This window comes from Harpegnathos saltator, unplaced genomic scaffold (assembly GCF_003227715.2).
Source record: "Harpegnathos saltator strain DR-91 unplaced genomic scaffold, Hsal_v8.6 scaffold594, whole genome shotgun sequence".
Lineage (NCBI taxonomy): Eukaryota > Metazoa > Arthropoda > Insecta > Hymenoptera > Formicidae > Harpegnathos > Harpegnathos saltator.
Window position 1 is genome coordinate 1,318,758 of NW_020230420.1, and position 69,255 is coordinate 1,388,012.

At 47.2% G+C, this 69,255-nt stretch overlaps 7 protein-coding genes across 8 annotated transcripts in view; 3 read left to right on the forward strand and 4 right to left on the reverse strand.

Annotated features, from left to right (window-relative positions):
- Positions 1-348: 348 nt before the first annotated feature.
- Vps28 (vacuolar protein sorting 28) lies at positions 349-4,632 on the reverse strand. Its single transcript, XM_019842851.2, has 6 exons — positions 3,180-4,632; positions 2,523-3,102; positions 2,279-2,316; positions 1,699-1,753; positions 980-1,201; positions 349-882 (listed from the first exon to the last, which is right to left on the reverse strand). The coding sequence occupies exons 1-6, from the start codon at positions 4,589-4,591 to the stop codon at positions 463-465; spliced, it is 2,727 nt and encodes a 908-aa protein (XP_019698410.1). The 5' UTR covers positions 4,592-4,632; the 3' UTR covers positions 349-462.
- A 2,656-nt stretch (positions 4,633-7,288) lies between these two features.
- LOC105186319 (organic cation transporter 1) lies at positions 7,289-28,027 on the forward strand. Its single transcript, XM_011146419.3, has 10 exons — positions 7,289-7,566; positions 14,095-14,701; positions 15,233-15,601; positions 23,801-24,059; positions 24,379-24,470; positions 25,196-25,399; positions 25,647-25,887; positions 26,015-26,146; positions 26,882-27,236; positions 27,512-28,027. Exons 2-10 carry the CDS (start codon positions 14,576-14,578, stop codon positions 27,846-27,848), a joined length of 2,115 nt encoding a protein of 704 aa, XP_011144721.2. The 5' UTR covers positions 7,289-7,566; positions 14,095-14,575; the 3' UTR covers positions 27,849-28,027.
- Positions 28,028-28,648: 621 nt separating this feature from the next.
- Positions 28,649-30,904, forward strand: LOC105186318 (tubulin beta chain). Its single transcript, XM_011146417.2, has 3 exons — positions 28,649-28,787; positions 29,236-29,900; positions 30,101-30,904. Exons 1-3 carry the CDS (start codon positions 28,731-28,733, stop codon positions 30,708-30,710), a joined length of 1,332 nt encoding a protein of 443 aa, XP_011144719.1. The 5' UTR covers positions 28,649-28,730; the 3' UTR covers positions 30,711-30,904.
- A 234-nt stretch (positions 30,905-31,138) lies between these two features.
- On the forward strand, positions 31,139-34,574 carry LOC105186321 (tubulin beta chain). Of its 2 annotated transcripts, none has more exons than XM_025304170.1 (6): positions 31,139-31,973; positions 32,229-32,337; positions 32,578-32,805; positions 33,198-33,567; positions 33,736-33,985; positions 34,147-34,574. In XM_025304170.1, the coding sequence occupies exons 1-6, from the start codon at positions 31,917-31,919 to the stop codon at positions 34,486-34,488; spliced, it is 1,356 nt and encodes a 451-aa protein (XP_025159955.1). In that variant the 5' UTR covers positions 31,139-31,916; the 3' UTR covers positions 34,489-34,574. The 2 variants fall into 2 exon arrangements, with proteins under 2 accessions (XP_025159955.1, XP_011144723.1); XM_011146421.3 differs by having other exon boundaries at positions 31,141-31,973; positions 33,240-33,567.
- A 287-nt stretch (positions 34,575-34,861) lies between these two features.
- On the reverse strand, positions 34,862-43,218 carry LOC105186320 (tubulin beta chain). Its single transcript, XM_011146420.3, has 5 exons — positions 42,941-43,218; positions 42,775-42,840; positions 38,473-38,581; positions 36,218-36,791; positions 34,862-35,919 (listed from the first exon to the last, which is right to left on the reverse strand). The coding sequence occupies exons 2-5, from the start codon at positions 42,829-42,831 to the stop codon at positions 35,292-35,294; spliced, it is 1,368 nt and encodes a 455-aa protein (XP_011144722.1). The 5' UTR covers positions 42,832-42,840; positions 42,941-43,218; the 3' UTR covers positions 34,862-35,291.
- A 4,199-nt stretch (positions 43,219-47,417) lies between these two features.
- LOC105186322 (tubulin beta-1 chain) lies at positions 47,418-55,518 on the reverse strand. Its single transcript, XM_011146424.3, has 2 exons — positions 55,308-55,518; positions 47,418-49,069 (listed from the first exon to the last, which is right to left on the reverse strand). Exons 1-2 carry the CDS (start codon positions 55,362-55,364, stop codon positions 47,783-47,785), a joined length of 1,344 nt encoding a protein of 447 aa, XP_011144726.2. The 5' UTR covers positions 55,365-55,518; the 3' UTR covers positions 47,418-47,782.
- A 13,052-nt stretch (positions 55,519-68,570) lies between these two features.
- LOC105186323 (valacyclovir hydrolase) overlaps positions 68,571-69,255 on the reverse strand; it is a 2,630-nt gene continuing 1,945 nt past the window's right edge. Inside the window, exons 4-5 of the mRNA XM_011146425.3 lie at positions 68,910-69,165; positions 68,571-68,831 (exon numbers count right to left, since the gene is read on the reverse strand). Coding sequence (XP_011144727.1) covers positions 68,729-68,831; positions 68,910-69,165 — 359 coding nt within the window. The 3' untranslated portion in view covers positions 68,571-68,728. The remainder of the gene's footprint in view (positions 68,832-68,909; positions 69,166-69,255) is intronic.

The window sequence follows — 69,255 nt, forward strand, 5'->3', positions numbered from 1 at the left end:
TATATATTAATATGTATATATATATATATTTTTTATACATATCTCTCTTTCTTTATAACATAGTCCGATTCTTTAACGTAGTAGGATTCTTATGCCGTGAGCCTCACGTATAATTAAAGTATAAAATAGGTAACATAATGTTACTTGAATGTCACAAGAACAATTTAGATGAAAACATCATGAATATATTCATAATTGATTTAATTAATATTATCTATAATAAAAACTCCAATATCCTTATCGTGACGGTATGTACAGTAAATAAGAATGACTGAAAGTTCTTTGCACTGGTTAAGTTGTCGAGATAAAAGTAACAAACTAGTAATGAATGAATACAATGCGTGCAAATAATAAGAGTTGAATTTATCTGTTGAATTATTCTGTTCAAACGTATAATATTACAGCCCATATATATATCGCGGTCTATATTATAGATAATGCAGAAAGATTAGGTACAAAAGATTAGGAGTTATGGAGAATTTTGTTGAAAGCATTGTAGGATGTTTCTAGATCAAATATCAGTTGTCTAACTTGAGTGTCGGACAATTCGTCTGAGGCGGACATGTTGTCGAGGATCTGGAGCCATTCTGCAACTTTTTCTTTACCATCAAAATCGCTCGGTAGTATGCTGAGGCGATTCATGGTATCCATGAGATCCCTTAGATCTGGATGCAACTGATCCATGGCTCGAATTTCCAGACGTAACTTATCCATAAGTGTAATAAATAAGGAAACAATGTCTGCGATGCATTTGGAAGTATTGCCTTTGTCATCCTTTATTGTGATTGGTCTGTCTTCCTTGATTCTCTCCAGAGCAGCTGGACAGTCCAAGCGGAATGCTCTAGTGAAGGAATCAATTGTTGGAAATTGATCGCTCTGTACCTATAGTGATATATAGTTGATTGTTAGAATAATATATCTATAAATATATTTTCAAATGTATTGGAAGGCAGTATTACCTCATACTCTTAATTCCTACCTGCTTAAATGCTGCTCTATATTGCACTAACAGTTTGCTGCATGCAGCTGTGTATTCCTTTGGCGTGACACAATCTCTGATATAAGCTTTCTCCAAATGTTGCAATGTATTTACCACAGCATACAAATCTGCTTGATTGTCATGCTTTTCTCTCTCACGAGCATTTTTGTAGAGCTTTACTTCTTCGTATAATTCTGGTCGATCCTGAGCTACTGACATTATCTATCAGAACTGTAAAAGAAGCAAGTCCTCAAAAACGTCTTAGGTTATGGACACATAACAATGATAATTACAGCCATTTATTGTAAAAATTAAACAAAACAATATATTGTTAACATAACGCTACGCAAATTTGAGTTAAATTATATATCTAATTGATATCACATCTACTGTCAAATGGGACACGTCACACGTCAACGGTAAAATGATTTTGAAATAGCACTGCAGATTGCTTACTTCTGTGCAATATAGACTGTTAATTTTAGTCGTTTATCTACGATAATGTGATTATCAAACGTGATTACAATGTAAAAAATACGTTCAAGTCAACTCGAAACTGAATCACCTTTCACAATACACGGGAGAGAACACTGAATAATAAATTGTATAAGATACAGAGACATCTTTTGATGTGAAACTACACTTTGGAATAACAGCTAGACCTGTAAGATACGACTCAATGGACTGCCTAGCGCCATTTAGCGGTGAGGAGGAAAAACCTCGTGATGCCTACGGGTGTGAATCTTGGCTAAACAATAATCCACTTGGAGTAGACTGAAACAGACCCGTTATTTTCCCGTTATTAATATTAAAATATCCGTTATATAAATAGCTGTTTTCAACGAAAATTCGAAATCGAAGTAATGTTCAACGACAGATTAAACGCTTATTTTATTTATTGTTTATTTCTAGATTACATAGAAATCTAGAACTTCACTTTCTGCGAAAATTAACTTATATTTATTTGTTTCAAAAAATTTTACAATTCGTTTTCAAATATAATTTTATTTCATTTTATTTACATCTCAAAAACAAAACTCTTTCGTTTATTTTAAAAATATAATTTGTGAATGATATCAATGACTTTTATCAATGATATAAAATGTTAAATTGTTTTATAACAATAATGCATTGTTCCCTTATAAAAGTAATATCACATATTATAAACGAACTTTAATTTGTACTTGAATAGTAACAACTGTACTTGATTGTGGTCATTCTTTTAACATTTATTGTTTTCAGTAACGTTAAACTAAAAATAATATTAACTCATATATAAACATAAACTAATCAATTTACATAATCAGATTATCACAGTTATATGTCCCTAAATAAAACTGTAAATCAGAACATTTGAACATTAAGAGACATAAGATAAAAGCATTCTCATTATAAGAGTATAGTTGCAGAAATAGTTTAGAAAAAAAGTGAAACACATATAATATGTAAATCATTTGTGAATCGGTAGTGCTGTGGAATTACAATGTAGAGCCTGGATGTGCGCGAATAAAACGCAATAATATAATAATATCAAAATATATCAGAAATCAAATATTCGTTGCATCACATCAGGTTTATCAGCGTTAGGTCTTCTCGCACAAAACGGTAATTCTCTCTCTTCTTCTATACAGGGACAGTTAAACTCTTTGACAATTCGTTTATCATGTGTACACGAATTGTCCTTACCAGGATCCAAGTCAGATATATCATGATTGTGATTAATGCTTATATATATTGCTTCTAAAGTAAGATTGTCTTTATCTAAAATGTCCCAGGGTGGATGAACATTTATTACAACTTCCGACAACATTTTCAACGTACCGACTATATCACAGACTAGCATAATAGTCAAATCTCTGCGTGAGGCTTTCCTCGATAGAGTTTTAAGATTACAAGACTCCGTTTCCTCGATTTCTATGTCGTTTTGTAAAAGATTGAAACGATCCTCGACTAGAATACCCTTTAGAAATTGATTACCGAACCGCTTGAAACAATCGCGCACGAATACGCTAATAAATCGCGCTGAGACAGCATCATGCTTCTTATTCATCCGATGACGCCAAATACGAATGCTGGATATTTGCGTGTTGATCAGAGACTGTAGTTTTGCAACCATGCTTCCCCTGTAACAACAACATAACATTAGACAATGCAAATTGCGTTATTGTGAAACTGTATCACGGTTGTTAGATTTGCTTACTTCTTAGGCTTGGGGCGTTTCTTTCCAGAATCTAATAGGCGCGCATACATGATTTTGTCCGAGGACACTTTCGAGGGAGTGCTTATCGTACTAATAATGGGAGTCTGTGTTGACTTACTCCCTGTAGCTTCTCTAGTCAAAGATGGTACTAGAGAGATCTTCGCAGATAAATGCACACTCTGATCCTGTATTATTTCTGCCTCGGAACAATAAGTTGCATTTAAATCATTGGCGGTCAGTTGCGAGGGCTTAGATTGAGACACAGAGGTGAACAAAGATTTGGATGAGATAAGCTGAGATGTTCCCACGACAGGTAACGTATCCTGTGTATCGACTTCTTCAATAATATTACTCACACTATTGTTGGTACTGTTATTTGTACTTGAAAATTTATTATGTTCTTCTTCATTACTTTCATCACTGGTATCTATTTCTATTCTTAGGTTAGCCTTGTTGTTGTTATGACTTGAGCCATCCTCAGAGCTCAATATCTGTGGTATTGATGATAAAAGCATCTTTGTACATATCTGTAATCTTTCTGGACTTTCCTCTGTTTCAATTTGGAAAACAGTTTCTTCAGCATCACTATCTGAATCTTCTTCTGACTCATTGTGATCTACAGACTTCTTATTCAGAGTGTCATAATTATTATCAGACTCCACCGTGTGTCTGTTTGTGATTTTATCATTATATAATTTCAAACGTTTTGACAGAGCACAGCCTTCTGTTCCATGCAATAATTTTCTCCGTTTTTTCTTATAAGAATACAAACGTGTGCCAAGGACAGGAGATCCATCAGCAATCATCTCTGCAGAAGGCGGTGTGCACTGAATCCTATGTAAGTATTCCTGTTTGCTCCGGTCTTCTCCTTCCCTTCCATCATCCCGTTGTATCATACAGTTTGCAGAGTACTGTGCATTCTGTTCCTGGCTTCCACGCTCTTCGGTCTTATCCACGCTTCTCGTTGCAGCGTGCCTACTTGTACAGGTTCCTTTTCTATGTCGTTTTCCACTGTTACCGAGTACCGGCGACCCCTCGCGAGTTTCAGTCGTCGAGGTTCCGAGAACCGGAGATAATTGGGACAAATCATCGTTCAAATCGGGCTGACCGTTCTCATGAGTCTCGATCCATTTGCGCACGTAGTCTTTCTTCTCAGTGCGCGGTATGCGAGCTACTTTCTGGTCGATCACGAGAACATCATTCGACATCGCGAAGCAGCCAAGTTGGTCTGCGACGTCGAGCTCGAGGATCGATTGCCCAAAATTCAGGCATTTCACGTGATTCGGCTTGCTATCCCTACGTGATGTACCCCTACGAGAGTGATTACAGCTCGGTCCGATGCAATCTGACATTGAAAAGAAATCGAAACTACATATAGTCCATATGTTGCAAAATTGCACGACCGTGCACATAACTGACAGCGTTCAACGTCGCACGTGCACTAGGCGCTGCCATGCTGCCGTTGCTAAGGCGACCAGTACGTATCTATGAACTGTTGCACCCTGCGTTAAAGCCACCAGACTCCCGGTAGAGGAATTTTCACGAAATTGTATTGGATTAAAGTCCTGTGTTGTAAATATTTTTTTTAAGATCCTGGATTTCCAAACTTGGAATTTTAAAATCGATACTCCACATAGAGCTTTATATTAACAAAATTATTAATCAAAATCGTGAAAGTTGAGAAAGGTAGGAAAGGTTATATTTTATATTTAATGAAATTTAATGAAAAGCAATTCTGAATCTTGATATTTATTTCACGGTCAATATCAAGATCAAAATCTGCAAGATCAAAATCTGCAGGTTTCTGTCTCTGATGCTTGATCAATATATTCTGAGATACATTTTATAATTTTATGAAATATGCATTTATCGAAGAAGTTAACATCGTTTGCGGGAGAAATCGAGTTGTGAGAGATGATATGTATACGAAACGTGTTTCGCTTTTTTTCGAAATTATATCCATGCTTTCTATTTTGATTTCGCGCACTTTCATCGCGATAACGTGCTTAAATGCACAAATGCAAAATTTAGTATGACAATATCCTGTGCTGCGCGGACCTGCTTCAATAACATCCGCTGTAGCTCCGGTTTGAGTATGCGGATGTGATACTTGGACGACGGTATCTTACCCCGATACCGAGTGCTCTTATTCAAATGAAGCGACAAGGTGTTCCTTCCGATCCCATTCGGCCATGATTGATGCACACACCCTTGCACTCTTGAAACTTTGATAAACAGGAAGAATCATTTCCCAAAGACCAACAGATCCTAGTTTCTCTTCAATTATACCATAAAATAAAAACTACAAGAGGAAAAAAAAAGGATAGAAAGTCAAAGAGGAGAGCGAAGGGGAGATGTGTGTGTGTGTGTGTGTGTGTGTGTGGTCGCTTACACCGAAGGAAACGTTAGAAAAGTTGCTCGCCAATTTTGAGGGAATTGCTCCAATATTAATAACAATTGATCGAGATTGAAGCAACGAATTATTCGGTCGAGTTGTACTCCAACATTCGTCCGAATGGAGCTCGTCTCCTCGTCTTTTTCCAAAAACCAAGAGCCACACATTCTCGTGATGGCGTTCCTTCGGCTATGTTCGATCATAGCGCACAGCTATCGGCGAGTTGCTCTCGCGATTGTTGGAATCGGACCGATGGAGACCGTCGAGAGAAAGAGTGAGAGACACAGAGAGACAGCAGGCGAGAAAGGGTTCAGGCCGGTGTGTGGAAATCTAAATCGGCGAGAGAGCACCGCGTTGTGCTCGCCGCCGCGCGGGCACAATTACCGGGCGGCGAGTGCGAGGAACCCTCTTCTATATATTAATAGTCGAGATAGCCGCCTATGTCGCGTTACCGAGAGGGCCACCTCGCTTGTGACGGGGGGACCCAGGGGACAGGGGTCCCGGAGGATTGTTGAGGGAAGTGGAAGGGGTGGGAAGGGGGAGCGAGAGGGCCCGAGAGAGGCTCGTACGCTCGATCGAGGAAGATCGAGCGATCGGATCCGCGGGACGGCTGAGAGAGGAGTCCGAGGGGGACGGGAAGGGGGGCCTCGAAATGATAGATACGAGGACGGGATAACGCGCGGACCCCTTGCATCCACACTGTAGCCTCAGTTCCAGTTCGCGATGGAGGCTACTTGCTCCTTTTGGTAATAGGTAGTGTAATAGGCGCACACTCCTCGCTTTCCTGGAGTCAGGTAGACAGAAAGAAAGAAAGAAGGAGATTAAGAGCAGGAAGAGAAGAAACGAGACACGGGGAGAGAGAGAGAGAGAGAGAGAGAGGAAGTGCGCGCGGACGAGGTAAAATATAGCCGGGGGAGAGAAGAAAAGCGAAGAGAGAAGAGTTCGCGCAACAGAGGGTGAGTTGGAGGAGGACGCGGCGAAGAGAGCGCAGTAAGGGTAAGATAGGGCAGGAGGAGGCGAGAGGGTGTGACTGAGAGGGGGAGGAGGACAGAGCGAGTGTGTGTATGTGTGTGGCGAGTAGGTGGCCGTCGAAGCAACGACGAGAAGGAGACATTGGTGGTAGAAGACAGCGGGGGGATAGATAATAAATCGAAACAGGGACATCGTGCGGATCAGTGTCCCGAAGAGGCACCGGGCAACCTCCGATCCCGTCCTCCGTATCTCGAATCGAGAGAGCGTGTTCCTTGCTCTCAGCCCTTCGGCCTCGCGAGCGCGCTTCCGGCAAACTGGTGGTGCTCACGTGCGGGGGATGATGACGATGACGCGCGGTGGTAAGCGACGACCTAGAGGAGCGTTATTTGCAACGAAGCGCGCGTAATACGTACACGTCGTCATGGCAGAACGGAGGTGACCGGATGCCGGGCGGTGCAGTGATTCGATTGATTCGCTGAAGAGTGTTCGTGGCTTCCACCGAACTTCCGAGTGCCGCGTTAAGTGCGCGTAAGTGTGCGTGCGTGTCTCACTGCGTGTATATGTGGGTGCTTTCGTGCTCGCGAGCGAGCTGCTGTACGGTTAAATTTGTTAGACTGTACACCGTCATAATATAAAGTAACGCGCGTTTGTGTGCGTGCGACTGGCGAAAGGAGAAAGGAGAAAGGAGTGAAGGAAGGAAGGAAGGAAGGAAGGAAGGAAGGAAGGAAGGAAGGAAGGAAGGAAGGAAAGAAGGAAGGAAGGAAGGAAGGAAGGAAGGAAGGAAGGAAGCAAGGCGGCGAAGTCTCGGCTGGCTCACCGGCGGTGGTGGTCCATCGAAGTGAGAGCATCGTCGTCATCATCGTCATCATCCTCGTCATCAGCCCCATCTACGCGCTGTCGCATTTCAATCAGCGCAACGCAGAGGAAGCGGCGGCCGGACGCGCGCGCGCGCTTCATCGGGGCTTTCTTAGATTCCCGTGGTGGGCAGGAAATCGCAGGGTCGCAGGGTGATCGATATCGGTAAGATCGAAGGGTTAGTCTATATAATCGAAACAATGGAGAGAGTTGTCTTTTTGTCTGATTTACGTAGCCAAGATAAGCCGAGTAAGAATTTTACGAAGTTCCTTCCGATTCAGTGGTTGGGGAGAGTTTATTTTCCGTTTATCAGTTTATAAGAAAGGAAAAAGAACGTGCAAACAGTCTTGCTAGCTGAGGGAAACTCTTCCAGGTAGAGGCAAAGTTTCCTTGTGTTTGCATTTCCTTCCTTGTATTATGCGGCGCGTCCAATCAGTTGATCACGTCAAAGAATCGACGTCATAGTGAAGCACGTCATCCGCTACCATTTCTCTTATCTAGGCAGGGCTATTATACTATTGCCGGGATAGAGATGACCACATCCTTAATTTCACCCAGATTAAAATTTTGCCAGGTGCGAAGACGCGTGCACGGCTGATTGATTCTCGGAATCAATTCTGACGATTGATACGTATTATCCCCGAGATTCCACAGAGCGCGATGTCATCGACGCATTTGTCGGGAAAAAAATTGATGAGATTCATTGGCAATAGCAAAAAACAAATTAGCAAATTACAACCGTTTGCTGTTTCTCAATATATTTTCAAAGCACGTGCAACATTGCAACGGATCGATACATGTATCCTCATTTAAAATGTATCACTTGGCGCACATTACTTTCGTCGTGATAAAATAGGAAGTTTGGTAAACCCGATTACAGGGCCGATTATGCGTTTCCTGTTTTGCGTGTTTTGCGCGTCTTATGATTAAAACATCACGCGAAATGCATCGTTTATAATACATGAGTGAATGTAAAAGTTTAGTTGCCTTCGCCTTATCGGGGAAAACATTTGATCAAAGTTTCATAGACTAAATGTGTATCTACGGGATATGTCGCATCTGCGTCTATAAACAAATATTATTGAGATCATCGCACATGTCCGTCGTTCTCGTCGTCATCATAACGCTCTTGAGCACTTTTAAGAGTTTTCGCCCGTTCATCGAATGCCATCAAAGAGCAATCGTGATTTTCCTCGATGTTTCATAACATTCGTCGAGAGTAAATCTCAGTTTACTTAACCCCACAGATTTCTTCTTTCTCGAAGCAATATATATATATATATATATAAGTCGCGAGATTATCTATCCAAATCACACGACTATCGTGCTACTACGAAAAGTGAAACTGAGCGCAAAGAAATGCGTAGCGAGCTCCGCAGAATAAAGAAAAGAAGAAAAGAAATAAATATCAGATATCAGAGAAATATAAAAGAAAACAGATACTAAAGATCTAGAAGAAGGAAGAGAGAGAGAGAGAGAGAGGGAGAGAAAGAGAGAGAGAGAGAGAGAGAGAGAGAGAGAGCGCGCGACCTCAGCGAAGTCGCGAAATGTCCTACGCTACGAGAATGTCCAGAAGGAAAAGCGACAAATGTCGGATAACACGAGAGTGCGAAAGATAAAGCATAGAGCGCGAAAGAACGAGGAGAGCGCGCGCGACTTTCGTGAAATCGCGGGACGTCCTACGCTACGTGAGAACTACATCTAAGGAACGCGACGACGCGAGTCTAAGAGGAATCGCGTAGGCGCGCGGATTCGCGTGCATCGCGCGAGGCGCGCAGACAGAACACGGCCGAGTCGCGCGCGTTTAAGGAAGGAAGGAGAGGGATGGCCAGAGAGAATGCGAAGGCGTGCGAAGCGGAATGACATTGTTTGCACCCGTGACGTCACTCGTAATTGTAACGAACAATGAGAGGCGCAAGTGTGCACGCGTTGCGTGCGCTCGCGCGAACGGCGTGCCCCGGGGTCTAGGATTACCCGACGTCAGCGGCTAGGCTGGTAAATAGAAAAAGCGCCATGGCGAGCGACCTCGGCGGTTGCAGGTTGAAGGAACCACGCGTGTGTCTCATTAGGACTCGGGTGTACGCAAGTAGAACGGGCAGCGTTGTAGTTTAATTCATTGTCTGGAGACTCGCCTCGTTTCCGAGCGTTTTAGAGCTTTCAGAGCTGAGTCTCGTTTGGTTAAGATTTTTTATTGTCGACCGATAAATTATCGTGGCCCGAAAAGTTTTATTATAGGAACTTGAGATATTCCTCAAGACTCCATCGCTCGTCATTCGCTCATAAGTTGCTGACAAAGCATACGAAATGTCTCAGGTCCCGTGCGCGTTTTGAGTTTCTCGATAAATTAATCCTGGCGAAATAGGCCAGGATCGCTGGAGGATCCTAATCGACGAGATATATCTCGATCGAGAGCGACGAGAGGGACGAGAGCGCGAATTTGACTCATCGACAAAGCTGAGCAAGGCGAATTCGCGTTGCAGTCGCGAGAAATAACAAATCGCTAAAGCCAACTTGTGACATCTTTCGCCGCGAACTCCCCTCTGACGGTAATAAAAATGTGAATTATGGCATTGTACATTCAAACAGGTCGAGGATATGTTATTGTCGGCGCACAGCAGCACATCTGTCACGCCACGAAATTACACAAAATTCAGACACGTTATTATGCCGACGGTGATGTCAGCTTGATTATGAAACTGTTAGTTCTGGCTTATAAATCTGTAAACAGCGAGGTACTTCACATCGTCAGAATTTTCGCAGATTGGCAGGAACGATCACGCCACGTTCCGACGAGACTCTGATAATGAGCGCTCTCTCAATGAGAGACGGCAAACAAAATTTGCAACATTCTGCGTCTGCGAGACCGTCCTTATCGAATCCTTGGGCAGAAAGGGGACTTTCCGACAAGAAAATAGAACAACACAGGAGAAAGAGAAGGAAAAAACAGTCGCACGAGGGAGACAGACGCGAGCCACGCGACAATCCGATCGTCGACGACGATTTCGTGACGATATCAATTTATCAACAAGCACGTAGACATGCGACTCTGACGGTTTCATCCAGCTATAATTTATGCATATCCTACGATATGTCATTATACAAAATTTTAAAATTAGCCGAGGAATACCTCGACGAACGAAATTACGGCCTGAAATAGCGCGAATGCCGTTCGGAAATGCAATTTCATCATTTCGCTTACAAAAAGAACTAACATCTCGCCTTGCCGAGTGCAAGATATAATTATCGAACGATCAAGGACTCGTGTTTCTTGTGATGAGAAATAAATTATATCGGATACAGCGAGCAAGATGTTATAGCGAGTAACAGGAGCTCTCGGTTAAAAATTAATTGCACATAATAAAATACGAGACGATTATGGTAATCTTTCTTCTCGGGGCCGTCGGTTAATCGCTGAGCTACGTCGTGTAGATGTGAGCGATATGAGCAATAGTTGTAACTGCATGAGATTTCTATTATTCCTGCTTGCGAAGTGTAAAGTTGTAAAGAGTTAATGATTAACCTGCCCGCAATGGCGCGCAATCATCATAATTTACGAGCGGGCTGCACGGAAATGTGTTTACTCCCCTCTGCCTCTTGTCGCACGGACTGTAACGTGCGGCGTAGAAATGTCGCCTGTTATTATTTCTATCGTCGTTCGATAGGAAGGCGAGCATTTTTCACACATAATGGGAGAGAACTACTGGCTCGTGTCAGCGGTATGACGTTGGCCGTTGGTGGCGGCGCGAACCTCCTCCTCCGGCAGCGAACGCGTGCGGATTTGCGAAAATCTGCTTCGCAACGTTTCCCGCGCGTTTCGCCGTGGGAAACAGCGTGACTCGCCACGTGAGAATAACAGAATATATTTTCTTTAGGAGACCCGAAGACGCGTCGTTACTCACTTCCATTGTCTAGCGGCGCTTCTCTCGCGCCATTCGCACATTTTCCGCCCGCTTCGCGATCGCCACAGCGATTACTTTTAATTGCGGGTAACCGATCTAAGCGCGATCTAAATGCGACTTCGGTTAACAAGCGGTTCGCGATAACAAGAGCGATAAGAGCGCGCGATCTAAATTGGAAGATCGAGATTTTTAAAGCACGACCGTGCGATCTCGTGATCGCTCGGAACATTCTGCCGTGGTCAGTTATTCGACACATGCTGTCGCGATTAGAGGCCATACGGAAAAGGATGAAAACTCTCGTGTGACGGATGTGAGAGATTAACGCTCCGAAGAAGTAATCGCGCAGATTTCAAGCGTTCGAATGAAATCCAACGAAGATGAGAGCTCCCGAAATTATAAGAGCGGCAAGAGAATGGTCGCGGAGCAAGGGCAGTCCCTGTCAAGTTCGCACGACGCGTGCGAACGCATCGATATCTCCGGATAATGAAGCGGAGAGTCGTTGGGATTCTGTAACGATGAGGATCGCGTGTTATTATAATAACAGTCTCAAGCACGATCGTCCGAAAGATCGTATCTTCATGGCCGCCGAGTCGGCAGAGGCGAGGAGAGATGAATCGCGGGCTGAAAAGTGCGCCTCTTCAGAGGGAAAGCCTGCGCGGGCTTTAGCAATAAAAAGCCTTTCTTCATTTCCCCCGTGTCGGGGGAAAAAGAGAAAAAGAAACAAAATGTGGGTCATCGCAGGGAGTTCCTTTTGTTTTCGCTGCCAAGAGAGATAATCTCGCGCGCGCGTGCGCTGCCGTTTCGCGATATTTACTCTTATCATTTCTAACCGGTAACCGCGATATCAACCCGCGGGCGTTTTTCCTCGATAACCGTTTCGCGTATCTGGCACTATTTTTCCGCGCTGTTTTCCGTTTTCACGGCGGACGCATACGGAATCAATTCTTACGTCAGTTCGCCGCCGTCCGGCGTTATTATTGTCATTATGAGACTTACCGCGCGAGTTGCACGCGGAAACTAGCGAATAGCGAGTAATATTCGCGACAGATGAGCGATAGCTATAAAGGGAATTTCGTTTGCAGAAGAGAGACCGAGGAAGGGAGAGAGAGAGAGAGAGAGAGAGAGAGAGAGAAAGAGAACGAGAGAGAGAACGAGAGAGAGAGAACGAGAGAGAGAGAGAGAGAGAGAGAGAGAAAGAGAGGAAGAGAAAAAAGAGAGAGCGAGAGCGAGAGAGAGAGAGAGCAAGAGAGAGAGCAAGAGAGAGAGCAAGAGAGAGAGCAAGAGAGAGAGAGAGAGAGAGAGAGAGAGAGAGGAAGAGCGACAGAGAGAACGAAGTGGCGAGGCGGACGAACGTTCGGAGACTGCGGCGAGGCGCTCGACGAGGAGCGACGGCGGCGACTCTTGATCAGCCGCGGGAGGAGGTGGAGCAGCGACTCCGACGAAGATGATGTTCGGTAGGGTCAGAAGAGAGGAGGTCTTCTCCGGCAATGGCTGATCGCTGCGGCCGCGATGCCCGCGGCGTTCGAGCCGCTCTGTCGCTCTAGGACGTGGACGTGGAGAAGCAGCAGCGGAGGAGAACTTGCGCGACGAGAGAGAGACATCGCGCTCTCTCGCGACGGCCGGATCCAGCGGGATCTACGCGCTCTCGTGATCGCGATCGTGACGTGGTGGGCGGACGCGGAGCTTGAACGGAGGATGAAGGGACAGTCCCTCGGGCCGCGAAACTAGATGCGTTGTCGCGAGTGAGCCGCGAACGGTGCCGAGACGCGCGCGCTTCCAGTCGCAGCGAGCCGCAACGAGCGCGGAAGAGCGCGCTTTGCTGAGTGAACGAACGCACGCATGCACGCGTCCGAGAGAAAGAGAGACACGAAGACCGCCGCGAGAGAGAGAATCAAGCGATGTACGCGCGTCACTTCCGTAAACAGAGCGGGGGTTAGTGAACGTCGACGTGGTGAGAGTGCCGCGATCGTGTGTAAATCGGTATCTTCAGTGGAAGTAGTTGACGTAAGTAAGGCGCGTTTCATCGAACGACCGCGGGGAGAGCTCGAGGGCCGCGCGCGAGTGCACTCTCGATGACGCTCTTGAGACTGCTCGAGGCGATCGCACGGGATAATCCCCGGCTCTGCTGCGGCGACCGCTCGCGGGAGGCTTCATGTGTCTTCGTCGACTGACACAAGGCGCAGGTCGAGGCGAGCGAGGAGGTGAGAGAGCGAGGAGTCGCGCCGTAAGTGAAAACAAACCGTCCGTGGCCAGACGCGCCTAGTTCCGCGTCCTGAAGAATCCGGACTTCCTTTTCCCCCTCCCTTTCCCTCTTTCTCTCGAACCTCAGAATTTCGCGATCAGAAGCACACCATGACCCGACTCGGCCGCGGAGAAGCAAACTGATCGACGAGCTGCATCGTGATTGTGACTTGGCGCCCTTCGGGCGAGCCCTCCGGGGGTTTCTTCTTCGTCGGCGCTGATTGGACTCGACTGATAGCCGTGCGATATGAGACATGAGATGCGACGCGATCGTATGACGGACGTCCGGCAGAACGCTCATCCCAGCCCGATGCAGATCAGCGCGGTCCCAATCGGCCGCGACTCGTTGAACTTAATCGTGACCTTGGCGGTACCGTGCGTGACCTTGGGCCCCGTGTGCCAGGTGACGCTCGCCGCGTCGTAGCACGCGTCCGAAACGTGGAAAAGCCGTCGCGCTCTCTCTCTCTCTCTCTCTCTCTCTCTCTCTCTCTCTCTCTCTCTCTCTCTCTCCTTCTCTCTCTCTCTCTCTCTCTCTCTCTCTCTCTCGAAACAGCACGATTCGGCTCGCCGGGGGCATATCAGAGGGAAACAAAGGGGCAGGAGGACGAGGAGGCGGAAGAGGAGGACGAGAAGAAGGCGGAGAAGAAGGAGGAGGAGGAAGAGACGCGAGGGGGAGGGCAGGCAGAGCGCGGCAAGAAGGAGGGAAGTTTCCTCCTCGGTGCGTCGGTGCGGACGAAGGGGGCGCGAGAACGTGCGTTTGTAATTCGGCGTGGCTGCCTTCGAGGATGAGCGACGGCGGTCATGCCGTGTAATTCGAAGGTGTACCACGCTACCGTCGCATCGTGCACGATCGTCGCCGTGGTGGCCGTCGTCGTCGTCATCGTCGTCGTCGTCGTCGTCGTCGTCGTCGTCGTCGTCGTCGTCGTCGTCGTCGTCGTCGTCGTCGTCGTCGTCGTCGTCGTCGTCGTCGTCGTCGCCGTCGTCCCCGTCGTGGTGAAGCTGTTGAGACGCGGCAAAGCGCCATCGCCGGGAAGATGAGTTCGATCGACTTCGACGAGGTGCTGGTACACGTGGGAGAGAAGGGCCGATACCAGAACATCATGTACTACTTGCTATGTATACCCGCCACCTTGCCGGCCGCCTTCTTGGCGTTCTCGCAGGTAGGTTGTACCCTTCGCAGCTACCACCGTCTCGACCGACGAGCGTTGCGCTCGGTTGCGCGCGGGGATCGTTGAGGCATCGAAACAGACTAATGGGGGTTGCTGTGATTTTGCGTAGTGATAGAAGGGCGCGTTGAATAAAGAATCTCGAGGAGGAATGAGAGATATTTGTTAGTACTTTAAATCAGTTTTAAAGCACGAAATTATTATTTGATCAGACGACGAGTTTACAGTTACGGGTCTTGTGCAGACGGGTTGTGTTAATTTATTTGGCAAGAAATACGGTAATATAATGAACGTTACGCTGCTAGTGGACTCTCTGACGAAAAGATCCTCCTCCACCAGGGTCGTCAGGGGCAGGATCGAACATTGCGAAATTGACGATATTACGAAATGCTAAAGAGTAGACACGCGCGAGAGAGAGAGAGAGTAATTCAGTCTACTCCCGAGGCACTCTGGAGTTTTCGAGGTTTATATTACTCGCGGGCTCGAGTTACTTGATCTTAATTAAGACTCGCGATTGTGAAACAGGTGTTCGTGAGTGCCTCGCCGGAACACTGGTGCAGGATACCGGAGCTGGAGAATCTGACGGATTTGATGACCTTGGAGGACAGGAAAGCCCTCTCGCTGCCATACTCGGTCAAGTCTGACGGCAGGAGAGTCTACTCCAAGTGTGAAATGTACGATGTGAATTATACGGAGATCATCGATTCGTGGCTGCAACGTGCCAGTCAGCACAACGCCACCGATGACACCTCCACGTCGACCATGTCTTCGTTGTTTCATCCACCGAGTCGATTGCCGTCACCGCCGGTCAGTAGTCCCGATTGGCCGGTCAGCGAGTGTCGATACGGATGGGACTACGACACCAGGGATTACGATAGCACCCTTGTGACCGAGGTAAACTCGACTTTCTCTCTTTCACCGCCGAGACACGCTCGTACTCGCCGGGGAAACACGACAGCGATCGTGTACGCTGCTCTGCCACTGTCGAGGCGACACTCATTTCCTGATAATGAGGCATTTGAGGCGTTCACGTCACGTGCTGCGAGTGGGCAATGATGGTTCTCGGGAGGAGATAAGATGGCTCTTAAAAAACAAAGATCTAAGCATCGATTTTTATTTCGATATTTTTTTCGTTCACTTATTTGGAGAGAGAAAGAGAAAGGGAGAGAGAGAGAGAGAGAGAGAGAGAGAGAGAGAGAGATAAATATATATCGAAAAAAAAAATTCAGTTCGTGTGACTTGAATTGAATTTTCTGTTCCTTGGAGGCCAGACGAAAGCGCAGCTGTACAAGAACAAGAAGATTTCCGTGGAAGTTTTCCATTTAGTCAATAGTTCTCAGTTATTCCTCAAACGAGCTTTGAGGCAGCCGAATGTCCTTAGCCAATTAAACGAATTGAGATTTGTTCCCCGCAAGAAAAATACGATTCAAAACGCCAAGTCTTTGTCTTTGTTTTGAACAAAAAAGTAGTATTCCAATTAAAACGCAATCAGACTGCAATTTCATGTCCGCGCGGCTGTTTATTTCGCCCCGAAGCTGGCCTCGAGGTGGATATCATGCCAGGTGTCCGCGACGACTTGGACATTTTGCCAAGCGGTAAATCGATCATCATAATTCCGTAATTCGAATATATCGAAGAGAGATAGTCTCTCATATTTATCCTTATGGATTATGCGACTAGCGAATCAGCGGGTACTCGTCTCCTCGCAGACACGCGAGAAGGAGAAAGAGACGATTCCTGCGCGCGTGCGAGTGGGCCGCTCTAACGTAATCTCGTGCAAAGTGCGCTCGACGATTTGCTTAATATTCCTTGAGGCATTAATCGTCGCCGGTGTGTTTTTTCCCGTGCGTCTAGAGTCGGATTTCACGACCCATTTTGCCTTGGCCTTTGTCTTCGCAGCATGCACCGGCGTTTGTGCCGCGCGATATGTCGCGCGCCGCCGTGCCGTCCCGTTCGCAGAACGAACTTACGTGTCTTCCTAATGACCGGCTCCCCTGCCTCCGACCTACGGATGATCTCGACTTTCCGTGAAGTATTTGCCGGCGATGACGAGAACGATTGGCGCGAACGAATTGAACCGCAGAGCGCGGATTACGCGCGATTACGCCCGATTAAGCGCGTGATCGTGGGACAAAACGATCAACTGTCGGCTACAAAGTTTCTCCGTATCCGTCGGACTGCACGGCTCATTTTCTATCGCGACCTGTGATCGTGGTGATCGCGAATTGTTCGTGTCACCTGCGATAGCTCACACATTTCTTCTGTACTGTACTGTACTGTACTTTTTCGCAACGAAGGAGAACTCACGACTCGCGACGGTGGAGAAACAAAGAGAATCAGGGGGATCGAGACGAGCTAATGTTATCAGGAATATTAATGATAATGTACGATAATATATGACAATATATGGATATTTTGGGGAGGGGGGGGGGTATCGGCGACAAAAGGCGATAAGAAAGGAGTCGACAAGTCTTCGATTGCCGAAATCATCGAGGAACTTACGCGTCGCGTAAGTTGACGCGCAAGCACGCGGTGCAATTTTTCCAACGTAACGCGAGGTCAAGAGGGCGTCGAATTAACATCTTCAACTGGCAGCCGCCGCTGTCTACGGCTACCCTAAATGATTCGTCACATCCTCCGTCTGTGCCGGGTCATCTCGCTGAAACGAAACTTCGCGAAATCTCGCCTCTCGACTCTGTCATCCGAGAAGAAATTTGGAAGCTGCAGCTTCCGTCCGTCGTCCAGCGCGAAGTGAGACTCGACGGGGCGCGCGATTTTCTCTCGAATCCCGAGGCAGACCGCTGGTAAATGCACAGCTGCTAAATGTGGAGCACGAGTTATCGTACTATTCAGATGATTTTGCCCGCATTTGTAGCGCGTTTGTAGCGCGCCAAACAAATTTCCGCTCTGTCTTCGCCGCGAAACGACGTACACAGAATACGACGCGAATTAAGTTCGCGTTAATCCGCATCAATTCAATACCGAGTATCGCGTTTCTGAAAGAAGTCACGGGAATTCTGTATACGTGCCGTATTTGAATACTGAAGAAAACAACTGGGACGGCGGATAAACCGCGCAGTCACGTGGCAGCGTCGTAAGTGTTCATTAAGACATTATTGTCTATTAAGACAGCAGGGATCACGAAACCGCAGGTCGAGGATCTAGGCGCGTTGTTCCCTCCTTTTCTGTCCAATTCTATCAATTCGATTACACTGAGAGAATTTTAATTTCATCAAGGTAGCATCGAGAATGGATGGATGTAGATGTCGATTTATCGATACGAACGGTTTTGTTAGACTGAAATTTGGTTCAAGACATTTTCCGTCGTTAATAAAAGCTGCAACATGGCCTGATGATGACGATGATTTTTTGCATGAAATTATGTTGCGATGATAAGGCTTGGCGAGGCACGTACTTCGCGAAGTAGCCGATTGTAAAGAACCTCGCGAGCTTGAAATAAAAATCTAATGGCAACGAGTGGGGGGGGGATATTATCTCGGAATCGTGTATTGATAATATTTATTCTGCATATCTAGTCGCGGTTATTAATAATCACCGAATATTCGTATTTACGACGCTGGATAAATCTGATAAATCAGTATATTGTCGCATACTCAGTATGTATATGCATATTATCACAAGCTCTTCAAAATATCTGATAAGCGAGACATTAAGCCTATTTAGGCGATATCACGTTCATTGTATATTTGCTCGTTCTGTTCGCCCTCGGACTCATGTTTGCACGACCCGTCGTTTTTATTCAGCGCGATTCGCGATTACATGAATTACAACCCTTGCATTTCCGCTCATTCAATTAATCATTCGCGAAATTTATTCAAGCGACGTGAAATATGACGAGCCGAATTTAGCCCCCCCCCCATCTCTCTCTCTCTCTCCTCTGCGGCGAGAGATTTAATTTAATGCGATTTACGTGGAAAATAAATATCGCGCATCTGCATGCGCGTCGCGACATCGCTACGCCATTATCGAGTTTGCGAATTTAAATATCGCAGGCGCGTTGCACTCTCGCGGGCTCGTTGTCGCGAATTACGACGAATTTATCGCTGCACTCAGCGACAAAGATCCAAGCCCGAATCGAGACGGGCTAAGCGACCGCGACGGCGGTTCGATCCGTCCCGGTCGACATCGCCGTCAATGAACGATTCATCCTGCGGATTGCCGAAATTGCTCGGGAAAATTGCCAGCTAGCTGACGTTTCTCATTGACGCGACGGATTTCTAAGATCCCGCTGATCGTCGCTGATTCACAGCGCGAGCACAGGCCGAGAATCGTCAACAGGTGAACAAGGTTGATGAGCGAGTGACTGGCCGATAGGTTGCAGCTCTGGTGGCGTCAGCAATTGCCGACCAATTTACCTACCCCCGCATCCGGTCATGTGATATGTCACATCAAACGCCTCGCGCAAACTACTAGCTCTCTTCATGCAGAGGGTATATGTTCCTACGTACTTAGCCGCTGCCGGATTCAACGTGACAAGCTTCCGTTTCTTTTTTCTCTCTCTCTTCCTCTCTTTCCCTCTCTCTCTCTCTCTCTCTCTCTCTCTCTCTCTTCCTCTTTTCCTCTTTTTCGTTCGCACTTTGTCGCTCACGAGTCGTCTGTTTCCGAATTAGTCGCATCTTTCATGCGCCCTCCTCATGTGAATTTCCCTTTGTCAGGTCCTCGCGAGTGACGCGTCTCCGAAGCGTTTCCCCAACACGATTTCGAAGATGACACCACTAGGTGTGTGCTGAAACGACAACGTACAAATTGATGGCGTGGATTCGTTTTCGAAGTATTTGTCATTTTGATCTCCGGCCGCGAGCTCCGATAAGAAGGATTTACGAGACGCGGATTGTCCTGCGCGACAAATGGCCGCGCATCTGATCGGAAAAGATATACTTCCCCTCGAGATAGTTATCTAGGGAGTATCTCTCCGCGGACGTGTTTGTCAACGGGCGAGAGAACGTCGCGCCGCGTCGGCCGTTAACGAATAAACGCGTGGGCGGCTTCGCCGGTACACGTTTTGCTTCCGATCCGATGATTTATCGTGCTCGATTTAGGAGCTTCGCTCTAACGACACCACGCCGCACGAGACCGCGGAAAGGGTCATTGTCTTTTCCGTGTCGACATGTGACGGAGCAGCAACTCGCCGAAGACGAGAGACCACCACGCGTATCTGTCACTTCCTGTCCCCGGATCTGACTTGTACCGGCCGGTACAATCACAACCCGTGTTGCACAATCTGTCTGTTCAATTCCCCATCGATTTACGCGTCGAAGTACACGACGATACTTTGAACATCGTGACACACAAGTGACGCAGAGAGCTCTCGGAGAGAAGAAGAGAAAAATGAGACAGAAACATCGAGACTTATCTTCGACTCGTCTTCGTAAGACTATGTGTAATTATCAGCGGCATTTCAGTTGCTGCGGGCTCGGTCTTACGTGTCATTCGTCATTAAGTAACATTTGCTGCAACAGCGTTTAATAGCGCAGGCGGAAGCAAAGATACGCTGGCGTGTGTTCTTTCGTTCGTCGCGGGAACGACGATTTTCGACTCGTCACAACATAATAACGCCTCGTCGTCGTGCGACGCGGCGTTAACAGTGCAAATAGATCGTAAAGTTACTTCTCGCTTGCTTTAGCAAAGTTTCACCGGGACACGCGTCGTCATTATGAATATCACGCGGACCGACGAGCAGCTTAATGAATTATAAATATGCACGGACACGCGCGAGAGAGCTTGAAAAACGCTGACTTTAGGTTGACGTTTCAAGTAAATAAAAACACCGGCTGCTTGCCTCTCTCTTTCTTTCTTTCTTTCTTTCGTGTTATCGCGAGAAAATACGGGAAAGACTTGCCGGTTGCCTTTCTCAATATACGAGAATAATGCAACAGTCGTGGAAATGGAGAAGTCTTCCCCCGCGACGAATCTGTCCGTTCGTGCGGTAGTGGACGCGACAATTTTTTCCAACCGCACGATCGACCATAAAAGCCGCTCTTTAAATTCACGTCCTGAAAAATAAAAGCCGCTCCCGAGTTTCTTGCGTCGAGCGGGCGACGTGTTGGCGAACGTGACCGGTCAGAAAGCGATGACGATGAAGAACGGAAAACGGAAGGACAGGGTTTGCCTCGATGACACTTTGCGTCATGAGTCTGCGTAAATCCGGAGCGAGTAAATAGGCGCGGCTCGCACGCGCAGCCGCCGCATAGATGGAGAGCAGAGTTGCAGCCGTAGACGAAGTGTCGTCGCACGGCAGGCAGCTTGAACGAGCTGCTTGAAAAAATTGAATCTCGGACGGCTCAGATCGGCAAATTCGTCGTCGGCGGTGACAAACTTTTCGACTTCCAAGAGTTGCGCAGTTCGACTTGTAATTCGGTAAAGCAGAGCTTCCTCCTCGCGGCTTTTTCTCACGTTCTTCACACCTCGCTGCGCGAATATAGACTTTCGTTGTCGAAAACCGTCTGACCGTCGCGGTACCTTCAATTGCGAAGTCGAGCTCGCGCGCGCACAAACAGCCGCGGTAACGTCACCGCGGTCGTGCATCAATGATTTCGAAGTGCCTCAGGGTGACAAAATACACATCAGTGCCATCAGTGTCCTTATACGCGCATGCACCGGCCTTGGCGATAACTCGATAGCATCATCAGCGGCTGCTCCCGTCTTTGCGCGCAATTTATCCTTTTTGCGTTTCGCGCAGACCGCGAAAGCCCGTGAGTGGTAATTTGCTTAAATCAAACTTCGTGTCAAAGCCATTAAACACCCACCGGCAGGCTTTATTTGCCGAGGCTAATAGACACTCGATTGGGATGCTCGAGAGTGCTCATCGATTCGGCGCAGCGCTCGCTACTCGCTAGCGTGCGACTCCCGTGCGTTGCTTTTACTGATAACTCGTTAAATTGCATCCTCTCGACGGAGTGCATCGCGTTGCTGCAGGCCTCCGGAGGACATAGTCTCGTTCTCATGCCTCGCCAGGGAGACGATTTTCAAAAAGAACGCGCGGACAAGAGGCTCCCATCGTCCCGAGCCACGCACCATCTCGTAATTGTTCCGCAAACACGAAGGGCAAGGGGGAGGAGGGAAGATCGGTTCTCCCCTCAAGCACGGAGTCTTACCGATCGCTAATTGCTCATTAAGACGTGGCTACACCGAACAATCCGCGCGTCGTGACTCGCAAAAAGCGCATTATCTTCCAAAAGCATCGCTCACGCCACAAACTCGCGCTCAGCAAGATGTTTGCGTCCGGCCAGGAGTCGCGCTCGAGAAGAACGAGGATGATTTAGAGGGGGAAGAAGAGAGGGAGTAAAAGAGAATGATACATCGAGAGACCGTAAGAGAGAGAGAGAGAGAGAGGGAGGGGGGACTCTAGAGGGTGCGGGGAGGGAGGGGACCGGGTTCCTCCTGTCAAACGAGGGTGATGGACACCTCTCACTGTGGGAGCTTACCAATACACCTTGGGGGCCTTCGGACACGCGCATACACGTGCAAGCGCATATGAGCGCTCGCGATTTACACGTGTGAAGCTCCGTACAACTCGCACACCGACACGCGCGTACCCCCCCTGCGCCCCCGCTCGCGATAAACACGCGAGCGCGTTTACGTCGGCAGCCTCCTGCGTAAACGCAACGAGATGAAACGCCCCCACCATTGTACCGGTCCAGCAACACATCTCTCTCTCTCTCTCTCTCTTTCTCTCTCTCTCTCTCTCTCTCTCTCAGCTTCCCTTCGCTGCTCCATTCTTCAGCGTACGCGCGCTCTGTCGCCGATGCTGGATTGACGAACAAATGACGATCGGCCGAGTGACGGTGACGCGTGTGTTCACACGTGTGCGAGCACGCACTCCGGTTTGCCGCTAATAGCGCCGCACGTACGCTATACCGGGCGGTTGTACTGGGTGCTTTGTGACAGTTGCTTGTTAAATCTCTGCGTCAAATGCCGCGATAATAGATGGGCTCTTCCCGTCGGACGTTATGTGCTTTGGGAGTTTTTTTTTTTGGCATCCCGGGAATCACGCCCGAAGTCGTAAAATGAAATGTCCCCCGAAGCCTTTGTCGTACAGATAATTCCCATTCGCATTTAATTCGAGATTCGGGAGCGAAATTTTCGTAGACTCGCGCAACGAGAAATAATTGTCGCCCATTTGTGTCCCAGTTTTTAAATTGTAGCTCGGCGTAGCTGTGTTGAGTCGTCGTCGTGTAGTATATCGAGCGTGTCGAATTTCCACGTTCATGCCTGAGCACGAGCTCTGTTTTGCGCGTTTAAAGACTGCCTTCAATTCGAGCGAGTGAGCGCAGACACTCTCGGCTTGTCGTATCTCTCGCATTCTCTCACACCGTGATGCAAATCTTACGAAACGTGTCAATCGCAAGTTCTCGTGAGACCTCGGGAGCTGGCGGGTCATGAAAACCGCGGACTCGCGGTCTCTCGGCGGCCGCAATTGCCAATGTGTCACATTGCGCATTGCGCATCGCGGATATATGTCTACGTAGGAATAATGATAACTGCTGCGATCGGTGCAATGACTCCTTCGGGTTAACTGCGATATCACTCACCCTCTTGAGTCGTCATACGGTCGACTTTGTATTCCCTGTAATCTCGTTTGTGTTGCGTAGCCTCATTTCAACTTTTCCCCCATTCGGTAGTTGCGTCGTGCAAAGAGTACTTCTCGATCGAACGATGAAAATGTCGGAGACATGGAGGGATTAACGAAAGCGCGCGTTCTCCCAGCTCTTTTCGAGCAATTATCATGAAATGAAGATTATCATGAGGATTATGTACATCTTTTAGAACTTTCTGTTTTTATCGTGGAAGAGAATATATTCAAAGCACTTGTCATCTTTCGTGTATGAATGACGTAAACGTAATGTTACGAGCGTTTCTTTTTCTGTCTTTTATACAGTCCATGAAAAGTTGTTTACTTTTATTTGTATTTTCTCTATAAGAAAATTGTCATTTGTCTACTCTGCATGTTTTGCAATACTGACAGCATCCTTGAGTTTATATTCTCTGCGGTTGATTCGATCGATAGTTTTACGTCTCAATGCGCCAGCTCGTGCTGGCGAAGTAGTTTAATGGCATTCTACATCCACATAGCTAGACCTGGTATGTGACAACAGCTGGTGGCCTTCCACGTCGACCACGTTCTTTTACGTCGGCAGTCTCTTCGGGAACGTTGTGTTCGGTTGGATCGCCGACAAATGGGGCAGAAGGACTGCCTTCTTCGCCATCCTGTTCCTCGAGGTGATATTCTCCATCGCCACGAGTTTCAGTCCGAACTACGTGATTTACACGGCGCTGAGGACTGTGAATGGTCTCTTTTTTCCTGCCATTTACCAGATACCTTTCATACTAGGTACGTAGCGCAACATGCGTGAATCATCATCGGCTGACACCACCTTCGAATTCTCGATAGAAATGTACATTTTTACAGACACTTACAAACAAGTAAAAAAATAAATTCACAAACAGATAAAAATTTCTACAAATATTTTCTCGAGGGAGAAGTGTAAAAATCTGTCGAATTGCTATGCGGCGCATGAATCCGCGAATAATTCCAAGGACGAATAAAGTACATTCGAGAGACTAGCGCTACGAATGCGACGCTAAATAGAAATATTGGAACGCAAACGTTGACGCAAAACGACACTCGTATATGGCGAATTTGGTTGCAGCTCTCGAGCTGATGGGACCGCGATATCGGACATTCGCCGGCATGGTAATCTGCATGTTCTTCGCCTCGGCGATGTCTCTCCTAGCGTTGCTGGTAAGTGCTGTCGTTCGTAAAATACGCAGGCCCGCGCAGGATGCGCGAGAGGAGCAACACGCCTACAGCCCGAGAAATCTCCGGACTTTGCGAGCGTCTCAACAAGCGTGCTCGCGTTATCGCGCGACGCGCCTCTCGCGCGTTTATCGCGCGGCGGCTGAGCGGAGATCGCGTTGACAATAAATTCAACGCGAGGGTGCAACGCGGATCATTTTGCAAGCGATCCATCAGCGTGTATCATACGAAGCGCGAGCGTATGCAAATGCGAGTGGTCGGTCACGTTCGCTGCATGCAAATAGAAACATTCTGCATTCAGATGTCTCCGAAGCGAAATGCGCTACCGAGCACGCAGATAAATTCTGAATGAAGTCTTCACGTCTGTGTATTCGCTCTGGTAATAACAGACTTGGCAAAATTTCCTATTACAAACAAGTGTCTTCAAATATTACAGAGAGTATGGAAATAATCAAGTGAAAAATTGCGATTCAACTGTAGAGAGGAAATATCAGACAGAATTTGCAAAATATCACGGACAGATTTTCTTTCTACTGTAGCTTTTGCAGTTGACAATAAATGGCGAATCCGCTCCGTCTCATTCCCTGGTTTTAAGAATAAATTGTAGTTTACTTACGCACGTAGAGAAAGAGAGAATAATCTCTGTATAATACAAAAGTGTCATTTCAGTCGAATGTTCAGTACATGCTTCGATATTATCCTTCTGTTAGGGTTACTTGTTAAGGCACTGGTACACCCTATCGTTAGCCACGTCGGTGCCGTTTATTCTTCTCTTCAGTTACTACTGGATCATCCCCGAGTCACCGCGGTGGCTTCTCAGTAAAAATAGAATAGACGAGGCGGAGGTGATCGTCCAGCACATGGCGAAAGTCAACGGCAAGACAGTGCCGACGAATTTTCTCAGGAAGATGGAGGTAATTCCAATGTTCTCGAGCGTGCGAAAAATCGCGCGATACGACTGCCGATTTGTGATCGTTGTTCAGTTTGCCCCTTCGGCGAATTCTCCATCCTCTTATTTCGTCGTGAGCGTAAACGTGCAATTTTCACATTTTGTGAGGCGTTTGCTCGTATTTTTCAGCATACGCCATCCAGTATATCTCCCTTGACAGCGGTGTAAGTAAGGGCGGATCACATGAAACCATACGAATATCTTGCTTGCAGGTGGAAATATTAAAGAGACAAGGGGTGTCGTGTAACGGTAAGAACACCAACGAGAGTAACATCGAGGTGGACAGATCGCCACCAACGTCTGCGACGCCCATGGACCTGATCACGAATCCGAACATTAGGAAGAAGTTTTTCATTCTCGCCTTCGATTGGGTGGCGAACGCGGTGGTGTACAACGGCCTGTCCTACAATACAACGAATCTGGGTGTCTCCGATTATCTGGCCTTCTTTATCGGTAAAAGCATCATTCTCGGTGAAGCGAGGCACGCGAGGCGCAAACTCCCCGCGCCGTCGCGCGCGGGGCCGAGTAGAATCTTGTCGATTCCGAAGGAAATAAGAGATTTCTCTCACGTTTGTCGCAGGCGGCATCGTCGAGATCCCGTCTTACGTTCTCACGTGGTACGCGATGGATCGGCTGGGCAGACGATGGGTACTGTGCCTGACCATGCTGCTGGGAGGACTCGCATGCGTATCCTGCATGTTCGTACCCGAAGGTACACTGCTTCGTCGATTTACCGTCTTAGCCCGAGATCGCAATCTCTCAGCAGACTCGTATGTATGTCACCCGGAATAATGTCCGTCGGGATTATTCCCACTGAGGTGCTGTCGGCAAGTTGTCGCACACGAATCGCGCGCGAATTCCTCATTAAATCTGCAGCCAATCACTCACGCCCAATAGATCGCAGAGTATACATATTTGTTAATAAATAGCGACGAGTGGAAACGGCCACAAGTGGAAAAGCGCCGCGCTCCTCAGCTTCATATTATTTGATTATAACCCGCCGCGGGATTGAATAAAAGTATTAAGTTGAATCGTGCGTCTGCGTCACGGCGGCCCCAACGTCATTAACTTATTGAATTCGTCATGATAGCGACGGTGATATCACACAACGTAAGCGGGAATTATCGTTTCGACGATTGCTGCACCGACGTCACAGGCATCCATGAGTAAACGTTCGACCTGCTTAGTAAATTAGTATCGCCCTGCACGCGTAACTTCGCTCATCAGAAGGGAATCTATCGTGAAATTCGCAGAGTTCCGGCTGCTGCCAGTGACGAGAGAGAGAGAGAGAGAGAGAGAGAGAGAGATGGGGAGGGGGGCAAAAAAAATTGACGAAATACCTTTTCCTCCCCATTTTAAGACATTCTCGCTTTCGTCGTGGCAAAGGATTCGGACAGATTCCGCAAGTTTCACCCTTTATACACGAGATCGACCTTTGTCGCAGCAGATGCGGTCTGGGTGACGGTGTGCTTGGCGATGATCGGAAAGTTCGGCATCGCTGCGTCCTTCGCCGTCTTCTACGTTTTTGTGGGGGAACTGCTGCCCACCGTACTGAGATCCCAAGCGATGGGCATAGCCTCGTTCATCGCCGGCATCGGCCTCCTTACCTTTCCCTACATCGTTCACCTAGCGGTCTACTCGAGGGTCCTTCCGCTGATCGTCATGGGATCACTGAGCGTCGCCGGCGCACTCACGTCTGTCTTCCTACCGGAGACGCTCAACATTCACTTGCCACAGACGATCGAAGAGGGTGAGCTCTTCGGGGCTGATTTCAAACTGTGGTCCTGCCCGACAATATCGAGGTTAGTCGCCTCAATGGCGCAGATTTCGACCGTTTTTTTTTCCTTCCAAACGTTTTCTTTCCAAGGATATCAATTAATTTGTCGTAAGATCTCAAAGAGAATTCGAGTCAGCGATGACTCGATGATAAGACGAAGGGCCACGTCACCTCTTGGCTACTACTTCTCGAAGAGAGTTTCCGTATAATTCAATTCACGATATCTCCCGGCTCCGTTGTTAAATTGCAATCGGTCGGTCTCTTCATTCTTCTCACGCACGAAATATCCCCGCGCACTAGGAGAGGTACAGGCAGAGTCGAGACCGTGCCCCTGAGGTTTCTGGTGAACGGCAAACCGGGCAGCCGCTCGTCTACCTCGAAGGTTGCGACACAGGAAGCCGCGACTACGCCGGAAGGTGAAAAGCCAGCTGCCGTGCTGCCTTCGAAAGAAGAAGAAGGGGCGAAGAACTTAAGTACATCCAAAGAGGAGCTGACGGACGAGAGCTTCGTCGAGACTGTCGTCGAGACTGTCGTCGAGACTGTCGTCGAGCCGAAGACGTCCAGCGCGGTGGTGGAGGTGAACGTATGCCTCCAGAATGAGGCGACGCAAGGAGACAACGAGAGACAGTCTTATTAATTAGCACCTTACCACGTGTGTGTTGTATTATAATTACCAGTATAGACACGCATTGTATTTATTTTTCCATTTATTATAATGTACTTCTCCTTTGTAATACCTGCCTTGTGTGTCAGTGTGTGTTTGTCGACTAAGACGGTTCGGTACTTGTTTCCCCTCAGAGTCGCAAGAAAGTACTGCTAACTGTCGTCGCGCGATGCGTGCGTGCGTGCGTGCGTGCGTGCGTGCGTGCGTGCGTGCGTGCGTGCGTGCGTGCGTGCGTGCGTGCGTGTGCGTATACATTGCGTGTGGATAGAGGATTAACGCGCTCGAGAGATCCGTGAGACTTTTAGAGAACGTAACGCTTTCTCTTTTTTTTTTATGTTTCCGGTTAGATGTCGATATTTTGCATTTTGTTCTTGCGTCGTTAGGGATGAGTCTCGTTATGATTTTAGTTAGACGAAATAAAATATCCTAGTGTCTCTATTGAAGGTTTGTGTGGGAATCGTCTGTGCGGAACCTTGGCGATCGATAGTTTTTAAGCCCGAGGCTGCTCAATCGCCGAAATGGAGAGCAAGGCTATTGCTTATCCACCGTAAGGTGGAGTAATAATGATAGATGCGTAATTTATGTTTCCTTTTTATGTTTGCGGTTCGTCCAAAGTGGATTTTAATCGATATCTATCGTCACCAAGGGGAACCTTGTAGTCAGCTGTTTCTGTTTGAATGACATCTTAGATAAAGCCGCGATATCCTCGTTCCACGTCCTTAAATTTCCCGAGGATCAATTCCTATTTTAAAATCGTTAGGGTTCATCATTAAAGTTGGGTCTTGTAAAACCGTCTTATCCTAAAATTCCTAAAGAGGAGAGTAAAAAATTCCAAGAGGTGCTTGGTGATAAAAAATGCGTGAGATTGTTCATATCCAAGCCGGTCAATGTGGCAATCAAATTGGAGCCAAGGTTAGTATTCACGAAGAAATGAAATATATGATAACATCGGTAGATATTCAAAAACTTGCCGATAGATTCGTTGCGATATATTTTCTATATTTATAATTTATATTAAATAATATTCGCGATGTCGCAATTTTCAACGTTTTCGAAAGCTCCCATTTCAGATTTCCAAAAATCAAATATTTATACATACAAAAATAACACATACAAAAATAACACATACAAAAATAAATTGACACACACACACACACACACACACACACACACAAATAGAGGACAATACGTAATTTTAAAAAAATTCAATTTTTTACGTGGTGGATTAAATGAAAAATTGGTTTTTCCTCACAAACAAGTCTTCAGATTTCCCGTTGAAATGATCGAGAAACGAGACATTAAGTGGAATGATTCTATAAGATAGTCAGACAACAAGTCAATAATTTGAAATAATTCCTAGTTTTGGGAGGTGATTTCGGACGAGCATGGCATCGATCCCACGGGCTCCTATCACGGTGACTCGGATCTTCAGTTGGAGCGGATTAACGTGTACTACAATGAAGCCTCCGGACCGAAATATGTGCCGCGCGCGATTCTGGTGGACCTCGAGCCCGGTACGATGGATTCTGTCCGTTCAGGATCGTTTGGACAGATATTCCGACCGGACAACTTCGTGTTCGGACAATCGGGGGCTGGCAATAACTGGGCCAAGGGTCATTACACCGAAGGCGCCGAGTTGGTCGACTCGGTGCTCGACGTGGTGAGGAAAGAGGCGGAAGGCTGCGATTGTCTTCAGGGTTTTCAGCTCACACATTCGCTGGGAGGCGGCACCGGTTCCGGAATGGGCACTCTGCTCATCACAAAGATCCGAGAGGAGTACCCCGACAGGATCATGAGCACTTTCTCTGTAGTACCTTCTCCCAAGGTGTCCGACACCGTAGTGGAGCCCTACAACGCCACTTTGTCGGTTCACCAGCTGGTGGAGAACACAGATCAAGCTTATTGCATCGATAACGAAGCTCTTTACGATATTTGCTTCCGCACGCTGAAACTGACTACCCCCACGTACAGTGATCTAAATCACTTGGTCTCCGCTACCATGTCCGGCGTGACAACCTGTCTAAGGTCTGTGGGATTAAAGCGGCAGATTATCTACAAGGGACAGAATAGAGAGTCTTAATTGATAAGAAATAGGGAGATCTATTTTAGAGACTAAAAGTACAACAAACACACACACACACACACATAGTAGAACGGAAGCGCTACTTCATATTCTCCTCTTCCCTGCGATCACGTTCCAACATATTGTTTCTCATCAACCGTAGATTTCCCGGTCAACTGAACGCCGATCTGAGGAAACTGGCGGTGAACATGGTGCCTTTCCCTCGTCTGCACTTCTTCATGCCCGGTTTCGCGCCGCTCACGTCCCGAGGAAGCCAACAGTATCGTGCGCTCTCCGTACCGGAGCTCACTCAGCAAATGTTCGACGCGAAGAACATGATGGCGGCCTGCGATCCTCGTCATGGTCGTTATCTGACCGTGGCGGCTGTCTTCCGCGGCAGGATGTCGATGAAGGAGGTGGACGAGCAGATGCTCAATATCCAGAACAAGAATAGCTCGTACTTCGTCGAATGGATCCCGAATAACGTGAAGACCGCCGTCTGCGATATTCCACCGCGCGGCCTCAAGATGTCCGCCACCTTCATCGGCAATTCGACAGCCATCCAGGAATTGTTCAAGAGAATCTCAGAACAGTTCACCGCAATGTTCAGGAGGAAGGCCTTTCTGCACTGGTACACCGGCGAGGGTATGGACGAGTTGGAGTTCAACGAGGCCGAATCGAACATGAACGACCTGGTGTCGGAGTATCAACAGTATCAGGACGCGACGGTGGAGGACGAGGAGCTGATGGACGAAGAGGAAATGGAGAAATAGAAGGGGGAGGAACGAAGAAGCGCGCTTACGTTTACAAATTACTTTTTTTCGATCGCGTACGTTTTATTTCGAAGATTTGTTTATTTGTTTTCTTTTTAGTCATCCTTTACAACATTTTATATGTCGGTAGTACGAATATACTCTTTTCCTTTTTTTACGAGGAGTCCTGATTATTCGTAGTATTTGTAATATTTGTAAAGGCTTCAATAAACAACACGCGTGAAATTAAACTCGACGATCGGTCCTCGAGTCTCACATCGGCAGCCGTGAAATTAATTAATGAGTTTCCTCGAGCTCGATTCCTCCCGACGCGAAGTTCGGTTCGCGCGTTCACGAGTTGCGCTCTCCGTTCGCGTTAACAGCATCATCTGTGTATCAGTTAATGGCATCGCCCGTACCGTCATATAAATACACGCGCCTCTTAAATAAGACGAGTAATCGCAGGCGTTTAGACGCGGCTCTCGCTATCGAACTCGTTATCGTCCTTCTGGCCAACTGACATTGATGAAGCCAAGGCCTCGGCAAAAATTGGCGATCGCGCATTATCTCATCGGTGCCCCGAGGGCAAACACTTTATTATCGCGTGCAATCGTAGCGAACAACGGAGAACGCGCGTTTGCTGCGCGCCGAGAGCCGCACGAGCGAAGACACTCGGCTCGGTGCACTCGCGCGCGTCGATTTAATGCGTTTCTCGCCATTTTTATTTGATCGACTGCGATTGGGCGCGAGTACCGCTGTGGGAAACGCGTCTTTTAATTGCGAGTCGTAAAAGACACGAAGAACTTTGAGAGGGTTTCCGCAGGGTCTCGATTGACGAGAGGAACGGTGTGAAATGTCAATCATCGAGCGTGGTGATCGGGAGGAGGAAACGTCTTGTATGACAGATCGGTACACAGTGACGTGGCCGTGGAAAATGAGCGATGTGAGAAAAATGCTTGAAAACACGGTGAAGTATAATTACAAGAGGACAGATCTAATGGTCAGGTAATGCAGAACGTCAAATACGGCAAGCGCTGACTTTTCCGAGACCGGGATATCGAATCGTTCGTTTCGCACGACGCCAATTTCATGTGTCTGATGTGTTGTGAATCATCGTCAAATAGATAAAACGAATGGCAGAAACATGTAACCGATTGGACTAAAAAATTTCATCAATCTCTCTTTGAATTGGGCTTTATCAGAAAATTATCAGTCGGTGCAGTCGAAATGAGAGAAATCGTGCACTTGCAATTGGGACAATGCGGCAACAATGTCGGAAGAAAGGTAACCTGTTGTCTAAATTTATAAAAAGATATTATAAAAAATTAAAATAAAATTATAAAAAATATAATATTTATTTTGATATATATATATATATATATATACGATTTCCACATATACAATTATAGTTATATATGTGAACTAATAGTCATTTAAAAAAATTCAAACAATTTTAATAGAGAATGCATTTTATCGATGAATTTTATTTTATTGATAATAATCGTCGCGTCAAAAAGTCATTCTAAATTTTATTCGCAGTTTTGGGAAGTAATTTCAGACGAGCACGGACTGAATCCGACCGGCAGGTTCGTTGGGAAATCTGATCTTCAATTGCAACGAATTAACGTGTATTTCGCAGAAGACGCAGGTATCGATCGTGGTGATGCGGTCATGCTCTTTTTTCCTCCCTCTCCTTCCCAGAAGCGTGGCATGGCACGCTTCTAATCGCTGCTAATCGCCGACATTAACTACTTCGTAATACAGCGCGTGCCGACGCGCGTTGTTCCCGTCAATGACTGTATCAGAGATACAATTAAAGACGATCGGCGCGCGCAAAACGATTATTCTGTCCGTCAGGCGGTATTATCGGCGATCGCTTTTTTTTCAGCCGAGAGATACGTGCCCAGGGCTATTCTCGTTGACCTCGACCGTAAAGGCTTGGAACCCGTGTTATCTGGACCGTACGGCAACCTATTTAAGCCCGACAATGTCGTGGCCGGGACAAACGGGGCCGGCAACAATTGGGCCAAGGGTCATTACACCGAAGGAGCGGAGCTCGCGGACTTGACCTTGGAACTCGTGCGAACGGAAGCCGAGAGCTGCGATTTAATCCAAGGTTAAAAGTTCAGCAGACTCCGCGAGGAATGTGACGTTGCTTCCACGCTGCAACGGTCAAGAATTACCTTCTGTTTGGAGTCAGAGCAACTGCTGTGTCTATATAGCGATCACAAAAGGAAACAAAAATTAGAAACTTTAAATTCTATCACTACTTTTACATACATATTTACATACATATACATATATATTTTTTACGTCAAATTGAAGGGTATCATTAACACTGTTATGTCCATTTGTTTCTATAGTTTTATGTATTATTTATATTGTATTAGTTTTTTATATTATATTTCTTTCCCTTCCTCTCTCTCTCTCTCTCTCTCTCTCTCTCTCTCTCTCTCTCTCTCTCTCTCTCTTCCCTCGTGGTAAGCTCGGAACAAGACTTCTCCCGAGGCCAATTCCGAAAGAAACGATTAATGATCATCGTTAACGAAGGTATACAGCTCGTGCACGCTTTGGGCGGTGGCACCGGGTCAGGTATGGGCAGTTTGCTCGTTCAGAACTTGATCGAGGAATATCCCGGCAGAGTGTTGAAATCTTACGTCGTAATGCCGTCGTCGAGAACGTCGGACGTCGTTGTGGGGCCCTACAACGCGGTACTGTCGATTAACCACCTGATCGAGTGCGTCCACCAAGTCTACCACATGGATAACGAGGCCCTCTATTATATTTGCAATAGCATTCTGAGACTCTTCTCGCCGACTTACGACGATATGAATCACTTAATTTCCGTCTGCATGGCAGGCGTCACGACGTGTTTGAGGTTCGCATGACAATTCGGACGTTCCGTAGTATGAAATATAAGCTTATTCCGATTGTACACTTCGATAGAGAGTAATGATGCGTCTTACGTGTAAGCTGGACATTTCCAAGGTACCATTTGCAGAAATGTTCACGAAGCGACTCTTTTCCTACGTTATCCTTGATTTAGATTCCCAGGACAGTTGAACGCTGACCTGAAGAAACTTCTGGTGAACATGGTGCCGTTTCCACGGCTACACTTCTTCGTGCCCGGACACGTGCCGCTGATAGCAGACAGATCGATTCGTTACAGACTTCTGTCGGTTCTGGAATTGACGCAACAGATGTTCAGTGCGAGCAGCATGTTCGCCGATTGCGATCCTAGAAAGGGACGATTCCTCACCGTCGCCGCGATCTTCCGAGGCAGAATGTCGACCAAGGTATTTAAAAGTTCGATCGTGCGACATTCCTGAAATATTCGATGATCTTTCGCGACTTTTTTTACCATACCAAACGAAAGGATATGTGAGAAAACGGCACAAGTGGCACTTGTTCTCCGGTGTGTTCTGCCTTAGTAACAAGATTGAATTCTTTGTTTCAGCACGTGGAAGAGCAAATGTGCAATATACAGAACAGGAATAGCAAATATTTCGTCGGATGGATACCGCACAACATCAAAACCGCTATATGCGACGTGCCGCCGCGCGGCGTGAACATGTCCGGCACCGTGTTATCGAACACGACAGCGATTCAGGAGCCGCTTAAGAAGCTGTCCGATCTCTTCCAGAACTTGTTCAGGAGAAAGGCATACATCCATTGGTACATCAGCGAGGGCATGGAGGAGTCCGAATTCGTGGAAGCTCATGAGAAACTGCTCTCCCTCATCTCCGAGTATCGAGAGTATCAGGAGAACGGAAATGAGCAACTTGGAAACGAGTGGTAACGCGGTGTTCAGGCGAAAATTCGCATGCATGGTAGGAAGAGAGGGAGATGGGGGAGAATTATTGGGAAGATTAAAAATATAATACCAATGATAAAAATATTAGACCAATGATGAGACTGCTTGAATGCATAATTGTATTTTATACGGCGTGTTGCTTCTCTAATAATTTTAGAAATAGCTCTCCAGGTGAAGTGAAACGTATTATTCGCTCAGATTATGACTAAAGGATGCAAGAATTAACGCGTTGGAACCATTGGAAGGGATAACGAGGAAACAAATTTCTCTTCAGACAAAAGAATATTTCGTCGGCTGTAGATTGACGTTTGATCGCCTTGAGTTTCTACGAAACTACTAAGAGTACGGTAGAAACGTGTGATTTTCCAAGGATTTTTATTGCAATCCAGTCCATGCCACGTTCATCCAAGCGACATATCAAGATTCATATAATTATCACTAGTGAGGCCGAATGTAATACAAGCGTATCCGAGGTGAACGAAACGGAGAAGCCTCGCCGCATTCTAATTATACGATCATTCGCGATTGTTGTAGTTGCCTCTGAATTCGTTCGTCTGTACCTGGACGTACCCTTTGCAAAAACACTCGAGTATCACAAAAACAGGAGGGAAAAAGGAAAGCGATCTCGGACGCTTGTATTACATTCGCCGTCTCAATTACAAAGCGCATCGTATATAAAAATATCAAAAGACTGCTCCTCGAGAGCGCACGATCGATCGTGGGAGCTCCTACGATGACGGATAGAGAAGCTGAAGATGAATTCAGAAGGAGGAAGCGTCGCGTTGACTTCATTCCTGCTCGCAAGTCTCAAAGTCGTCGGCACACTCCTCCGTTTCGAAGTCTTCCTCGGCCGTGGCTTCCTGGTATTGCTGGTACTCGGACACCAGGTCGTTCATGTTCGACTCCGCCTCGGTGAACTCCATCTCGTCCATACCTTCGCCTGTATACCAGTGCAGGAAGGCCTTCCTTCTGAACATCGCCGTGAACTGCTCGGAGATTCTCTTGAACAGCTCCTGAATGGCGGTGGTGTTGCCGATGAAGGTCGACGACATCTTCAGCCCCTTGGGCGGGATGTCGCAGACCGCAGTCTTCACGTTGTTCGGTATCCATTCGACGAAGTACGAGCTGTTCTTGTTCTGCACGCTCAGCATCTGCTCGTCCACCTCCTTCATGGACATCCTGCCGCGGAAAACGGCCGCCACGGTGAGGTACCGGCCATGGCGAGGATCGCAGGCCGCCATCATGTTCTTCGCGTCGAACATCTGCTGGGTGAGCTCTGGCACGGAAAGCGCCGAGTACTGTTGCATGGACCTGGACGTAAGAGGCGCGAAACCCGGCATGAAGAAGTGCAAACGTGGGAAAGGCACCATGTTCACCGCGAGTTTCCGCAAGTCGGCGTTCAACTGGCCGGGAAACCTGAAAATAGTTTAGTTGAATTCCCCGATTTCACTCGAGACTCTTCGAGATTCGCGTGGATGAGCTGAGCAAACGTTAAGAAAAATGTCAAATCAACTAATTATTGCAAAATCATTGCAATACTGATTGGCATAAAATCGGTCTTGCTGTGTTTTACGTTTATTTGTAATAACAAATGAAGACTCTACAGCATAAATTTGGTAAATACTCGAAGACCATGTCCTATAGTAATGTAGTTATTAGTTTTATCTACGTGACCGTTTATCGTTCGCGCTGCTTATTGTTCGCCGCCACCCACCTGAGGCAAGTGGTCACTCCGGACATGGTGAGCGAGACCAGGTGATTGAGATCGCCGTAGCTCGGATTGGAAACCTTCAATGTGCGGAAGCAGATGTCGTACAAGGCCTCGTTATCGATGCAGTAGGTCTCGTCGGTGTTCTCCACTAATTGATGCACCGACAGCGTCGCGTTGTAAGGTTCCACGACCGTGTCGGACACTTTTGGCGATGGCATCACCGAGTAAGTATTCATGATCCGGTCGGGGTATTCCTCGCGGATCTTGGAGATTAGCAAGGTGCCCATCCCGGAGCCGGTACCACCTCCCAGCGAGTGGGTGAGCTGGAAGCCCTGAAGGCAGTCGCAGTTCTCGCATTCCTTCCTCACCACGTCGAGGACAGAGTCCACCAACTCGGCACCCTCGGTGTAATGGCCCTTCGCCCAGTTATTGCCAGCACCGGACTGTCCGAACACGAAATTGTCGGGTCGAAAGAGTTTCCCGTAAGCGCCGGAGCGAACGGCGTCCATCGTTCCGGGCTCCAGGTCCAGCAAGATGGCGCGCGGCACATACTTGCCACCGTTTGTCGACGTTGCGACTGGAAGGATGGAGAGTTGAAGAATCGATTAGCACGTTTCAGTCTCCCATTCGGATCTCCCGAGGAGCGCAAGGATCCAAGAGACTAGTCTAGAAACAAGGCCAAGGTCCTCGAGAAAGCTACTCGTGCAACAAGCCTGTGTTAGTCGGAGAGGCCGTACGAGGAAACTTCTAGCACTCCTTCATTCGTTAAATACATTCTCAGGTCGTCCAAACGTCGTCAATAAGGACGACCGTACTCAATAGTTGCCGCGCGACACATCCACGTGGATGATACAAGACGTCGGCGCGCCCATATTAAATCGGCCGCTATTGTCATTCTACCGAAAACTCCTATGGCGACTTTAATGGCCGGCGGAAGTGCGTATACGGACGGAACAACGCGTGCCTGCGTCGTTTGCAAATGAGACAGCGCTAACTCAACGGTCTGAGGAGTATGAGCGCTGTGACGCTGCGCGATGAGAGGTAATCGAGGTAACACCGCGGCGGGAAAGACACTCATTTCATTTCAACACAGACGACGCCGTCTGCGATGCGACCAAGGGATGCAACGTGTTCGCTTCCCGGCTTTCCCAGCTTATCGTTAGTAGTGCGTACAATTTCGCCCAATTACCGGCATTTTTTTATACTCGTGTTTGCGAGTCGTCGCGATATCGCGTATCAGGACGCGTATTGATGAACTCATCATAATTTATTGCACAATTAAGGAAGCACGAACTTGAAAATGCGTCAGAGAGATAAAACGCAGCAAATCGGCGGCCCCGCCGTGCGTTATAATCTATTTTTAACAACTCATTTACATGCGGGTACGTGAGCCTCAGCGACTCGTCAACCGCGCTGTTTCCAGCGTGGAACACGCGCCGCGTCGCGCGCGTCCCACGTTCCTGGAAATAATATCATTTCCGCGGCGCGAAAACGCCTGACCGCCGCCGTGTCGCGATGCGCAAACTCTAACGTCCGAGCGCCACAAAGCGGCTATTTTCGGCACGTAAATGCACGTCCCGACCTGCTCCTTTTCTCCATCGCGCCGAGTATCGGCGCGGGACAGCGCGCATTTCTACCTTTCTCGTTGCTGCTATTTTCGACGCGTGTCGACAGAATGTCCGCGCCGCGCCGCGCCGCGCAGCCGTCACTCTCCGGAGGAGGATCTCTCCGCATCGTGCATCGAGAAGTCTGATTTCATTCCCGTCGACGCGGCTGATTGTCGTCAATCGAACGTCTGATGTTACAAATACGAACGGTCGGTGCTTCTTCGTCACCCTCGGCGTTTCTATTTCAGACCGCGCTCGCGCCCGTCCTTCCACCGAGAGAAGACAGGTGCGCCGAGTAGCCTGATTTCCATCACTATGATGTATATGTCATAGTTGGACGCGCGAGCTTTGTTCGCGGAATTATGCAGATTATCCTATAAAGATGATCGCGACGCATCGCGAGCTTCTCCTTCAACGTCGAGCGTCGTGCCCGAATGATCCCCGAGCGGATATTGCGCGAGATATAATTCGATAAGAAAGATTTCCTCTCAAGAGTCATCGGAGACTCACTGACGCGTAAGCGAGTATGTTGTGATATGACACACAATAAATCTCAAGCACGGCTCGAGTCCTCCAAGTGGATCGCATTCCGCTTATACTTGGAGGAGCGGGGAGGCACGCGAGGCCGCTTTATGTTTAACATGCCCTTACCAGATGCTTCATTGTAATATACGGAGATTCGCTCGAGCTGCAGATCGCTGTCTCCGTGATAAATGCCCGACTGGTCGATGCCGTGCTCCTCGGAAATAACTTCCCAGAACTGCAACGTGATCCGTTAACATTACGCTACGTAAATCAGCCGCTTAAAGATGGCCCATCGCCATCTTCATATCGCCATTAGAGATTTGATTTAGCGATAACGAGGCGAGCGGGGGCGTGTGCCTGATAGCCGGCGTAAAAATAGCGAGCATCCCCCCTCTTTCTCCCTCTCTCTCTCTCTCTCTCTCTCTCTCTCTCTCTCTCTCTCTCCTCTCTCTGCAATCATCTCCCAAACATAGTCCCCGCGCCGTGGGTTTATTCCGTTGGGTTTTTCGTCGCAGCCGAAGCCGCTCGAGGTGTCGAGCGAAGGGCGACTTCCCTCCGACCGGGCGGTGTACCCTAAACGCCACTCTCTCGATTTCCCCAGGCCCCGGAGGACAAGGATAACACGCGCGCGCGCGCGCGACATCCGAAAATAGAGACGCACGGAATTAACGCGGCCTGTGCCCCCTGGCTCATGTCCACCCTCCCGTTAAACATTTCTCCTCTCTCCATTTGTCTTGTCTTTACTATTTTCTCCTGCTATTAATAGCGAGCCAGTGTGCCGGTCGCCATGGCCGTCTCGTCGAAACGCGACCCTCCGATTATTCTAAATGCATCCTCGCCGTGCACTCGCGACGTTCGCACGCGTTATCGCGCGAACTGGAAATAATTTCCGTCGGCGCGGCTTATTGTCGAGCAGCAGTTGCGTGTCGGTTAAATCGGACAAAGAAGGCGAAATTAAATTTCTGATTAAATTCTCTGACGGAGCAGAAGTCGCTAGGTTCTCATCGAAGAATATCCGTTCCTCGTCCGCGCTGCAAAAAGAGCGCAGGTCTGAAATCTATATCTAAGAATAAGGCGACTTTATTTTACTTGTACGAGGGAAATTTCTTGAATTTCGCCAGGCTGAAAAATGGAGAAATTCGCGTCGATTGTAAATTGTAGAAGAATGGAACGTGAGAGAGCGTAGTCGAGTTGCTGCAACGTGTTCAGCTGATTTACCGTTCGCCTCTTTGTGCGCGGACTTCCAACAATCGCTTCAATCGGCCGAGAAACATCATCGTAAGATCGCGTAGATCCCAGTTGTCTGCAATTCCGCTCCAGGAGGCATCATTTCTGCTTCCTGCGATCGTTAAATCCTTTCAAGCGGAAAACAATGCCGCTCTGGGAATCGCATCTAGGGCGGAGTGAAAGGACGATGCTTTTCGAGGAAGGATAATCGTTAAAGCGCCCTGTTTGCTGAATCGATAGGAGAAATGTAACCGATTGCAATAATCAAATCGATGAAATCGACTCGCTCGAGTGAGGGTTTGCGACTTTTCTCGATCAAAGTTATTCCAATCTTCAAAGGTAAAGCAACTTTTATATATTACAAGCGCAATTGATAAAAAATAAAAAAGGAAACGTATCTTGTGTCATGGGTTTCTTCTGTTTGATTAATGATTAAGCATTGTTTCAGATAAGATGGTACGTGTAACGATGCGTCATTAAATCAGCGCAACATCAGCATTAAATTACTTCTTTGGTGTTTTGCTGTCAAATCTGTTTGTCCTCAAGTCCGTTTTAAAAAAATATTTCTGACTCACTCGGTGCTCCTAGAATTCCGCTCCGCCATTTAGCGCGCGTCAGTGCACGATGAGCAATAGTGAGTGAAAAAAACGTTCCAACAAAGTTATACGGAACAATGATAAGGTGTCACTTATCAGAGACAAACATTGATAAAGATGGAAGGTTTTTATCTTCGAGTAAATTTCATTAAATCATCACGACAATTTCTAAATTGGACAGATATCTATCCAATCTGACCGAGATCTGTCGACACAAGATGCGTCCAAGTTATTTTGAAACGTCGTTGAAATTTTTTAACAATGATATAAAAAAATGTGATGAATACACGACGTTCTTTTCTCTGAAATGATAAGTAAAACACGTGCAGGATTGAAATGCACGAGGAAAAGAATTCGAATATGAAACGCCTTTGATTTCGGACACATGTAAAGAATAAACTCGCAAATTTGTTTATGTCGCTTGTAACAACAAAAAAAGTAACAAAAGCGAAGAGTATCGCGAGCCCCCAAGTTGTCGCGCCAATGAACACGATCAATGAGATTAGCGGATCTCAAGTGCTTCTCGCGCGATAATATCTTCGTTTCTTGTCGTGCATCCAACAACATGTTATACTCGCGAGAAATAAACAGTGAACAATTAGCAACGGCAATTTTCAACCGCTGACGTTGATAGTATTCTTTTCCGAGAGCGGGTTCTCGGCCGATTTCCTTCAAGCCGGGCTCGTAATTACACATCGCAAGTAAGATTTTATTCGGTCAGAAGATCGATCAGTAGATCGAATCGTCTGCTTTCTTGCGCACTCGATTAATCTCAAGAAAGATGGATTTCGCGCCGGCCGCTCGCGCGTCCACGCGCTTTCACGCCATTGACGACGGCAGAGACGATTACTGCAGAATTTTAATGTTCTCTCCGAGTACGCGACCGTCGTTTCCTGCCTCCGTCCCCCGCGTGTGTCAGCGCGATTAAAACTTGGATCACTTTACGCACTTTGGCCGCACGAAATAGAGCGGGGAGGGGCTCGCTCTCAATGGCGAGACGAGCGCAGCGGAAAGACTTTAAATTCCATCTCGTTGCGCGCCGTCTTATCTTCGACTCGATTACAGCCACGGTCAGACGATACCACCACCGAGAAAGGTTGCATCTCGGTTTTTTTGTGGGCACAACTTAGTGCTCGTTCTCGCCGATTACCACCGAGACCAATCACCGCCGATACAGCTGGGAGAGAAAGAGAGAAAGAGGGGGGGGGGAGTGAGGGGCGGAGAGACGAAAAACGAACGCGGGGAAAGTTTACAAAGTCGCTCAGAGATTGAAACGAGGTTTCGTAATGTTTTGCTAATTACACCTGATCGTTAGCAGAAGCGGTTCTAGTAAATCACGTGAACAAGATAGCACCCGAGTATTCGGCGGCACGCGCATTCGGTGCGTCGTCGCGAGATGTCTTTCGTCAATAACTGAAATATTTTCCTCAGCGAAGGGGGTTATCGCGCTTTTTTATTTTTCGGTCAATTAATTCCACCTTCCAGCTAGGACGTTAACTTTAACTGAGTCGCGAGAATTTCATCTACTTGAGAATTTCCGAAAACTATGCGCGTATAATGGTTCAATAGGAACGAGAAGGAGATCCGTTACGGTTTCACTTCTTAACGGGAAACGTCATCGTCAGATAAGCTCAACATCGAGCAGGCGAAAGGCATGAAGAGCGCATTCCGCGCGCGTTATTGAAAAGTCGAGAGACGACGACGAGTAACTTCCGGTCCTTCGCGCGTTCCACGTATACGGCGTGAACGAGAACAAGAAGGGGACTTGAAGAGCGCAAGTTTTCCGGAAAGTACGGCGAATAAACCGGGATCGATACTTCGAAGACGGTGAGTCATAATGCTCGGTTTGTTCTCCCTTTAATTGACGGACCGTCGTTTTAACGCGACTTGAAGCAAGTTTTACGACCAATTTCCGGACGCGCGTGACTGCGTGCGCAAACAAATAAATTATTCTCGTCTCATCGACGCTCCTGCAGAGCTCCACACCCAGTCGGACGCACAGGATGAACCTCGGCTCTCATTCGCGCTTGTAGCTTTTGATGTACAGACCTTGATGTTGGACCCTGAAGTCATTAGCTGGTAGTGAAACTATCAGCTGGTCCGCGCTTTCTTGCGGCGAGTTCAATCGCTTTCAAAGTTTGCCCCGAGGTTTCTCCTAATTTACCAGCTGGTCGTAGAGAATTTATCACTAGGTTCCGTTGTAGTTACGACCCGACAATGTAACTTCGTGGGTGGAGCAATCGGATGTCGACGTAGCCGACTAGAAAAGTTGAGGAGTGATCTCGATCTCCATCTCTTGCCGTATATAAATTCCGATCGACCGAGAAAGAAAAAGAAACGCGTGCTGTTGCTCTTCAAAGAACCTCTCGCGCTCATCATCTTCGGATGATGTTCGAGAATGAAGAAGCAAGGAATACGTCGCCCTCTTCGCAAACACGAACGACGGTATTCCGTCGGAGACCTTTCGCCACGAAGAAAAATCAATCTTCAAGTCGCGGCTAAGACACACACGACCGCGCGACTTCGCGTTACGCTTCGCGCAGACGGGTTCTCGCACGCTCGAGGAGACGGAGGAGACGTTTCCTTAAGAACTTAATGGACCTACCTTTGCGCCGATCTGATTGCCGCATTGGCCGGCCTGCAGATGCACGATCTCCCTCATCGTGTTTTCCTTTTAACGGGAAAAAATGTTGTTGACCGGGAACAGCTGATCTCTCTCTCTCTCTCTCTCTCTCTCTCTCTCTCTCTCACTCTCTCTCTTTTCCTCTTACGCTCTCTTTCTTTGCCGATGTCTCCCGATCTCTTCAAGTCCTGGGTCCGCTTTTCTGGGTCGCGTACGTGAGTCGATAGCCGCCGGTGCTGTGCGTGCGCGCTCGACGTGTCGGAACGAAGTGCGGAGCGTGTGCAGCTAAGTGCAACCGAGGAGAAGTGCAGCCGGCCGTCGCGCCTGCGAACGGAGTCGAGCCTACGAATGATGACGAGCGTGGACGACTGACGAGGAGGGAAACGCGCCCGTGTCGGCGTCCTGAGCTCTACTCTCTGGAAGCTCGAAGCTGCGGCCTCGGTGGACGACGATGGGGTAGGCTTAGGAGAGGAGGCGGACAGGAGGGGAGAGGAATCCGTCGTCGCGACGGAGAGAAGGGTGACGGGGTGGGTGACCAGGAGGATGGGCGATAAGCGAGTCGAGGGTAACGTGCAGGAAAAACGACAGGGTTGGTCTTTGCGTCGGGGTGTTTCCGAAAGGGGTGCAAGAGCAGGCGATATGATTGTATCTTTGAGCGTATGCTTCCAGTAAGCGCGGTTCTTGTCCATTTTCTCTCTTTTGCGCAAAAATCCCAGAGAGCCTGACCATCACCGCTCTCTTCATCATTTCTCTTCTTATCGGCAACGTCGTGTGCGAATGCGAAATTAATTCTACGAGTGGCGAATATTTATCTCCACCGCATATCGATTCACGGAGATCGTGAATTGATCGCGAGCTCTATATGCGTGCGTGTGTGTGTGTGTGTGTGTGTGTGTGTGTGTGTGTGTGTGGAGTAAAATATGATTCAATACGGAGGCGCGATTATTTTCTATCGGATTACCTTGCAGTGCATTCACCGGAACTGTAACAAGAGACGGGACTTTTTTTGGAAAGTGCTTCCTCCTGGTTGAATGCAGGCGAAGGTATCACGTTTAACGGAAGTGTTTCGGTCATATGAATTCTGGGGCAACGTATGCATGCTGCTTAATGTCCGTCGCGGTTGCAGCCAACGTGTTAAATTGCGGAGCAACGTAATATGTAATAAACGGGATTAACGTAATTTTCTTCGTTGTAATTTTACAATTTTATCACTTGGCCTATAGCTACAAGAATCATTAAAAAGATATCTTCAGTCTTTTTTTTTTTTTTTAGGAATTCGTCCAATAGCGCAGATTTATGAAATAGACGCCTACCAAAGCTCACTTAACTTCATTAAAAAGATATCTTTAGTTTTTTTTTTTTTTTTTTTTTGAGAAATTCGTCCAATATTGCAGATTTATGAGACGGACGTCTACCAAATCTCACTTAACTGGTCATTTTCAGTTTATTTATGTTCAAAATTTTTTCGTAACCGGTAATAATTAATCGGGAGTATTTCTCTTAAAACAGATCTCACATGCTTTTTCATATAAATATTCGTATTAAAGCCTCGATATAATAGCTAATCGTCTCAAATTGCAATAATTCGCTGCGAGACGTTCGAGTTCGTGCAACTGCATACTGCGAATTCTTAGACCGGGTTGGACGCGCGTGGAGGATTCCGAAAGTACAGCGGCCCCGGGGTAAAGGGCTGAGACTCTTTATCTCGTGACTCATTCTTGAAGCGACATTCCGTTTTCCTCGCGTCGTCGTCGCTATCGTTAAGAACGATAATAATCGAGACCGTGTAGTCGCGCGGTTTGTCTCCAGCTGCGCGCCCAACTCCTCCGTCAAGATCTCCCGCTGTTGTAAAATGCTTCCTTCTATTATTGTAACGTCCTCTCTTCGCCTCGCGTCAACATCCGCGACGAACGAGAGCGCGGTCATTTATACGACACTCCGCGAAAAAAAAAGTTCGATCTCGTGGACAGTATTCGACCTCGAGTCGAACGACGAAATTCGCGGTGTCGAATCGCGGCCAATGCGGACTTCGTCGCCTGGCCACGTCGCTGGCTTGTTTCCGAGCGGAAGTAGCTTGTATTATGTATTTTACGTGAGTCTGAGGGTTATTATACAGCTATTAGTTATCACATATCTCTTATCTAACATTGACCCGTATACGCTTGCAATGCTCCAGAGATTAAGCCTGCATTGTTCAAGAGCGCAACGAGGAGGAGGGCAAGAGGACGGAATTGCTCGTATGGAATATTCTCTTCAGGAAAAAGAGAGGAGAATCTTTAGCAAATTATTTCAATATTGCGTGTGTGTGTGTGTGTATGCGCGCAATGCATGTACAGAAATATCGGAAAGCGCAGCCATAAAGGAGCATCCTACGCAATCAGACAAGACGGACGAATATTGTGCTTTATTCTTTAATAAGCTAATTATATGGCCGACATGTATTTTATCATTGCGTGCGGCGCCTGGCGATGGGTCGAATTCGTAAAGCGAGACGGTCGACATATAGCTAAGCAATGAGTCATATCTGCCGTACTCAGGTCGTTGTCTGCGCTTTGTCAAAGGCGAGTGACCAAAACCGCATCCCGGTAGTCTCGTCAAAGCCAAACAGTCGCCACACTTTATCGGCCGTTATAACGGTCGCAATTGTGCTAACATTCTAAATCTAAACTTTGTTAACTCCAGAGTACGTCAAGAGGCTACACCGAAGAAGGTCTAAATTCAGACCGAAATATTTATTATACTTCGCCATATTTGTATTATTAACCTTTTTTTTCGCGAGGATATTGGCTCGATAATTCAATTTCTCACGGGAATTTGTTTCATGAAAAGAGAGAGGAATCAATCACTGTTACTAATATGGACTTTAGATTTAAATACGTACTCATCCGCGTGTTCTTTACCGCCTTAATTAAACCATCTCTAGTTATATCCTCGCAAGGAATAAAAACCTTCATTACATTAGTATAAAACGGTCGAATTGCTTCGGGGAATTTCCGAGACGATCACTGATAGGAGAAAAATATCATACGGTTCAAACGTGAACGCTAATCGCGCGAAATTGAAGGAACGGGAGGGAAGGCAATAATCTCGAGTATAGAGGTGGCGAAGAAGGCTTTCGCTGTCTCTCAACCGGAAGTGCGAAGTCACACGCGGTCAGTTATTTCGAACGTGTCGACTCGAGTTTCTTGCATGCCGGCCGGCCGGCCGTCCTGACACAAAATGCAACAATATGATGCGGCTCTTAGCGATGCATTCGCTCGACGAAGCACGTATTGATCGCCCGAGACCGAAACGCGCACCGCGCCGATCTGATTCCGATCTGTTTAACTGTATCTCATTAATCCGTTAGCTCGGAGTTAGCCAGAGCGATGCACTCGACATTCCTTCATAGACGCGTCATATTACAACGTCATTACGCGGGCGCTAAACATTATGCTCTCCGACTGTCTGAGAGATCTTTGCGATAGTAAAAGTAATGAAACTGGACTTCAACACTGCGACAATTGTATATTGCGTACATACAATTTATTTGCTTGTGGTTATTTTTCTCTGAATTACGTTACAAGGTTTTAAAGAAGTAATTAGGCATTCGCGTTATTTTTATCTGATTTATAGTGTGGTCTCCGAGCAGGAAACGGAAATATGAAACGATGGTAATATTAGCTATCTCCTCTGTGCTAGGTAACTTCTGCCGGTAAGATTCAGTCGGCGCTTTCCGCTTTATAGCTACTGATAACAGATCGTAAAGCGCTACCCTGCAACTATCGGTAACTATCGGTAACATGATTAAAGCTACTTTTACCAAGCTCCAGTTAAATTAACTGTTCCAATAATTTTGCAGGATTCCAACTGAAGCTGCTGCGAGAAATAAAAAAATAGGAGTACAAGACAGCAGCTCCAGTTGAAAGTCTGCAAGGTTGTTGAAACAGTTAGTTTAACTGGAGCTTGGTAAAAATGGTCTTGAAAGAGCATATCGAATACGATGGATGCATCAGTGAACGCTTGTGTTTTCAATTTACTGCTAATTTAAAACTAGATATCAGTTAATGCGTTCTGCGCGAGAGAATCAACGAAGTCTATGGCAGTCTATAGGCTTGTTTCCAGCGCCATCTGGTTTATTCGTTGATAGAAAAAAGGAAAAACGAGTCAATGAGATTTATAAAAATTAACAAACATGAGACCTCTTGTCTAAGATCGTATTATAATTGACGTTTGAATTAATCTGTCAGATATTAAATTTGGTAAGTCGACACCGCACATATAGCTTCTTCTTTGTTGAATAGCAATTCAATTCTTAAATAATTATTTGTAATATCTCCTGATAAACGTGACGCGAATATCATGTGCTTTATTAATTCAAAATACTTCTTGCGATCGATGCACCATTTATCTTGGATTAACTTGAAAAATTCTTGCCTTATGTATTGAATGAGACCGAATGTCCGCGATCAATTATACTCTCAAATCGTATACTTCATGAGTTTTTATTCACATCTATTTGCCATGATATAAAACTGCATATAACAGACGAATATAAATATATACGAAGTCTCTGAAAGTACAAAACTCAATAGCACTAAGAAATCTAGGTCCGTATAATAAGGGGATAGTGCGAGACGACATGATTTATATGATAATAATTTATTCAAATATGGATAGAGCGACCGCTTACGAGCGGTTATACATTGGATGGTAAGGGCGCGCGTGAAATAAGTAATCGAAAGTAAAGAATACTATAGAAAAAACACATGAAAATAATAGATCATGTTTCAAATTTACCGCACCAAGCGCGGTATTATCATAGCGAAGGCCAACAAAAAGCGCGCGCGCTCCACAAAATTCGGGACCGAAGTCTGTAAAAAATAGTTACAAAAGAGAGATAACGTAGAGTTAAGAAGCTGGGTGAAGGGTGTGTCGTGTTGCGTTATCGCTCGGTCGATAGAAGAGAGATACAACGGTAGTTTCCGTCGGGTGTTGTCTGTTTTCTTCTCTAATTCTCGTCGACCTCGGCTTCCTGCTCCTCGTCGAATTCTGCATCCTCGTCCGCGGTAGCCTCCTGATATTGCTGATATTCCGACACCAGGTCGTTCATGTTGGACTCTGCCTCGGTGAACTCCATCTCGTCCATGCCTTCGCCAGTGTACCAATGGAGGAAAGCCTTTCTCCTGAACATAGCGGTGAACTGCTCGGAGATACGCTTGAACAACTCCTGAATGGCAGTGGAGTTGCCGATGAATGTGGCAGACATCTTAAGACCACGTGGCGGAATGTCGCAGACGGCGGTCTTCACGTTGTTCGGGATCCATTCTACGAAGTATGAGCTGTTCTTGTTCTGAATGTTGAGCATCTGCTCGTCAACCTCCTTCATTGACATTCTGCCGCGGAAGATGGCAGCGACTGTGAGATACCTGCCGTGCCTGGGATCGCACGCGGCCATCATGTTCTTCGCGTCGAACATCTGCTGGGTAAGCTCGGGCACGGAGAGAGCTCTGTACTGTTGGCTGCCACGGGATGTGAGAGGTGCGAAACCGGGCATAAAGAAGTGCAGACGAGGGAAAGGTACCATGTTCACCGCGAGTTTCCTAAGGTCAGCGTTCAACTGACCGGGGAACCTAAGACAGGTCGTAACACCAGACATCGTCAGGGAGACAAGGTGGTTCAGGTCGCCGTACGTTGGTGTCGATAGCTTCAACGTGCGGAAGCAGATGTCGTATAGGGCTTCATTATCGATACAGTAGGTCTCATCAGTATTTTCAACGAGCTGATGTACAGACAACGTGGCGTTATATGGCTCGACGACAGTGTCGGATACTTTGGGTGACGGTACGACAGAATATGTATTCATAATCCTGTCGGGGTACTCCTCGCGGATCTTGGAGATCAGAAGGGTGCCCATTCCGGAACCGGTACCACCACCGAGAGAGTGGGTGAGCTGGAATCCTTGGAGGCAGTCGCAGCTCTCGGCCTCCTTTCTCACCACGTCGAGAACAGAATCCACAAGTTCAGCACCTTCGGTGTAGTGGCCTTTCGCCCAGTTGTTGCCAGCGCCGGATTGCCCAAACACGAAGTTATCCGGTCTGAAGATTTGTCCGAACGGTCCGGAGCGTACGGAGTCCATAGTGCCGGGTTCCAGATCGACGAGGATGGCACGCGGCACGTACTTGCCGCCCGACGCCTCATTGTAGTAGACGTTGATTCTCTCCAGTTGCAGGTCGGAGTCACCATGGTAAGTGCCGGTCGGGTCGATGCCGTGCTCATCGCTGATGATCTCCCAAAACTGCAAAAACATTTCCACATTACCATCTGACGTCGTCACCTCAAACAGATTCGCAAACAGATAATAATTAACTGACGAAACCGGTTATGTTCGTAAAATCGAAATTACGAAACTTAATGCGATACAGTCTTGCTGTTTGAAAGAAGAGCGTCGTGCACTCCGATTTGCAGCAGCAAGTGTTATCCGTGCCGGAACGAATCGGCGTTGCCGACAAAAATTAGATACGCGTTCCAACTCTCTCGCATCATCCGAGCGTACGCGCGCGCGCGCGCGTGCACGAGCGAAGGAAGTAAGTCTCGCGCACCGGCTTTCTCCCCGCAATTATCCTTCACATCCGTTTCCAGCCTTCCATTGTATCGAGCGAACGGAACCGGTTCAATGACCTCGTGGCGAATAGCTCGCGTGTAATTAATCGTAATACTCGGCCTGCACATCGAATTATGTTACTTTTTTTCCTTTGGCGCTTATCGAAGCGAGCGGCCCTGACCCTCTCGAGCACAGCCGAATCGCCCGAGCGATAATCGAGACCAATTAGCACGTATCATAGACGCGGTTTCTCGTTTCGAGATGCCCGGTCGATCGACGCGTCGAAGCGCATCGCGCATGCTAGGCGAAGGCCAGCCGCCACGTAATCTCCCGGAAGCGCACGTTTCACCGTCGTGATAGTCGCTCGATCATCGGCGATTCAAGCTGAAATGTCAATCGCTCGTGAACGTCTTCCAAATTAGCGCCGCGACTGGGATGCCCCATGATCGCTCAATTGAACGCTCAACTTTCCCGGATGATTGAGCGGTCGATTTAATCGTCCGAGAATCTGTTCTCAATTTCGATATCAATTATAGCCGCATTGGCAAGACATCACGGACATTAATGAGCCGCACGGCTCATCAACATCAAGCGCCGAGGAACTTTAATCGTCCGAGAATCGGTTTTCAATTTCGATATCAATTATAGCCGCATTGGTAAGACATCACGGACATTAATGAGCCGCACGGCTCGTCAGCATCAAGTCGATCTAAGCGCCGAGGAACACTTTCTCGCGCGCGATCTCCATTAGCGCAGGAGGATTAGGTGTGACTGACGCAACTCTGTATTTGCAAACAAAAGAGGACGCTAATTACGAAATTGCCGGTGTACCGCGCACAGTAGTCCCCGTTGCATCTCCGCTTTATCTCGCGAATGCGGTTCAAAGACCCCCGCCGCGCCGGTATATTTCTGTAAATCGATGTGCAAGATACGACACACGCGTGTATTTCCGAGCACAAAAGTGTGTGCAAACAGTGTGTCACTAGACCGACGTAATTGTATCGCATTAATAACTCAAGTGTAAACGTGTTACCGTAGATCCGAGATCGCGCGCGGCTCTCGACGCCAGAATGTGTGGCAAAGTACTGATACTTATACTCGTCACTTGGCACATCGTTCGTAGTCTTTTGAAATACCGCGATAAGGAGACGTCCCATTAGTACGTTCGCCGATCCCAATCTGTTCGTCCAATTATAAATCCGATCAATCGGAGAACGGTTTCGTTTTTCATTTGCAACTTCAATCGTCCGCTTGTTCAACCGTCTAACTCGTTGCGAGAGAAGCCATTCCGACGAGGAAAAGCCGGGTTATATCGCGACTAAGAATACATTTTCTTTTCACTTGGACCTTGTCGTTTGTTTCCTCGACGGAGGTATAATATTCATGAGTCGCGCGCGGTCGCTGCTCGAAAGCGATAAAGCTACACGTAAGAAGTACGCAGTGCGGCGACGGCGAGCACTCTCCCGTGCAGCCGAACTTTTTTGCCGCGGCAGGCGATTATTGAATAATCCCGAGCTCCATATACAACCCGCGTGAAAGTCCGCGTGTAAAACCGTCAAAGTCCGCCTACCGTTCGCTACGCGTGCACGTCCCACATGGAAACGATGGGTGTATTAAGCGACGACCATATATGAACATCGTCGTTCGAAAGCTAAGATCGCCCAACCCTATCTACCTCTTCCCCCCCCCTCCCCACCGCTATATATCTCGTCTGACCGCAATGTATATGTTATAGCCAGATATGAGTCACCAATGTCACCGCTATATATAGAGATGATGACTGTAAAACCAACACGATCGTGCAATTAGCATAAGCGACGATCGCTCGGTTTATGCATCGCGACGGCGACGACGACGATGGCTCTGCCTGCCCTCGTTAAATTCCGCCGATTTCTCCCAGAGCCGCTGCTCCACGACTAATTTCGCGGTTTGCACCAGGAGCCAGCGACGCGGCCGATGTTGTTAGGCCGGAAGAAGCGCGAAAGGTCGTACCGTTATTCTAAATGCGCACGCCGACATGTTGCATTCTAAGCGTTGCGTAACTCGCCGAGCGGACACAGATTGGTCCACCGAGCTCGTATCGCGGATCCCGCTGGCTTTAATGGACCGTCATTTGTGGTAAATAAAGGAGGCGCGTGTAGCAGGCAACGGTAGAAGAGAGTCATCGTGGACTATCTAAACTGATTAGAAATGCGAGTCGTAAACACGCTGATTAGACAATCAAGATCTATCAGCAGGTTGCTGAAACGAATAATTTTTTTTTAGGGAGTTTCAAGTCCGTCAATACGTTGTACATATGTACGGATGTTGGGTCGAAGTATTCATCGTTCCACTTTCATCTGTCGACGTTTCAAACGGCTTAAGCGTTTAATTATACCACAAAGTGCCGATAAGAGCTGTTAGTTGCGATAAGGCAATCTCATTAATGAGAAATGCGTTAGAAAGACTGATTTAGAATCAGTTTTCTATTACGAAATATGCGTCCTGTAAAATCCTGTTAGGTCACAAGAGTGACGAGTACCAACATCGCTGTTGAAGCATGTTATAATTAACATAGCAAAAAAGAGCATAATGATTGGAATAAGAGAAATCTCTATTCCAAGCTCTATTTCAAACTGTACAACTTTACTCGGTTCATGTAAATGTATATGCTGTAGAAGCTATTAATAGCTAATCTAGCGACTCATCTAAACGGAAATTCGATGTCTTCTTGTAATTATGGTAGTATCTAATGTTCATTAGATTTCGTGGACGAGGTTGTATAAACTGGTTGTATTTACTGGAAGACGAGTCTCGCTCGTCTGATAAACCGGATGTTCAAGAAAAATTGTGATCATGATTGATTGGTATGATGAAAATCCGGAAACGACGTTAACGTTAAATTCTATTTAACATTTGAATCTAAGAGAATCCCGTTATCCGAACAAAAAATATTCCGAGTCTTGATACTATATTAAGACATAGTATATCGCACATACGAGACAGTGATAAAAAAAGATATATACATTTTAATTTATTAAATATATATATATATATATAATATAAAGATCATATATAAAATTATATTAAAAATTATATACAAAATTAATATATAATTGGGGTAATTGATAAATATATTTAAAATTTATTTTAATAGAAACATTATTGTTGGTAACAATGGTGAAAATTCTGCAGTGAAATTTCAAGGATGAAAGCAGGAAAACGGTATAATTGTCGCGACGATGGATGTACCCAGCCTTACGGACCCGACACGATCGATACACCTGGCTATATCCAGAGAGAGGGTCGGTCGCTTCGTCGGCAACGCGAAACGGTTCGAAACGGGCCGAGGTGATGCGGAGAAAAATGGCGAGAGAGGATATCGCCGTCTTCCTTTATTTGGGAGCGCGTTGCCGCGCTACGCGGACTCGATGTCCTTGGACTCGAAGGCGTCACTGAATGGGCATTCGTAATAGTTACACAACGAGCACTGTCGTCGTCACCGAGTAATACGTAGCTTACATTACGGTTCTTACCTTTATAGAACGTATTTTTATTCAGAAAAAGCGCGTATTTCTTAAAAAATTTTTTATTTTATTTCATAGTGAAAAAAAAATAATTGCGTAAGATACTGAGAAAATTTCGACGATAAAATAATTTTAATTTAATAATTTTGTACCTTTACCAATATGTGGTCTTTTAGCTCAGAAGTTGTAAAAATTTCTCATGATACGTTACTGTTCTAGCGCATTTTAGCAATTTTTCATTATACTTATCAGATTATAATTTTTTGACGATGTGATTCGCTTATCGTTAAATTTATCACATAGTGACAATTTTTAGATTAAGTAAAAATAGAATAGCGTATTAGTTATATATGTAGTTACAAAATTGTTAGATAATTTATTGATGAAACTTCTCTTTCATCATTACAGGTGCAATAAATATCTTACAAAAAAGAGGAAACAAAAAATAACCTTTAATATCAAGCAAGCATGATGCTGGATCGATTGAGATAGACAACTCGGCGAACGGACATTGACTTAGTGCAGCAGCCTTAAAAATCATAGAAGCGTGACGACGGACGTCGGCAAACTTCTCGATCTTTACCACTCTCATAAGAAATCTTTCAGCACGAGTACAAAAAATTTTTTTACTCTTTATTTTACGATAAAACGAAGGAACGAAATATAGAACGTCAATATGTTGGTTCACGAGCTTTCTTCTTCGGGGGAAAAATTTTGCTCATGATATTATAAAAATCCAATGATATCAAGTGATCAAGAGTGATCAAGTGATAAAGATAAACGTCAGTGACGCTTGACTTGATATCTTTAACAAATCGGCAAAAAGTACAATTCGACAAAGACAACAGTACACGTGTCAGCCAAAAAAGTCCGACTGGCATGATCAACGAGAAATCGACCATTGAAGCATATCTGGACTCACGATAACGCACAGCCGCACATGTCACTGGCCGTCCGTTAGCGCGAGCGTCATATAAAAATTTAAAAATACGCTCGCTCAACGACGCGTAGCCGTTAGCGCGACCACAACGCCACACGGTCGACAGACGCAGCGAAGGAATTTCATCTATCACAAAGCGTGTGCACACCGATTGAATAAATGTGAATTGAACGTGTTCCGAAACGCAACGAACTGCATTCGCTGCTCGTTCGTTCCGTGTGTATCTACCTTAACAATAACGTCAGTAGGAATGCGACAGAAGGGGAGGTATAAAAGGAGACAGACGAGGGAAAACGGCTTGTGTCGTGTAATTTCGCAAGAACATAAAACTATGTCAAATGTTAAAAAAAAAAAAGAGTGACGCATGCTATTGTGTATTCTACTGAAATATAATCTAAAAAATATAGGTTGCATAATTTTCTGAATTCTTTTATGCATAATTTCACCAGCGAATATAGATGCCAAAAGTTTAGCGTAGTACCTAGCGTCGGGAAATCGACGCTCAAAAGATTTTCAATGAGTCAGAAAAAGTGAAGGAGAGAGGAAAGAGGACAAGAGGGGGATGGGGGGGAGGGAGAGAGAGAGAGAGAGAGAGAGAGAGAGAGAGAGAGAGAGAGAGAGAGAGAGAGAGAGAGAGAGAGAGAGAGAGAGAGAGAGAGAGAGAGAGAGCGTGAGGAAGAGATGCGCGCGCAAGCGGTCGATGTCGCCGCTTTACGCGGTGATTCTCACGTCACCGAGAGGTATGCCACACCCAGAGACCAACGTAGACTATACAATGATACCTAGAACCGAGAACTTTTGAGACCAAGATGCTTCGCACGGTAAAAGCGCGACGTCTCGCCGGGACAATGATTCATGATGAACATAGAGCAATGTGCATATAGAGCATAGAGATGCACCGCAGAAAAGATGGCCGACGCGCAGGCAGCAACGACGACGCCTCGTCCCGGAACGCGGTGGCACGATGCAAGAAAAGAACAGGGGGAACAAAAAAACCGTTAGACTCCGCTTGGCTCCTCTCCGCTCGCGCCGGCCGGCCGGCCGGCGAGCTCTTGTCGCCATGACAGGTCTTCGACCGTGCGCGCGGGCGAGGCATCGTCGTTTTTTCGCATACCAGCGCCGAGCGAACGCGAGACTTTTCGCGCGCCGTTGAAGATCGTCTCGAGAGGCGACATGAGCTCCTCCCGAGAGCGGAGAGTACCATCGGTCAACGAGAAAAATGGCGCGGGTCCGTGTACCCGGCCATTCCAAGTGGAGACCATCCCAGCCGCGATTGTCGGCGCAATTCTCGTCGACGAGATCGTATCGCGTGATTTCCGGTGGACGTACGAGCAGTCGACGTGGTAACCTGGCATTAGAATCCCCGAAACCCGGGCAAGTCGACGCTGGAACACTACCTCGCGGAACAAAGGAACGCACGACACGCGGCATCGGGCCGTTCGATCGCGCCTCGGTCTCCTACTTGGACGGCGGTGTTTCTACCTACCTTCGCTCCAATTTGGTTGCCGCACTGGCCGGCTTGGATATGGACGATTTCCCTCATGGTTGCTCGTGCGAACTTTGTCGATCAACTCCTCGAAAGAGTGTTCTTGTGTACTGCGACGGCGACTGCAGCGATTGCTACCGAACCAGCGAACGACGACGAACGTGGACTAGCGCGTCGCGAGCAGAGACGAGTATGCGCCGGTTGCCGTGTCCGTTACAGATTTTCAAGTCTCCCTGAGGTGACCACGGGGGCGCGCGGGGAGGGCCCGCGCGTACCACCCGTCCGATTGGTCGATCCGCTCCCCCCTGCGCCGCACTACTACACCGATATTCGCGCGGCAGCCGCGACGGCTGCAGCGTTGCCAACTGCGCGCGCGGCCGCGATGGGATCGTTCGACGCCGGGCGGGTGCGGAGACGCTCCTGCGGGCGCTCCGCATCGCCGAAACGGCTACGATTCGTCGAAATTCAAGAGGAACCACTACGACGTACTTCTCGTCGCATCAGGCTCGGTCTGATGTCGCCCAGTGCCCCGTACGAGAGTCGCTGAGCTTCTCGTACGCTCGCTGCCCGGCGAAATGCGATGTTGCTGCAATGTATGATATCGTCGTAGCGTTAATGCGCTGGCTACATATTGCCGGATGTGCCTTACGACTTCCGTCGTAACGGTTGGACAGGACGGGACGGGAGTGGAAATTGCACTTCTATCGTGTGCCGTCCTTTCTGTTGCCTCGTAATGATTTGCTGTGCTGCAGCTATTGAGTAGGGAACGTACGACTCGCTCTCTTGACGAGTGAGAGGTGCAAAAGGTAGCGCCGCGGTAGGCGACAAGCAGATATTTTCCAATTTCCCTAATGTCTAGATGGTGAATATTAATTAGCTCTGCATACGTGGCCATTTCGAACGTTACGCCTCCGCGGGTACAAAGTATTCCATCGCTCTGGAGAGTCGCTCGAGTTGCTTGCACGCCGCTTCGATCGGCGTAAGCTCCAATGAAATGTTTAATAAAGGAACAATTTAATGTGCGCGCATGATTAACGTAGCGAGACGTGACATGGAGATGTTACTGACATGGAGGAGTTATTATTTCGAACTCGCAACACACTGGACTGAAATATTTTCAGAATCAATCGTACATCGTGCACTTGTAAAATTTCTACAACACGATGCGAATATTCACTGCGTGACTGCGAGGTGGACAAGTTTGCCCGGGAAATTTTCAGAATTGACGTTATGATTTACGAGCCGAGTCATCGCATTAGCATAATGATCCGTTTCGAGCGTTGCTCGAAAAATTCCGGCGCCCCGGGCGAACGCCCTAAATATCAGAAGGGTCAACGGTCCTGGCCGGGGTAGTCTCGTAGATGCGGGTGAGGTTGGGTTGTGCCGCAGAGAGGTCATTTTGGTACAAAGCAAGGAGGCGAATCGTTCGATCGGATGCGAATGGTCAATACAGAGGTACGAGGTAAGTAAAAAAACACCGGCGGGGTGCCGGCGCGCTTTTCCCCGAAACTGCGAGATCAGCGGGAGAAATGGCCGCGCCGCTTGTTACACAGCGGTCCGACGGCTCGTTACGAGATTTCCGGGCGTGTATCTCGGGCGAAGTACGCGCGTCTGCAGCATATCGATTCGCAGGCGTGGTCGGTGGCGGCAAGCTGCACGACTGCAGATGCGAATGCTCTCGGCGAGCGGCAACGGCGGCGGCGGCGGCGATGCTCGTCGTGCAATGTCGATATCGCCGACCTTCTCCAAGAGATGAATAAGACATTTGTCAAAGGTTAATTCAGTCGTCTCTATATCGGTCTGCTTTGGCGCGCGCGCTCTTTGGGTGATTTATACTTTCGCGTCGGAATTCGAGGCAGGATTCTGTTTGAAAGAAAGCGCTCGGATAATCACGGACATATACGTCTTCGCTTTTCGCTAATATGTGGAGAGCATGAAATGCTTAACAGAATTTCGTTTCGAATTCTGTGGCGAATTATAAATCATATGCTCCAAGTGGACTTTGTATTTTAAAATTTGCCCTGACCGTCAAGAGCCAAAATTTTGGCAATTGAAAGAATCTAGACGTTTTTGGATTGGTCCTTTCGTTTCTCCTTTCTATTCTATTTCGCTTATCTTGCTCTCTTCTTATTCTGGTATCTCTATGCTTTTGAGATATTGTTTTGATATTTCAAGTTTATTAGCAGCTTGTATCTCAAATTTATAGAAAACGTACTAAATCAACGTGGTGATGTATTGATGATATAATTAATATTTCGCTAATACGTCATGTTTGATAGGCAAACAAGCCGATCATATTATCAAATTTAAGATACATAATTTCGCAATCTCTAGAATATTATATTGTACTTATAATATTTGTACTCATAATATTGTACTTGTAATACTTGGCTAATTCGGTGAAGTTATATATCGTGTCGCAATTACGAGCGATTTAAAGGGGTGGAAATGCTTCGCGAAAAGATTTTCGCGGACGTCGAGATGCGAAGTCTTTGCGAAACAGTACCGTATTCGTCCACGGTTACGTTCATGTGACATTACATTACCTTAACAGCGGCTGTCTCGTTTCCACGTAAGATGCGTTGGCGCGCTGTATGTAACGCCTCCTCAAAAACGCGTTAAATACAAATCCTGTTAAGAGGACTTATTATATACGACGAGTACATGACGCTTACATACGCGTGATTACATAAATACCGTAAGTACGTCCGCCCGCGAATAGTACAAAGGACTGCGGTCCGTGAATAATTCGGAATTTCGCGATTTATACCGCTAACGCTGAAGACACTGTGTGTCGTCGATAATGTGTGTCGTGTGTGGGAAGGAAACAATCAAATGTGAGGTATTCTTCGATTTAAATTCTGAAATTCGAGAGATCTCTCGCGTTAATATCGCGTCTTTTACTTGACATGCAATTTTAATCGGGCGTCCTCAACGTTTTTGATCATCAATTACTTGCGACTAATTTCAAGAACATTTAATGCTGTGCTGTTTTACATTTCAATATGCATTACAATATGCATTTGCGTATGACAATTTTGTTTGAAACGAGGTAAAGATTCTCAATGTATCATTCAACTGTTGTGCATAGCGTTTACGTGTGCTTAGATAGGGTCTAACGGTTCGTTAAAAACGATCAACGTCAACCGTATGCGTGTTTCTTCTAATCATTCAGTTAGAGACATGCACGTTTGCAAGTAGGAAGTGCATACAAAGTACTCGGGTAGAAGAGGTGTACAGTTCTGCGAGAAATATCGAGACGAGATGTGTGATTTACCTGTTCTTTCTTTTTTTTATTAACGATCAATATCTATTCTTTTTTTCAGATTAGTCAATGTTGCTTTATCAATTTCAGTATCGGCGTTAATACACACGCGTAAAATTGTCTAAGTAGAATTTCGACTTTTCAGATCAACATTCTCGACCCACATTAACATTTTCATATAACATCTTCAGCAAATGTATATTAAATCCATGAATATTCATGAAGCGTAAAATTAAGTTATAGCATCTTTTAATAGAGACGCGTGCCATGCGGGAGACGATTACCTATTCTATTTTTTTTTTTTTTTTTTTTATTAACGATCAATATCCATTAATACTTTTTTTCAAGTTAGTCAATATTGCTTTGTCAAGTTTAGTGCCGACGCTTGCAAGGAGTTTGCAACATTTTCAGCAAATGTATATTAAATCCATGAATATTCATGAAGCGTAAAATTAAGTTAGAGTATCTTTTCTAAGAGATACGCGCGCCATACGGGAGACGAGACAAATTACGCCCTGCTCATTAAAGGAGATTGCTAAAACGTCGGTAGGCAGGTGGTTAACTTCAGCATAGTCCACTCCACCCTTAGCTCAGCGCTCATCTTATACTGATCCTGGCTACCCCAACCTGTCGTAGGGGAAAGTCGATAGTCGAGTGACTCACGGACACGTACACGCCCAGTGGCCCACAAGCCGGCGCGGTTAATTAATGAACGAGCAGAATGTGGCCTGTTTATGTAACTACTACTACTACTATTATCACGCTACTCATCTCAAGCATTCATGCATATAATGTAATTAATCGCATCAGCATTCTGCTCATTCAGAATTATCACTTACACATCGAATGATTCGAGTCACGCGATTTCTTCTTGCTTATCCCTCGTTGATACGATGTGTGTGTGTGTGTGTGTGTGTGTGTGTGTGTGTGTGTGTGTGTGTGTGTGTGTGTGTGTGTGTGTGTGTCTCTCTCTCTCTCTCTCTCTCTCTCTCTAAGTCATTATTACATCATATATCCCAACTTACTTCTTTCGCCCGTTAGAAGGATCGTTCTTACATCGCGAATCGTCTCGTCTCATTTTTTTCTCAGGCCATTATTAATTTCTTATTTTCCGAGTCTACTCGATCTAATCGATTCTCTTTTCCTACATACTGCGAACGATACACGGCATACAAGTCTGAGGTCATAATGCGTGAGACTCTCGCGTAATGTCAAATTGCCTATGAACCCTCCTCCTACACCCCGAACACTTCACGTACACGTCTCGATATATCGACGGGTCTCGTTACACCGTTGCGCAGCGCGCGACGAGCACGGACGACATTTCGTTCGTGCTGTCGACTTATTACAGCGAGCGATAGAAGTTACATCACGGCCGACCGGGTCAAGTGCTCTTGCATTCAGCGCGAAAGACACATCGACGTTTGATATTACGTGTCCTTCTTGCGGCCGGCCGCGCTCGCGGGCGAGAGAAGGCGCGATCAACGACGACGACGACGACGACGACGATGACGAGGGCGACGGCGACGAGGTGTAGCCTACCGGTCCTGCCGCCGTTGCCTTGTATGGATCAGCTCGAGCGCCGTCGTCGTCGTCGTCGTCGTCCTGGAGAGGAGAGAATAAAAAAAAGGGCGCGCGCGCAACGCAGGTACGCGCGCGGCGACGGCGCGGTCTTGCGTGATAAAACGCGCGCGTGTAACGGGGCCGCACGGCATCGATCATCAGCACCGTGCTTACCCGTAATTATCATGGCCGGCGCGCGCGATTCCTCGGCGAGATCAGCGCGCCGTCGTCGTTGTCCTCCGGTCCTCACACGCGTAACGCAACGACACGAGCAGCACGCATTCGACATGCGAATGCGTCGCCGCCATGCTCGCGTCGTTCCCGCGGAAGTGGCGCGTTTCCACGCTCGCGCTCGATACTCGTCGAGTCGGCCGGCAGGATGCGGCGAGCACGCGAGCGGGCGGAACTCGTCTCGACTCGAAATTCCATCAGGAGAACTAAAAATAATGCTGACAGCGCTTTATTCGAGCAGCCACGAAGAGACGCTGAGGAGGCGAATCATCATTCACTCCCAATAGACGGCGAGTTGGGAATATTGATCCTGCCATATTTGCAGTGTGCGGCAAGCTGCAAATTGAGGGGAAAAGAACAACTGCGCCTCTCTGGTTCCACGTGGAACGCAAATTTGGCGAACGCGAGCTGCGTGGATATTGCAGAGCAGGGGGTTGGGAGGGAGGGAGGGGTGTTTTCCAGCACTCCTTCATTTATTCTGGCGGCGTCGAGGCCGCGGCGGGCACAAATCAATGCGTCGCGTCGCGTCGCGTCGCGTCGGCGGGTCGACGTCGAGTCCGAAAGCCTTTCGTCAATCTTGCCGCGGCGGATTGCATAATGCCCGACGCAAGAACAATTCACGTTGGATACGCTCGGCTTAATGCCCCATGTCCATTGTCCTTCGTTGGCTTTGCTATTAAGTAGCGGGTCCGCGGGCATAAACGCGCCGGGTGACATCACGTCCACTTTAGAACGACGTCGAGCGCGGCCGCGCGCGCGCGCGCGTTCCCGCACGCCGGCGGGAGAACAAGCTGGCGTCATTTCACGCCACAGCGCGATAATTAGCGGCCGATCTGTATCAAACGCGAGCGTCGTTACTTTAAGGTCACTTTTATCGGCGCACGAGGACGCCTCGAGCGATCCCCCCTCGATTTCGTTCACTCGCGCGCGATGCGAGCCGATTAAAAGCCGCGTATCACGTTTCTCGTCGTCGTCGGAAGTGCTCGCATCGGCGCGCATTTAGTTTTAAATGTCGCACGATCGGGCTTCTTCCGGGTCGAGATCAAGTCAACCTAAAGGTATTCTTTTGCTCGGACAAATTGTACCGACTATCAACAACTCTCCGATATACATATGTTCGATGTCTTCGCGGCCTTATTTAGTAGCGACCTGACTGAAAGAATTCTTTTACTTAAAGAAAGTTGAAAAATAGTATACAGGATGAGTCATTTTAACTCCAATAACTTTCTTACTTTTGATTGTAGAAATAAATGCTTCAGACAAAAGTTATTAAAATTAATTGGTAGAAAAAGTTGATATAATAAAAAGTTGGGGTTTCCATTTAAAAGAAAAGTGATAATCAGTGAATATTTCGAAAGTGGCGTCACCTATAAACAAACTGATATAGTTGTTTTATATTCTCCTTTAAACTATACAGCTTTTGTCTGAAACATTTGTTTCTACAATCAAAAATAAGAAAATTATTGGGATGGGTAACTTAAAATGGCTTACCCTGTATATTACTCGGGAATAAAAAAAGAAATATTTTTGTCGCTTTAGCGCAGAGTGCAGGATCGATACTTCATTCGATCCGTCGAACATCGCGCTGCTTACGCAACACGCGCGGTGTCTGTACTTCGCATGTAAAAAAAAAGTCAAATTGAGACTGCGAAATTACGTTTGCGAAATTATCGTTAAGTAATAATATGCAATTTGCCTATTGGCGTCTTCTGAACTTAATACGTGTTACATGTTACGTGCGTACGCAACGGCGATTGTTTGCATGAATATGTAGCCTGTTGACGTCAATTGTTCGGCGCCGAGTAACTTTTTACTCATTACGTTTGTATGAAGAACACGTTAGTTAAAAGTAGCCCGCGGTTAAATTTGTGCCGTGTGTCGCGTTTACCGTCGTTAAGTCCAATCCGGTGATCCTACGCGAGGATCAAGCAGCGAACCAATATTACTAAGCAGCAAGTAGTAAAATAACATTATCTCGAGTGTTTTCGATTCGAGCTGCATCTCGATTCACTCGTCCGGAATTAACCTCCTGCCTCTGAACAAGCTTTTCTTCTGCTCGAAAATGATTGCGCATCCCCGTCCAGGTGTGTATGTGTGTGCGCGCAGGTATTCGAGCGCATTTCCCTAATTAATCACGCGTCCGCGAGCCTCGGTGTTAATTAGCTCCCACCCGGGATCGCGATGGCGTGGATCTCGGAGAACCTAAAGAAAGTGAACCGTGCTCGAGCTCGTCGCATACTTTATTAGCCGCTTCCGCCTAGGCTCAGTACTCCTACGAGTAACCTTCAGCCTCGGTCCAGCGTCGGACCATTCAGTCGATCGCGGCCCGCGGATCCCGAGTTTGCACCTGGTAACAGGCGAACCGGCGATATCCTGTACGCATGTCAGCGCGAGGTGAACGTGAGTCACGGTTATCGACCTTGATGGAAGGGATATGCCCGCTTTTCAGCCCGCCGCGCTGGGGGTGGCTTCCCTCCTCCTCTCCCGCCATCATGGCCGTGCGGAATTTCCATGAAGAAGGAAAGCCGGGCGTAGCTCGCTCGCACTGCGCGCACCTCGGCGAACAGGGGGTTGTTGTACGAAGCTACCCTGAGTCAGAAGCATGAATGTTGAGTCACCGTTAACGATCGATATTGTCTATATATATATATATATACACGCGCACACATCATTGTCGTGGGGTAACTGTCGCGTGCGCGGTTTCCGTTTCTCCACGGACTTAGCGGCCAGTCGATTACGGTTGATAGCGATTATGCCCGGCGAACGGAAAGCGTCTTGCGTCTTTCTGATTCGATATTTCGACGAGAAGGAAGAGAGCCGCAAATAAAAGTTCGAACAGCGGAGACGGAGACACGAGTTCGTGAAGTCCTGCGAATAACGCGGAGTTCCCAGCTAATCTTCTTGTATCTATCGTGTATCGAACAATAGACACTGTCATTTGGCTGTTGAGAAACGAAGGCTGAAATCTGTCGCGTCATCGTGTCGTGTTTAATGGAGCCCTACACATACAGACGACGTATAATTTTTCTCTTTTCCCTCTCTTTCTCTCGCTCTGTCTCCCTTTCTCCGTCCCGACGACGAGCCAAGAGAGGAGCGACCCAGACTGACGAACAGGCCAGACCTTGCCCCGCCTGGTACTTTATTGATCCCAAGAAGGTGAACGGCAACTGATACGCCTAAATGCTTCCGCAGGCGTATACCCCCGTCCATTTGTCTCGTTAATGACGTAATCGAGGTCTAGTCGGGATGTGTCGTTACGTGCCAAAGCATTAAGCATCAATTGGACACTTTCTTAGGTAACGTTGCGCGCGTGCGCGCGAGCCTTTCTTTATTCGTTAGAGCAATTAATGTCGTGAGCTCACTATTACCCACGTAGTTTCCTAAATGGGACTCACTCGCCGTGAACAGTCGTGATTTTCAAGAATCGCCGTGATTCGCTCGATCGTCTTGACAGTCATGACGCAGTCACGCAGAGATATGCGTAAGGCGAAAAGCCTCGCGAGACGGAGGAGAGTTTTCACGCGAGCGTCGCAAGAAAGCACAATGACAGTCCGCGGCGAAGAAATCGTGAGAGACCCGCTCTTATATCCAGGCCAAGATTTTGACACACGGCCACTTTCTCGCGGCGATCGAACGGCACGTGGGCTCAAAAACGGCCCGCGACAACGTTTGCCGTAAATGGCGTCGTTTTCCACGGCGGAGGTCGCCGGCGTGTAACGCGTCGCGACGAAGGAGAACGAAGCCGGCAAGTCGCTCGAGACGTCCGATTCGGAGGCGGGATCACATCCGTGGGTGCCCCGGGACGGAAGGAGGCATTCGCACGTTCTCGATTTTTAAAAAGGAGAGAGGCGACGGAGTCGGGACGTCGCGGGGGCAAATTTTTACGTAGGACAGGATCCGTCTTCGTGGCGCGGGGGGAGGGCGAAGGGGTATCTTAGACGATTGTGTGATGCGCGTCTTGGAAATCTCGCGGCGCAGAGGACTTTTTGCAGAGCGATCGGAAATTAATTAATACGCCTTCAGGCTCCATCAGGATGCGAGATGTCAGGATCGTGACGTACAGCTGTGATATACTTCGTCGAGGTCGCGTTCGCATCGACATGTCATTCTTCTCCGCCTACTGTACTTTTCATTGCATTTTATCACGCGAGCGATATGTCGACAATGTGGCGACCCGCGACGTCTGTTTCTCATTCCACTGTTGAGCGTTGCACAATGCGTCATGTCGGTGCCATCGATGCCATTTAAAGGCAATAAAGACCCCCCACCCCGCTTAATGAAGAAAGGATCGAGAGCCAGAAGTTCGCTGTGAGCAGTCGCCTAAAACGAAATGCCGCGTGGGCCGTACAAGGAGATCTCGTTAGTCGCTTTTGTATATCGCCACATCGGCGAAACGCAGCGGGGCTGCGAATCGATCCAAATGCAAAACGAGAATGCGGAGTGTCGAAAGCCGAAGGTAAAAAAAGTACGACTTGAGCTCAATCGTACCATCGAATTCGCGTACACCCGCGTAAACGCTGATGAACTAGTCGCGCTAAGAACTCTCGTTCGTCACCCACGTTTGTAACGACAGATAACGATCTGAATTGCTCCTAATATGTTGTATGCACGACATGTACAATATGCAACATGCGATAATACTGTCGCAGTACTGTAATAAAAAAAATAACAATTATAATTCTTCCTATTATCGTGAATCGTGTATCCAAACGTTCGTTATTTATATTGCCATTTTGGTCGATCGCATATATTTGTTTATTAACTAACGTTGTATGTTAACAGTAATGTGCTACGATTTATCGATTTATTTGCCAATTTCCAGGCAGAGTCACGGGATTCGAAGAAACATCGCGCGCACGATTGCACCCACGTGCCTGTCCGGGCGATCAAAATGAACCAAAGTCCGCGGCGCAATAAAGCCGATTAATTTATTGTTAAATGCCCGCGAGGCGCAGTAACTTCCGTTGATTTCCGTACGGTACTCGAAGAAACGGGGGACGGCTCGGTGTGTTTTACGGTTATGGTCCTGGAGATTAAGGACCCTGGCTCCCCTCGCCGGACGCGCGCTCGTAGGTCCCGCCGGCGTGTTACTTGGGCGTCCTCCCTCGCCGTTTCGCGAAAGAGGAAAAAGGAGGTGGTAAGGGGGCGAGCGAGGGTGCAAGAGGGACGGTGGGTCACTTGATCGAAGCGAGAAACCACTTGCCCATATTTGGCTACACCCGCTGCATTCTACATTCCGCGTCTTTTTGTTGCTTCTTCTTCGATCGCCCGTACACCTATATAGCGGCTCCTCCGCTGCATCGGCGAGCAACCTACATAGTGCTTGCCCGGCGAATTTTTTTATCACACCGATGACGTAATTCTGCCGTTTCTCAAAGTTTCTCAACAATACCGCGCGATTGATATGTCGCGCGGTGGGGGAAGCGAGAGGAAGAGAGGAAGAGATTGCGATCCGTTAGATAAGAACAAACCTCTTCACAGTCGAGTGATTAGATTTAGGGCCGGTTGTTTCAACTTCTTGGTGAGCTAACTGATAGTTAAATCATATGTTTTTCCTTCGATTTAGACAAAGACAGAGATGATTTAAGTATGAATCAGTTAACTTACTAAGGAGTTGGAACAACTTGCCTTTAGTCCTGCCTTTAGTCAGGCAGAGAATAAATATGAAAATGAAAGATATGCGTCACATTTTCCGTTGCATCTTGGTGCACCAGTTGGTAAAGACGCTCTGCAAACAAAAAAATAGGTAAGCAAAAGCTCAGTAATTTTTTTATACAAAATATTCGCGAGAGATATTTTATGCAAATATTCGTAAGAATATTGGCGCGCTCCCAACGAGCCCTCACCGACTAGTGATTGATTGTTAACGTGCGATTTTATCTGCTCGTTTCGCAAGAAACGAACTCGGGCAGTGGGGCTCACGGAGTGAAATCACGCGGAGTGCTCCGAGATATTTGCAGGATCTCTCGGCTCTCGCGAACTTGCACGCGAGTGACGCTCACGTGGGCACAGTGCGAAGAATTGAGACGCACGCTACCTACGCCTTAGGGAGCATGACTCCGTAATACCCTGGCAGGAAATGCAACTGTGCTGATATATATATATATATATATATATACACACACACACATATATATAAGAGATGCAAAGTCGTCCGGCTCTCTCATATACATAAGTGGAAGCGACCGCGCGCTCGCGGCGATGCTGTCGCGTGTCCCGGCGTGTCCAACGCGACTCCTTTTATTCACAAGGCTCGGGAGTGTCGAGATACACATAAACATTTGATAGCGCAGATCCGTTTCCCCTAACGAGAACTTCATCGAAGACTCGAGCCGGAGAAACAGGCTGATAGCGCGATTCGTAGAGCCTGTTTCCACTGTGTCTACCTTCGTGCGCTCGAGAGACCGGTTTTACATTACATTACTGGATGATTTAATTTCGTTGCAAATATCAAGGTTGACTTCCACTGTGTGCCTGGTCTTCTCGAACCTGTGAACATTTATCCGCTGATCTCTTGTTCCTCTCGCTTCGGGCTGTTTAATCTCCATTACGCCGGTAAACGATACGCGCTTTATTTCCCCTCTATTCTCGAAATGAGTCGGAAAAAGTCGGTGGAAACTGCGTCTCGGATTACCTCTCGATCGGGGAGCGTTAAAAGTCTTGCCGTGGCCCGCGCTGCCGATTTCGGTGAAGATGGCGCGTTATCTCGCGCACGGTTTCGCTACTCACGAGCTGACCCTGCGATTACTCGAGGTCGCAGGTGGCCGCGTTTTCATCATTAGCGATCAATCCGCGTTCAGCTCGTGCGGCTCGTCGGGCAGGTCGAACGGCGAAAAAGCGCCTGGCCCTCTTTGGATATAAAGGCGCTTGTATAATAAGTGGCACAAGACCGCTTTCTATCTATGTACGAAGGATTTCTCGGTACATATCTCGAACGCGGCACGTCGAGAGTCGATCTCGGAGAGGGAGAGAGACCTGTGGCCCGACTGTGATAGTATCTGATTCTGCTTGTCGAGAGTGTTTCTTTTTCTTCTTCTCCTCTCGAGAACGAACGTGTTATTGTATCGGAGGGTATTGACTCACTTGCCGTCCTCTCGCGACGCGTCCCGCGAAATTGTCTGCACAGCATCGCTCGATTATTCGCACTGGAAATTACGTGTTGTCGCGCTTGTTGCAGGGAAAAGGGTATTACGCGGTTGTTAATGACCAGACGCTCATTACTATTCGCGGAGCGAATAAGCTGGAGTGGGATTTATTAGGGACGCATATCTAATGATTACACGTTGCTGTAAGCATGTAGGTAAAATTACATGCGTTACAGATAGCCACGTGAAGCCGATGAGACTGAATGACGGCAGATCCAGCCGTATACGTGGGCGAAGTGAAACGAACAAATAATAAAGTTCCGACAACGTGTCCGGATTTTGTGAGAGCGTGCGTGTAATCGTTGTCGCGAGAACATTTCGATATATTTCGTCGTTGTTGATGTCATCGATATGTTCGACTCAAACGAGTATCGCGTCTCTTTAATATGTAAATTGACGCGTGTATGTGTGTGCGTGTCATTTTAAATAGTGGTACAATTTATGCTTCAAGAGCAAACAGTCTGAGATTAAATGCCACGCGTATCAAACGTAATTGTGTGTAAGCTCGGTGCGCGCGTGCGCGCGCGTGTATGTATGGTTAATTATAACTTCCTCAAACTGCAATTGTACGGAGAGTAACAACCTTGCCTGTGGAGTTACGTAATGACTGGGTCATTCGTGTAGTGCTGCGAATAATCGAGTGCCCAGGTATCTTGAGTACTTGAGAGGGTATGACTTGAACATACCATTACCTCGGCTATCGTCCAGATACACGGATAATATTCGTAATTTTGAGCAACCGAATAGATGTTGCGGCTTCGACATTGAGACTACCTAGGAAACTACTGAGACTGTTGTAACGATAGCATTCTTGAATTCGCACCATTATCGCTTGCAACCAGATATAGTGTACGGTTGGTTTATTTCGATCACGAGGAGATCGCGCTGAAATTGAAGACTACTCGAAATACTGCTTGGAGTAATAAGCGTTAGACTTTTAGGGAGAGACGAGGAGAGGGAAAGAGAGAGGGGAGAGCGTGCCGACGTGGTTTTACCTGCGAGATCTTACTTTACGATATATATTTGAAATTTGAAAAAAATTTGAACAATTTGAAAAAATTATTATGCCTACGCCTGTATAATTCATGCAATCATAAATAATACAATCTAATAATAAACGTGATATAGATAGACGTCACCGTATAATGCCTTGTTACGAGATTTATGAGATTTAATTTTCATTATACCTTAAACATTTATCACATCGCTCGAGCGCATCATATCTTCGATTTTTCCAGGAGGAAATCCGTCACCAGTTTATTGAACTCGTCGGCATATCTCAAGTGAAGGTTGTGTGCGCCCTTCTCGAATATATGCAGTCTGTAACACAATACGAGGAAAGTTAAAATATCTTATTGACTATTTAGGTAGCATCAAGTTTACGAATGAAATACAGACTTCGAATTGGCAATGTTTTGTTTCAGATACTCCGAATGTTCCGGCAGGACCATCATATCTTTGGCCCCGTAAACGATCAACGTCGGGCATCTTATCTTCGGTAAAACCTGTTTGCACACGTCACCGTTCCGCTTCTCGTACAACTTGTGCATGGCGTCTATCCAATCGGACCAGGTCTTCCTGAAGTAATCCTCACCATACGCTTTTATCATAGGTGTTCTCATCTTCTCCGACCACGTGTCAATACTTCTGACCTCTGCATAGTAAAATATTTTATTATATTCAATGCTTTCGAACATTCTCAGGATAAAGTAACATCGAAATTTCCAATCTCTTTTTACAAAAG

Excerpts from the sequence above, each read along its gene's own strand:
- LOC105186321 (XM_025304170.1), top strand. The coding sequence starts at position 31,917 with ATGAGAGAAATCGTGCACTTGCAATTGGGACAATGCGGCAACAATGTC. Across the intron at positions 31,974-32,228 it reads GCAACAATGTCGGAAGAAAG|TTTTGGGAAGTAATTTCAGA; the intron begins GTAACCTGTTGT and ends TTTTATTCGCAG. Across the intron at positions 32,806-33,197 it reads GAGCTGCGATTTAATCCAAG|GCCAATTCCGAAAGAAACGA; the intron begins GTTAAAAGTTCA and ends ACTTCTCCCGAG.
- LOC105186319 (XM_011146419.3), top strand. The coding sequence starts at position 14,576 with ATGAGTTCGATCGACTTCGACGAGGTGCTGGTACACGTGGGAGAGAAG. Across the intron at positions 24,060-24,378 it reads CCAGATACCTTTCATACTAG|CTCTCGAGCTGATGGGACCG; the intron begins GTACGTAGCGCA and ends ATTTGGTTGCAG. Across the intron at positions 25,888-26,014 it reads TTATCTGGCCTTCTTTATCG|GCGGCATCGTCGAGATCCCG; the intron begins GTAAAAGCATCA and ends CGTTTGTCGCAG.
- LOC105186318 (XM_011146417.2), top strand. The coding sequence starts at position 28,731 with ATGCGTGAGATTGTTCATATCCAAGCCGGTCAATGTGGCAATCAAATT. Across the intron at positions 28,788-29,235 it reads GCAATCAAATTGGAGCCAAG|TTTTGGGAGGTGATTTCGGA; the intron begins GTTAGTATTCAC and ends AATAATTCCTAG. Across the intron at positions 29,901-30,100 it reads GGCGTGACAACCTGTCTAAG|ATTTCCCGGTCAACTGAACG; the intron begins GTCTGTGGGATT and ends CATCAACCGTAG.
- Vps28 (XM_019842851.2), bottom strand. The coding sequence starts at position 4,591 with ATGTGCACGGTCGTGCAATTTTGCAACATATGGACTATATGTAGTTTC. Across the intron at positions 2,317-2,522 it reads TGCAACGAATATTTGATTTC|TTTTATTTAGGGACATATAA; the intron begins TGATATATTTTG and ends TCTGATTTACAG. Across the intron at positions 1,202-1,698 it reads ACACCCGTAGGCATCACGAG|ATAATGTCAGTAGCTCAGGA; the intron begins GTTTTTCCTCCT and ends CAGTTCTGATAG.
- LOC105186320 (XM_011146420.3), bottom strand. The coding sequence starts at position 42,831 with ATGAGGGAGATCGTGCATCTGCAGGCCGGCCAATGCGGCAATCAGATC. Across the intron at positions 38,582-42,774 it reads GCAATCAGATCGGCGCAAAG|TTCTGGGAAGTTATTTCCGA; the intron begins GTAGGTCCATTA and ends ATCACGTTGCAG. Across the intron at positions 36,792-38,472 it reads ATATTACAATGAAGCATCTG|TCGCAACGTCGACAAACGGT; the intron begins GTAAGGGCATGT and ends CCATCCTTCCAG.
- LOC105186322 (XM_011146424.3), bottom strand. The coding sequence starts at position 55,364 with ATGAGGGAAATCGTCCATATCCAAGCCGGCCAGTGCGGCAACCAAATT. Across the intron at positions 49,070-55,307 it reads GCAACCAAATTGGAGCGAAG|TTTTGGGAGATCATCAGCGA; the intron begins GTAGGTAGAAAC and ends ATGTTTTTGCAG.